Source organism: Grammomys surdaster, unplaced genomic scaffold (assembly GCF_004785775.1).
Source record: "Grammomys surdaster isolate TR1022 unplaced genomic scaffold, NIH_TR_1.0 135, whole genome shotgun sequence".
Lineage (NCBI taxonomy): Eukaryota > Metazoa > Chordata > Mammalia > Rodentia > Muridae > Grammomys > Grammomys surdaster.
The window spans coordinates 4,285,087-4,356,097 of NW_021604593.1; the positions used below are offsets into that span (position 1 = coordinate 4,285,087).

At 39.4% G+C, this 71,011-nt stretch overlaps 2 protein-coding genes across 2 annotated transcripts; both read right to left on the minus strand.

Annotated features, from left to right (window-relative positions):
* Positions 1 to 12,909: 12,909 nt before the first annotated feature.
* On the minus strand, positions 12,910 to 41,656 carry Wdr36 (WD repeat domain 36). Its single transcript, XM_028762714.1, has 23 exons — positions 41,332 to 41,656; positions 39,427 to 39,454; positions 37,501 to 37,601; positions 36,659 to 36,776; positions 34,761 to 34,893; positions 33,025 to 33,079; positions 31,721 to 31,853; positions 31,365 to 31,540; positions 30,963 to 31,083; positions 30,295 to 30,360; positions 29,526 to 29,612; positions 28,108 to 28,253; positions 26,803 to 26,917; positions 26,243 to 26,408; positions 25,906 to 26,014; positions 23,855 to 23,934; positions 19,575 to 19,682; positions 17,635 to 17,732; positions 17,109 to 17,254; positions 15,767 to 15,886; positions 15,531 to 15,612; positions 14,094 to 14,281; positions 12,910 to 13,094 (listed from the first exon to the last, which is right to left on the minus strand). The coding sequence occupies exons 1-23, from the start codon at positions 41,491 to 41,493 to the stop codon at positions 12,945 to 12,947; spliced, it is 2,688 nt and encodes an 895-aa protein (XP_028618547.1). The 5' UTR covers positions 41,494 to 41,656; the 3' UTR covers positions 12,910 to 12,944.
* A 22,235-nt stretch (positions 41,657 to 63,891) lies between these two features.
* Positions 63,892 to 69,444, minus strand: Tslp (thymic stromal lymphopoietin). The gene is made up of 5 exons (XM_028762710.1): positions 69,393 to 69,444; positions 67,283 to 67,419; positions 66,482 to 66,523; positions 65,793 to 65,927; positions 63,892 to 63,993 (listed from the first exon to the last, which is right to left on the minus strand). The coding sequence occupies exons 1-5, from the start codon at positions 69,442 to 69,444 to the stop codon at positions 63,892 to 63,894; spliced, it is 468 nt and encodes a 155-aa protein (XP_028618543.1).
* Positions 69,445 to 71,011: the final 1,567 nt, after the last annotated feature.

The following is a 71,011-nucleotide window of genomic DNA, read 5'->3' on the forward strand; positions in this document are numbered from 1 at the left end:
AGATGAAGTGGTAAGAAGACAGACTAGACTCTCCAGAACTTTCTGCAGACATCTTGGGCTGGGTCTGAAGTTGACTTAGATTCTTTAGGCTGAATGGGTGTGGGAGAGAGTATTGTGATCCCCCAAGTCAAACGGCATAAAAGCAGTCAGCATGTGGCCTTTCCTTTCCTTCCTTTAGTATTCCAGTGACTTCTGTGCTCAAGGCTGACTTGAACCTACAGCAGCATCCAGGTAGGCCTTGGAGTGCTGTCAGGTTAAGAGCAGGAGACCTCTTGCTGCCAACTGTTAAGCAGAAGGCAGCCTGGAATTCGGGCAGCTGTTTAAGAGCAAATATATTCAAAGCAAGACTAGTTAGGCTTTGCCATAAGCATCATGTGCTGAGTCCGCCGGTAAGAGCCACATTCCTTTCAATTCTGGAAGTATTGCTTATCACTCATGGATACTCAGAGAATGAACTACATCCACAGACCACTAAAGACTACATAATTTGGGCCAGTTTGTCATCTTGTAATAGCCATATAATTTCATTTCCTATTAAGTAGGTTTGCCTTTGATAATGTATAAACCAGATTTCACTAGTTGAAATCAGGATTTATCCATAAATTATATTTAAACATCCCCAAATACACAATGAGCCATGGGCAGAGGCCACTACCAGCCAATGCAGCAAGTTCTGTGGCTTCCTTCCTTCCAATGGACTCCTGAAGTCTCTTCTCTGTGGACAGAGAGCTTTTCCCCACTTCCCTCAGGTTTTTTGCTTGAGAAGGCTGATGATTAGAGCCATGACAGCCATTTTGAGATCACAAAATATCAGCTTTGAAAGACAAAGCTTTTGTCATCTGTACCTGTTTTTCATCATGTCACTGAATATCAGAGCCAGTGGTGGGTAGCCTGCCTCCTAGTCCCTGATACATGAGAAAGATTCCTACTCACTTGCACTGGGACTTGTTCTCCATTCTCAGCATGGAGGGTAAGACTATCTGTCGTGGTTAAGAGAAGTTTCTATTGAATGAAAGGGCTGGGGGTTGGGCAGCTCAAGAGAGAACTGTTCTGCTTTTGGGGATGGAGACCTTGTGAATAGCTTTTCTGTGCCCCAGTAACTCGCACTGTAGAATCCTGAACCTGTTTCTAAGCTGGCAACAACATGAGCTGAGTGGTATGAAGCAAGGGCTTTGTGGAACCTGCCCAGGGTGGGTGGCAGCCATGGCTTCCAGTGTACAGAGGCATCAGAAACCGAGGTCCCAGCCAGGCAGTGGTGGCGCACGCCTTTAATCCCAGCACTTGGGAGGCAGAGGCAGGCGGATTTCTAAGTTCGAGGCCAGTCTGGTCTACAGAGTGAGTTCCAGGACAGCCAGGATTACACAGAGAAACCCTGTCTAGGGGGAAAAAAAAAGCAAAGGAAAGAAAGAGAGAAAGAAAGGAAGAAAGAAACCGAGGTCCCCACACTTAAATCAGTACCCACTGTGGCAGAGTACCTTTGAAATGATCTGATTGTTGTTCTCAGCCATATAAGGTAACAAAGATTTAGAGAGGCACCTAAAAGTCTTCAAAAATATTATGCTGAAATGTCTGACACTGAAAGTGATCACCAACACTGATGTATTTCGCTGTATCAACAGTTATACATTCTGGATTTATTGTTTATTTCATCAAGAATTTCTGTCTAGGAACAACTGACCTCAACTTACTAACACCATCTAAATCTAAGGTTCAGTGGGGTTTTAATGAGAGCTTCCTGGTCCTCTGGCCCTCACAAAGGGCTTAACGGTAGCAGCAAGGTTCATTCCACATTGTAAGTATCAAATGGAAAGCATTTTGGGGATGAATCTTGGTTTTTATACAGTGCATGTTAACATTTCCTGGTGAGGCCACAATCCTTCAACCAATCAAGTAGGGCAGTGGCATTCAGCTTTGTGGTGTTGTTATCTTAGGACTCTTTCAGTCTTGAAAATTGAGGGCCCTTGTAAGCTTTGGTTTAGCTCTATGAAATTCTGTTGGCATTTGCTGTCCTTGCCCTACTGAAAGTGAAAAAATTCAGATAATATTGTGACTACAAAAACAGTTTTTCATGCTATTTTGCTGACCTCCTGAAAAAGGCTCAGGGAGCCCCAGGGAACCGTGGACTACACTAAATGAAGTACTTGTTGAATACCTGTTGTATACAAAGCACTGAAATAAATTCTGTAGAAAACGTGGACATTCAGCTAAGACAGAAGCAAAGGCAGAGCACTGGGAATGAGATTATCACATGGACACAAGATGAGAAGCAGAATGAGCTGACACCCAGACGAGAAGACAGCAGGCCAGAACCCAAGACCACATCAGCGGCTAAGTTGAGGCGCGTGCCTCTGTTTGCCTGTCTGTCTGCCTGCCTGTGTCTGTGTGGATTTAGGGATTGAACCCAGGTTTCATACTCTACCAATGAATTGTGCCTTTGGCCCAAGATCAATGATTTTAAAAATAAAATTTGTTTCAGGTAATCTAAGGTGTGGCACACATACACAGTGACTGTGACTTCTCAGCAGGAAGGAGCATGGTTATTTCCTCGTCTGAGTGCTCACAAAGGTCACAGAGATAAGCTAATATGAGATAATGCCTCTTCATTATGTTCGCCTGGAGTCAGGCGGGCTGATTTTGTTTATTGATGAAGGAAAGTGAAACTCTACACGCAGATTACGCCCACTTCCTGGGAAACAAGGGGCCTGAACGCTGTTGGGTGAGGAGCTCCTCTGACAAGGGCTGTACTTCCCACCACTTCCTGGAGAGCTGCCTGGCTCAGCAGTCACGCTGTGACTCATGGCTACTTGCCTGTGTCTCCTTTCTGTTCACGCCAGAGGCGACCTGGAGACCACCCACCGCTCCCAAAGAGTCAGAGCCAGAAACTCACATCCAAATGACTGCGGTCAGGTGAAGAAGGAACCTGGAGTTTTGGGGAAGCTCCAATGACTCAAGCAACAAACATGGCTGCAGCTTCTTAACGTACTTCTCTTGAAGAAAATTAAATAGAACCAGTCGCATAGGATTTATCTTTGTAACAGGATAGATGAACAATATTATATGAGTAGAAATTATAACAGATGTAAAAATTCTATTTGAAAATCTAAACACAGAGTTAGAATAATCTAAAAAGTACTAAAACTCATGCAGTAATACCTGGATAAATATTGTATCCTGAAAAAAGAACATGGTATACTGTATGCAGTTCAAGTCTCCTTTGTGCCCAGTTGAGGACCATCCACCCCTCCAAGTCCTGGAGATGACAGTGAGCTTGAATTTGGTCACCCTGCGTTCTTATTCCCCTCCTATTAAGCCCTGTCTGCACTCCTCTCGTGTCACTCCCTTCACTCAGGGCATATGACTTCTGGTCCTCCCTTGTCTCTGTGGCGATGGATACACGCTGCACTTCCTATCCTCTCACCTTCTGAAACCGGGCACATCAAAGGGCTTGTCTCTTTTGCTTTGGGATTCTGAGCATCTTGCCACGCTGTCCTTTTATCCCAGCTGTTCTGAGTAAATGCTGAGGTGGGGAAGAGAGGGAAGGAACAGAGCTCCATGGCTATTTCCTCACATCTGAGCCCCTACTATGAAGTCTCTCCACCTCACATGGTGTCACAGCAGCAGCTGAGAGCCACCCACTATCTCCACCTTTCTACCCAAACAGCTGGGAACTAAAACTGTACCAAGATTGTCAGGGAGTGGTCCTCCACTCCAGAAGCCATGTTTGACAATCAGCAAGGCTAATGTCTGACCTCTTGTCCAAATCTGGCCATCTATTATTACAGAGAAGTGGTCTTTTCCAAAGAAAGTCGGGATCCTTTTCTTCCTCCCCATCCTCACATGCACTGTGTATTTCCACATCATCAAACTCCTCGTTAAAATAACAGAAATGGCATGTGGGTGCTTTGATATTTTTTTTCATGCAGATATGCAAGCATATTAAGGTTAGTGAGAATTCTAGGAGGATACACACACACAAACAAGAAAGTGAAGGCTTAAAAAAAAAAAAAAAGAAAGAAAAAGGCTTCTACTTCATTATTGCTCTTCAAGAAAGGCAGAATGCTAAGCCAAACAAAAAAGGCTATGAGTTCAAACATAAGCTCCCCAATGACTGGTGCAGTGTGCTTTATGCTGCACAGCATTTCAAGAGCTTGGGCAGTACCTTGTTGTGTACCACCCAGCATTGCACCCTGCCTGCTGGAGAGAGGCCGAGAGTTCTGGAAACACTTAGACTCCATATCTCACCCACTTGCCACTCACTCACCTGCAGGCTTGTCTAATATTTCTTCAAGCCCAGCGTGGCAGGGGGAAATGAAGGGGTCAGAATAGTGGGACAGAGGCCAGACTTGCAAAGAACCAAGCAGAAGAAATTAGTTGTAAAGAATGGAACTTAGGGATAGCAGAACAAATAAAACTTAACCCATGACTAGGTGTGACAGAAAATACATATTGCTTAAAAAAAAAAAAAAGAATTGTGTTCTAATATTTATGCTGTGAATCTCTTGTCAGCTTCATTGGAATGAGAAAAATAAGCCTGTAAAGCATGTGGCTGGGGTGTCTGTGAAGTGATTTCCAGACAAGATTAACTAATGGGACAAAAACTGGGGTTGGGGGGGTGGGGGGGGACTGTAACCACAGGTGGCCTGCATGCTACCACATTCTCTTGTCCTGGTAGTCATCATGTGGTATTCTATGCTGCTTCTCAAGTTCTCTGCTGAGAGCCTGGAAACTAAGCTAACTTTCTCCCACAAAATTGTGTATGTCAGGCATTCTACCCAGAAAGGAGGAGCTAACATTTCTGCTAGCCCTTTGCTCCTTTTGATGAACACTGTTATTTACATGTCTGTGATGTTGAAAATAATTTTAAAAGATGGTCAAGGCGATCAGCCAGCATGCTTCTAGTTCAAGCACAAGGATCTGAGCCCTGATCCCTAGCACTCAAGTGAAACTCAGGTGTGGGAATACTAGCCTGTCATCTCATCACTGAGAGGCTGACACAGGAGTCCTGGGGTTTGCTGGCCAGCCAGTTTAGTCAATTAGTGAGCTGCAGGATCAGTGAGAGAGCCTGTCTCAAAATAAAAGGCAGAGAAATTGGGGAAGACCAACATCAACCTCTGCCTCCCACACACCTGTGAAGACACACTCATGAATATGTACATATGCATATGTCACCTACAAAAAAGTACAAACAAAACCAAAACCAAAACATATGTAAATGTAGAAGTGTGCAACTTCAAGTTTTGATCTCCAATTTATTCTCAGTTGTAATGAAGAAACAATCTTGTTGATCAGTGGGTGAGAAGAGGCCTGCAGGTAGTCGGTATGAGGTCAGAGGACAACAGGAGCCAGCTATCACAGTGTTTGCCAGGCAGCACACCAGAGACACTTTTACTCCTGCATTTGTTAGTGTTAGGCTTCAGTCCTGTGTAACCAATCCATAAACACGCATAAGCCTACATTAAATGACACTAACCTACTTGAAAATGTGGATAAAGTATGATTTTAAAAAAATATATAATTTGCCAATCTTGACTACAGAAGAAACTTAACAGTAAACAACCACAGAAGAAATGAAAATTAAGAAGAAACAAAGGCTCTGGACTTTTTTCTCCCCCTTGATTAGGCCAAATTTTTGCTTGTTTTAAAATCAAAGTTAGACAATTCTATCAAACATATGAAGCAGTTTCATCTGAAACTGTTCTACCTCGGAAATGAAATATTATTCAATATGGGAAATATTTGATTCACTCATTAAATTACACTAATTGGAGATTCTAATTTTTCTTTACATTTCAAAAAAATGCCTTAATAAAATTCTATACTCACCTCTATTTTAATAAATAGAGAATTAATAAAGAATTTTATTAATTTTAATAAAGAATTAATAAAATGATTCCTAATGGCATTCTGCTCTACTCCTAGATCAGTGCCGTATTTAGCCATCATCAGAGAAGCTGCCTTCTGCAGCAGATGGGCAGGTGCAGAGACCCACAGCCAGACATTATGTGTAGACCTTGGAGCACACTGCTCTAAATTGGATCTCTCCTTCAAATCCCTCCCCTCAGAGATCAGGGAACCTAGCAGAAGAGGAGGTGGAAAGAGTGTAAAAGCCAGAGGGGCCAGAGGGCACCAGGACTGGGAGCTCTGTATCAACTGAGCAAAGCCCACGTAAACTCCCAGAGGGTGAAACAGCAAGCACAGGGCACTAGGTGACATTACAACTTTCAGCTTAGCACCCTGTATGACCCCCGTGTGTGTGAACCAGTGGGCCTCTGGTTCTGGTGCCTGCTCTTGGGCCTTTTCCCCTTCTGTTGGGATGCCTTGTCCAATCTCAATATGGTAGTTTTGATTTACCTTTTTACATTTTATTTTGTCATAATTGGTTGTTATATCTTAGAAGCCTGTTCTTTTCTAATGAGAAGAAAGGAAGGGGGTCTAAGGAGAAAGGATGTTGGGAGGAACTTGGGGAGTGTGGGGGGGGGACTGTAATTGAGATATATTGTATGAGAAAAGAATCTATTTTCAATAATAGGGAAAGAATGAAACTAGCACTTATATCTTACTCTTTAATGAAGGTTGATATCTAGCAGAAATTTAGTGCATCCTCTAACAGACCCCTGAGGTGTCTGCACCAGAGCTGGCAACAAGGCAGGCACTTCTACAAGACACAGCTAGTTGTCTGCAGACCAAGCAATCTAACTCCAACCAATCAAGTACAACATGAACATTGAGAAAGAAATAAAGCCTTAGCAACATCAAAAGATGAGCTTGTCCTGGAATTTCCAGAAGAATATCTTGATTAATACTTTTAAATGAATTCTGTATTGTCAAGAAAAACCAGTACATAAAAATAAATTTGTTTTTTATCACAGCAATAATAATTTATAAAATGTTTTCAAAGAGATTTTACTATTCCAACATAAAAATCCCCAGAAATGTAAAAAATGTATTTTACACAAACACACACATCCCCACAAACACTGTGAAACTAAGACACTAAGATAGTTTGGGCACAAAATATTATGCAATATCAATCATTGTTCTTGAAGAAAAATACTCGGTTTAGTACTTCTTTTCTAAGTCAATTCTGTAATTCAATGCCACCCAAATCCAGATTCCAAGAAGGTATGCTTGACAGGAGACAAGAAATATTTGAAGAATATTTGACTACCTTATCCCACTAAGCTATAATCAGAGCACATTGTATTTGATATTAAAACATTGAATAGCTACCATACAATGAAAATGGGCATTTCTGCTCAATGGCAAATGACAAAATAACTGGATCTTCAATTCATGATTTGTGAACAAATGACCAACCAAAAGCATTTCCATGTCTTGTCTTCATTACACTGATTACAGATGAAGACTTAGACACAGACACACACACACACACACACACAGACACACACACGATAAATAGCCTAAAGAATGGAGAATTTACTTTATGACTTAGAATAACACATAAAACGTTATGAACCTGACCATATGTAAACACGTATAAACATGTAAAATGCCTATAAAGGAATCCCAGACAGCTGGAAATATACAACCAACTAGAGGAAACACTGGCAACGAAGGTCAGTGCTTAAACTAGAGGAAACACTGGCAACGAAGGTCAGTGCTTAAGTTACAGTAGATGTCAGTAAGAGTGGGCATGGTGCAATGGAGTACTACTCAGCTATTAAAAACAATGACTTCATGAAATCCTTAGGCAAATGGATGGAACTAGAAAATATCATCCTGAGTGAGGTAAGCCAATCACAAAAGAACACATATGGTATGCACTCATTAAAAAGTCGATATTAGCCCAAAATCTCACAAATACCCAAGATACAACTCACAGACCACATGAAGCCCAAGAAAAAGAGAGACCAAAGTGTGGGCGATTTGGTCCTTCTTAGAAGGAGTAACAAAATACTCACAGTATCAAATATGAGACAATGTGTTGGGCAGAAACTGGAGGAGGGACCATCCAGAGACTGCCCCACCTGGAGATCCTTCCCAGAGGCAATCACCATATGCAAACACTGTTGTGGATATCAGGAAGTGCATGCTGACAGGAGCCTGATATACCTGTCTCCTGAGAGGCACTGCCAGAGCCTAACATATACAGAGGTGGATGCTCACAGCTAACCATTAAACTGATCACAGGGTCCCCAGTGGAGGAGAGAGAAGACTGAAGGAGTTGAAGGGGCTTGTGGGCCCTATGGGGAGAGCGACAATACCAACCAACTAGAGCTCCCAGGGTCTAAACAGCTAGCCTGGGAACATACATGGAGGGACCCATGTCTCCAGCCGTATTTGTAGAGGAGGATGGATTTGTCAGGCACCAGTGGGAGAGGAGAGTCTTGGTCTCTTGAAGGCTGGATGCTCCAGTGAGAGGGAATTCAAGGGTGGGGAAGGTGGGAGTGAGTGGATGGGTGGGGGCAAACCCTCATAGAAATAGGGAGAGGGAAGATAGGTTAAGGGGTTTCTGGGGTGGGGGAAATGGGGAAAACATCTGAAATGTAGATAAATACAGTAAATAATAATACAAAAGAGAGAAACAACAAAAAAAAACCAGATAATGGAACTGGCTATTGCAGTCGAACATCTGAAACTTTTTGGCAGCAATTTAACATTACCCATATTACTGGGATTCCTTATAATTGTCGAGGCCAAGAGACTGTAGAAGGGGCCCATGGAACTTTAAAACAGTATCTTCATAAAATAAAAAAGGGGGAGATATATCCCCATATATCACAAATTTATTTAAATCATGTTTTTATTTTTTAATTTTTTAAAAAATTGGGATGCCAAGGAACTTTCTGCTGAGTGTCTATGGCACTCTACAACTAGGCATACTTATGCATAGTTGAAAGGGAAGGATCCCGATCAGGTAATAAATATGGGGAAGAGGCCATGTTTGTGTTTTCTCTGCAGGATGCTGAAGGAACATGGTGGCCGCCAGAGCGACAGGTGAGACATGCTGATGCCAGGACAAAGAATGATGCTGACCTGTGAGCTTGCTGAGTGCCCTGACAATGGTGATATGTTCCCGACCCACTGCTGCTTACCTATACCCATGATGGGACAAGCTGCCTTGCCTCAAGTTTTTAGACCTTAATGACTCTTGGTATTGTTCTTAAATGCAATCAGTTATTCAGACTCAATCATGGACTGGTCTAGAAATCAATCCAATATTGGAAATAACAGTCTTCATTTATAAGTCTGGTTCTGAACATTTTCAGAGACATATTTGGAAGCTAGCTGCAGTTCTCTATAATGTTGTATTAGCAAGAGATAAAGTTGGGGCAGGATCTGGATTTCAAACAGGTGTTAGCACATGTGTTAAGTTTCTTTTAATTGTCAAGTTAAAATTACTTTTGTTTCTTCTACAGTATTTAATGTAAATTGCACTGATTGTACACCTTCTAATTGTGTTTGTGTTTTGAAATCCTGCATGTCAGTTACAGAAGTCTATCAACTAGCTTTTGTTTTAGTGCCCTGAGTATCACAGAACCTTGGTATTCTAAAAATAGCTTGCAAGTACTAGAAGAAATAAGTCAGGCTTTAAGCAGAAGCAAGAGGGTACTGGGCTTGATTATTGCTGGTATAACAGCTTTAATTACATTAATTGCTAGCACCACTGCTTCTGCAATTGCTTTGACACAAGAAGTTAAGACAGCTACTTTTGTTAATCATTTAGCAAAAAATGTTACTAATGTGTTGAATATACAAGAGGATTTAGATAGGAATTTAGAATAATGGATTGATGCTATTCAAATTACTGGAAAGAGGTTCAGAATTCAAGGGTAAGGAGCCATCTTGAGTGTCATGCAAAATACCATTGGATTAATATTAGTTCTAAAATTTACAGTGGTAGTCGCTATAATTAGGAAAAAGTTTAAAGACACTTGCAGTGTATTTGGCATAATTCTAACACCTCTCTGGATGTTTTAACTTTACATAGTGAGCTTATGAATTTCAAGAATGCTGCTCTGCTGAGCATTAATGTGGTAGATACTGTTGATAAAATAACCCATGGCCTGAGGTATTTCTATTTTGGTCAAGCTTCAACAATGGCTTATATAGCTTGATCTTGCTAGCCCTTTTTGTCCTGGGAATATTTTTATTCCTGCCCATCATGTTAAAGCTTGTCTTTAACAACATCAACATGTTGTCAGCCAAAGTATATGGCTTGAACCTGAAACTGGACCCCCAGAGTTATTAAATTAACAGGCTGGCAAGCCAAGGATGGGTAAGAAGCGGAGATGGGGGGGGAGAAGCGGAGAGTTTGTTGGCTGCTTGGCAAGAATCTGACATGGGCCAAGGACAAGGAAATGGGCTGCTTGGCAGAAATATGACATTGGCCATGGACAAGGAAGTCCATTGCTTTGACTATTTGTGTTTATTGTCTTGCTAGTTCCTTGACTATTTGCATCTATTGTAATGCTAGTCCCTCAACCTAGAACTGACCTGAATACTTGCATGTAATTCAAATGGTATAAAAGCAAAAAGGAGGACGGAGGGTGGGTGGGATAGGAGTTTCTAGGGAGGGGAAATGGGGAAAGGGGATGACATCTGAAATGTAAATCAATAAAATATCCAAAAAAAAAAAGAGTGGGCGTGGTGGCACATACCTCCAATCCCAACACTTGGGAAGCAGAGGCAAGCAGATTTCTGTGAGTTCTAGGCCAGCCTGGTTTATAAAGTGATTTCCAGGCTAGTCAGAGCTACGTAGTGAGATCCTGTCTTAAAAATCAAAACAAAACTCTTCAACAAATCTGTAATAAAAAGACAAATGCGTCAATAGAAAACACAAATGTGAGTTGTAACATAAATGAGGAGATGTGCATCCTTACCCAATGTGAGGAGATAAAACAGCTTTCATTCTATTAATACAGGTGGTAAAGATATGATAACAAATACCCCTCACGCTATGAGATACTGTTTGCTGAGTGGCACTACGAAAAAAAAAAAAATCCCTAAAGTGAAAGTATCTCTTTAATTAAAAATGCTTATCCTCTGGCCCACCAATTCAAATGCCTAGCATATGCTAACAGAAATCCTGAATGCACAGACATAAGCAAACCATGCTTACTTTATCAGTGGTTTGTAACTATGTGTGTGTTGGGGGGGCAGGAGGTGGCAGAGGAATATTCTCCAATTCTAGGTGTATGAGAGGCAAAGAAGATTTTACGATATATGATGTACAAGTAAAGACATTTAAAGTTACAGACTTTATGTGAAAAAAAATTGAAATGGTACACTTTATTTTCTGTGGCTATGTACAAGAATTGAAAACTGCTGTCAAAATCAAATCTGGTATTTTTATAAAATGTAGTCATATATGACATATGTACTTTAAAATTCAAAAGTAAAGTATGCAGAGACTGTTAACATTTTAAGAAAAATATGACAACAGGATCAACTTTGCACTTTCACTTGAAAAGAAAACTCAATTTATGATTACAGAAAAATAAGAAAAAATAGTTGACAGCTCCTATCATTTTGCTCTAATTTTACAGTATTTATAAATAGGTGATTATATCCACTCAGGTTTAAGCTGTCTATGAAAGTCAGAACTTAAGTCATTACTAACATCTGAGTCACTGTTGTTAAATTAATATACAGTCAAATACAAAGTCAATAGAAAGGTAGGTTTTGTTGTTTCTGTCATAACTGACAAATTCTATCTCACACTAGTAAATTAAAAATCACTTCCATAATAAATTTCTCATTGGTTCTTCTTAGTAAGTTTGCTTCTACATTTGAGTATATATATATGTGTGTGTGAATATATGTATGTATAGGTTAGAGACAACTTGAAAGAATTAGTTCTCATTTTCTACCACATGGGTCCTGGGAATTGAACTCTGGCCTCTAGGCTTGGTGGCAAGCTCCTTTAACCACTGAGCTACCTCACGAACCCTTTTTGTATGGACTGTTCTTTTCTGGAAAGAGTCTGTAAAATTCTCTGAGCAAGAACACCTAGATATATTCAGGAAGTAGTTTTTAGAGTATAGGGCCCTAACAATTGCTTTTTTTTCATTATTTTTATTAGACCCAGTCTCAGGCTAGCCTCCAGCTATAATTTCCAGCTATAATTTTCAGTGTCTTTTTTGTCTTCTAGCCTTTACCACTGGAGTACTGAAATTGCAAGTGTTATACCACCAAGCCTGGTTTATATGGGATTTGTGCTCTCTCCAGCTCAAAATGTTTATTTTTAATTGCGGTGTTGCTAAGGCACTGGGCCATTAAGAAAGATGATGACAAGTGTAGCCAGCAGTTTCTTCCCAAATAAACCATCATCAAAAAAGGACAGCCCTAGCTGGAGCCTGGAATCTCCCTGTGCAGACACCTGCTGCACTTCTTCCTAGAGCTCCAGCCTGGAGCAAGTAACTCTCACATCTCCATCTAATGAAACCTTGACTAGAAAGGAGGCAACTGAGAAAGCGCTAGGCTCTGTGTTATAAAGCCAGGCATGCCACAGATCCCAGCCAACCTTTCTTTGACTCCTCTTTAACACAGGGGGGCTGTACCAAAGGCACCCAACACAAAACACAGCTTCAAGAATCAACAATCTGTTTCATCAAAAGCCACCCAGAAAAAAAAAATCTCACTTTTCTAATACCATAAAAGCATATGATAGATCTGTTTTATCTAACATTGTCAACTTAATTCAGTAAAACACACTAAATAGGCAGTCATTTTTATATAACAGGAAAAAATACAAAATGGCAATAATTTAAAAAGTCCTATGTATATGACTCGTGTGACGAACTCAGGTGGTTTTAAGTTCTCTCAGTGTGCAGAGCAGAAAGAAGGTACAATTTTTCTACAAAGGCTTTTGCACTTAAAATACACTAGCTGGTCACTCCCATGCTGAGATGGGAGTGAAATTAAATAGCACACTTCACACTTAGCTTTGATTTCTGTAATCACTTAAAGTTTATTTTTTTTTACAACAAAGCACTTTTGATATAATTTAAGACACACATGCTTTGATTGAAGAGTGACTGTAAGTGAGTCCAATCTTTTTCTACCTGTGACGACAACTTCACCAGCTCCTCTAAAAGCACTGGCTCCGATGGAAGCATTTTGAGGTGTAACTGAGAAGGAGAGATGATGGTTAAGCTGGACATTTTATTTAAGAATACTAAACTTTTTTATTTCCTACCAAGGAACTTAAGAAGAGAGTATCTAAATATTTCTTTCTTCAGTGGTGGTTTATTGTTCTCTGATTTCCCAGTGTTCCAAACCATTTCCTATCAAGTTTTCTTTAAACTATGAGCTGAAACAGAACCGATGTAACCTTCATTCCTCCACACCACAGACCAGACAGCACTGCTCCCATGCCTGCCTCCAGGTTCCCTTCTTCTCTAACCCACTGATGATGAATGGCAGTCATTTATTTTCTAAAGATTTACATAAATTTGTAGGGACTAACATTTGGTAAACACATGAAAACCTATACAAACAATTTAGCATTGCTTAAAAAAAAAAAAAAAAGGAAAAGGAAAGAAAAAAGAAAAAACAGCGTTTTAGGACTGCTTAAATACCCAGCTTTTAAGTAAGTTTAAAGACTACTTTAGACACCCAGGCTAGATGGAGAGCAGGCACTACTGAGACGGGCACTGTCTACTCCTTCATCACATCACACCATGGAGTGGACTTCAGACAACATCTCTATTTTGTTACTCAAAAGAGCAAGTTGTGCCAAGTTACTTGAAACTGGTGGAGGTGAATATTTTGATTTCAGCAGCAGACAAAAATGAACAAACAAAAGAACCCAACTTTCCCTTATGATTACAGAAAACTTAAAGAGAAAATGTAAATTTAAGAAGTTAAGCTTCAGCACAGTAACAAAGAGATGGCAGATAGGGATATGCCCCTGTGTAATAACAAAAACAAAGACTACACAGCCTACAAGGCCCAGCCACGTCAGGGTGACAGACGCCAGGCCTGGCAGCTACTGTTCCGTTACGGTAAGCTATATTTCCAGTATTCATCAGCCCATTCAATACTGTGGATACAGAACATGTCCATCTTTGCAGACTACTGTTTGATAACACTGCCACATAGAAAGGAAAGTATCATATCTCACTCACCTTCAAAAACAATGCCAGGTATGCCTGGGCTAACTCGAAATCACGCTTTCTGTCCAACATCATCCCAATCATGTTCAAAAAGCTCCGCATGACTTCTACTGACCCACCATCATCAGGAGACAGGCTTCGCAGCTCTGTTTCAATCCCGGATGGGCCTAATTCTTTCAGAAGGTTAAGAGCAGCTTCATCTGCATTATTATAAATGACTTTAGTTACTTCTTACACATTACTTAAGAAGCTATGATCTTCCTTTATAGCCAAGCAATGTTTATGTAAATGGCATTAGATTTGCTTTACATGCATCACTTTTTCACATTACAACACAGTGAATGCCAAGATAAATTAAGCAGTAAAAACTTCAATACCAGTAAAAGTACTGAAAGTTCTTAAAGTTTTGCATTGTCAGGAATTTAAACTTCAACTAGAACAAAGAGACTGTACTATTAGGTCATCAAGGAACATACGGCATAGTATATCGAATAAGATTATCACCAGAAATAAACAGGATGAGGTGGGGAATTAGCCTTTATTCTCCATTTTTATTGTTATAAAAAATAAAACTGTTGTGGTTAAGACACATCAACAATACAGACACATACGGGGAGCCTCCAGCCCCTCTTCTACCAATCCCAACTCTCCCTGAGAGCTCTGCACTACTGTTCACTCTGCAGCCCATGGAGACACACTAAACACACCACACAGCTAATCAGTCCCTTGGCTATGATTTTACCTTTCGAGGCACTGACAAGATTCTCATCACTCTCGTTTTCTGTCCTTTAGTATATTTTAAACTATGTGTTTACTCTACATTCCTTAATAAACCGGAAGTAAGCAGCACTGTTGTCTGACTTTGCCCATGTGGACCAAGTGACACTGATAAGCACATTTCAATCATAAAACAAGAGCAGTCAAACCTCTCAACAGAGTAACAGTTTTTAAAAAATGCATATATTTAGTATTTGCTATACAGTAACCTGAAAAGTCCAAATGAAACTAAATTAAAAACTAATTTTTCTTTTCTTTTAAAATTGCATTTCTACAAGATGATTTGGAAATATAAAAATTACTTAAATGTCTTTGCTGTATTAAGAACCTTATAATTAGCCAGATTTTCAAATGAAAACAAGAAGCTTGAGGCTCCCGGTGGACAAAGCTCTCGCAATGAAGCAACTGACAAACCACATGGGACATGTTGTCGTAAGTCCTCCATCTCCAAACACAATCTGAGTTTCCATCCAGAAGACTGGAAAGTGTCTCAAGAAGTTTACCATTAACATACCTGAATGCAGTGCTACTCAGTCAACATTATATTCGGAATTCGTGTACCTTTAGTTTTTACTATATTATTTTTCTGTACTATTGACTCTGCAATTTTTCTCTCAATAAACTAAACCAAAAATGAAGATACTTGTTCAAATATTTTATAATTTAACTTACACTGATTATTTAGCAATCCTTCTTCAAGTTTCAGGTAGAAATTTGATTTCTGAGCCAAAATCCCAAGGTTTACCACCTTAGACTTAAATAAAAACAAATAAATATTACTTAATGAATATAAGTGTCACCCAAAATATAGCATATAACTTAATAATTTACTCAGTAACACTGGGAGAGACAAAAAAAAATGCCAGAAAACAGACTCCCATAAACTTAAAAACCAATCTGGTTCTTACCTGCTGGGGGTCACTGCTGGGTTCGGGTACAGCAAACCTGGGGACAAGCCCAGGAACTGTTGGGATGAAAAATGGAGCTGACTGGGGAACTTTGGGCGGTTCTTTTGGTTTATTCTTTTTCTGATTGAGAGAGAACAAGGGGAAATGAGTGGTGAGTACTCACTATCAACACTTTCCAGATTTTATTACAAATGAAACTGAAAACAACACCAAAATGGACTGGAGGAACAAATCCTTCCCCTACTAGAATGCCGAGATAAAATGCATGTGAGAAATGCTTTCGTTGTCCTTCACCCAGGCTTCCCAACGTGACAGGCAGAGGAACAGCCCTAAAACAGGCTCATCTTTACAAAATGAGCCATTACACTCAGTGTCTCATAAACAAAACAAGATAAACAACTTAAAGTGGCTTGTCTCCAGAAGAAGTGCAGACTTCCCCATTACAAATAATTTAATATTTTGGAGAAGTATGACCCTACTTCTTTTTAATTTTTTTTTGGAATTTTAACCTTTCTTTAGTAATTTAAAAAGGAAATATAATTACCAATTTATAAAATATTTCATGTCAGTAAAATTCACTGGAATTTCTGTTAATTTTTTTTATACAAAATTTTATTTTTATTTTTCAAATTGTGTGTCTGTAGCTTTGTCCACTTGAGTATAGTAACCACAGAGGCCACAAGAGGCTGTGAGATCCTCTGGAGCTACTTGGTGGTTTGAGTCACCCAACATGGGTGTTGAGGACCTAACTCAGGTCCCCTGCAAAGCAGTACCAGTTCTCAACCATGGAGCCATCTCTCCAGCTGGAACACTATTCTCAAAATTGTACTGTCCCCGGGAAAAACGGGCTCACTCTGTTTTCAACACTACAGCCTCATAATACATTATCTCAGCCCTACCTGGTGAACTCACTTGTTGACCCTAATACAGCAAGCTCTGAAAGTCTACTTAGCAACAGAAAGAAAATGCAACAATAAAAGATTAATTGTGGCATTATAAAAAAAAAAACCTAGTAAAATTTTCTTAAACATAGCATAAAGACACAAATAGTTAAGATAGTAACTTTTCTTCCTTTTGCTTTGAAAGTAAGAAATATAACTTATTAGACTGGACACTGAAACAGCCCAGTCTGAAAGCTCTATAGTTACAGTGTTTCTGCTACATCCAAACACCTGCAGTGCTCTTACAGTGGACACAGGACTGGACCTCTGTGATAGTACCACATGAAACATCACTCAATCAAACAGTAGTGTCTTGACTATCATTTTCTGAATACTGTCAAAGCAGGACATGCTTGTGGAGCACAGGCTAGGATGCAGTGTCAAGAACACTAGGATGTTACCTTGATAACATCAAGATTCAGAAGGTTTTTCCAGCGTGACTCAGGGAGAAGTGAGAGAGTCACCAGTCGCTCACTCAGTTGTTCTGGCGACTCGTACTCTATCATTTCATCACTTGGCTCAGTCTGTTCTTCCAACACTTCCATACCTTCAAACAGATGTTCGGGTACGACAGGTGAAGGCAACAGCTCTGTCATGTAAAGAAGCGACCCCATCCCACATTCATCTGCCTCCCAACATTCAATCAGCACAGCTTTGTAACTCTTCTTATCCCTTTCCTTTGCTTTCCCCTTTCTTTTATTTCCTTATAATTACCATCAGTAGACTTCAAATACTTTCACACAGACTATTATTTTATGTGTTAAAGATATGCTATTACTTATCGTGTGTTCTATAAATTGAAGCAACTAAACATATTTTAAATCAGTTAAAAAAACTTTGACTTCATTTAACTTTGATTTTTTTTGCAGCAATAATCTAATAGGTTTATAATACATCATAAAACTTTTTTTGTTATTTTGTGATTACCTTGGGTTTGACAAGTACCAGGAAGCATCACTACTGAAGGGACATAATCTGGAGGAAGTGGCCGCAGGGAGACAACTGAATAGAGGGAAATATTCGACCTGAGCAAGCAAAAAACAAGTATTTTATAATAATACATTACCGCAGAAACATCTCTAGAGAAACTTTAATAGCTGGTAATGATCCCTATCTTGAATTTGCCCAGAGGCTACAATCATTAACTAGTTAAGACTTCAAAGAGAGATTTTGGAAAATGCTAAAAAAAGGCTATGTAAAAACATGGATGGGGGCTGGCACAGCAGTCAAGAGTACGGACTGTTCTTCAAGAGGACTGGGATCAATCCCTAGCATCGATATCGTTGTCTCACAACTGTCTCCAGCAGATCCAACGCTTTCTGGCCCCTGCAGGCACTGCATACATGCAGGCCAAACACAAAGGCATAAAATAATGAAGTTTCCAATTGTTTGAGACAGGGTGTCACCATGCATCCTTGGCTAACTTAGAACCCATTATGTATAGAGCAAGCTGGTCTTGAACTTATAGAAATCCGCCTGCCTCCATGGCTTGTACAACCACACAAGGCCTGAGTTTGTTTTTAACATAGTACAAAAACTTGAAGAGAAACTAGTATTAGATAATACTTTTATAAAATAAAATAATTTTCATAAATGTTTGACAAATACCAATCTTTAATAAAAAAACAAAACAAAACAAAGGCTGAGAAAGCAAGTTAAAGTAGGCATCCTAATTCTATTCTGGGGGCAATAAGCAGTCATCAATTGGCCTTTTCTGAAATGGGTAAGTAACCACACTTCTGCTACACGTCTGCAAAGCAGCCATAGGAGAGTATTCAGGATATAAATACCTGTTCCAACGTAGGGACTGATTTTCCCTACATTCCTAATATGAATTTCCACGGAAAAGAACAGTTGGGAACTTAGCTTCCAAGTCATATCAACAGCAGCTCCCTACAGAGAAGCACCCCACTCCTCTACAAAGGCCTAATAACTCCTGGTAATCCATTAAGTGCTAAAAGCTTCACTGTTTCTAGATGACAACACAGTTTGCTTTTTAAGATGGCCACAATTATAAATCAAATTTACTTTTTTCCCTTAAAATAAATTAGAAGATACTTTAGAATTAGAAAAGATGGGCTGGAGAGATGGCTCAGAGGTTCAGAGCACTGACTGCTGTGCAAGAGGTCCTGAGTTCAACTCCCAGCAACCACATGGTGGCTCACAACCATCTGTAATGGGATTTTACATGATGGCCTCTTCTAGTGTGTGTCTGAAGACAGCAATATTGTACTCATATAAATAAAAAATAAATAAATCTTTTTAAAAAAAGAATTAGAAAAGGCTAGTGAGGAAGAACACCCATGTAGTCCCAACACTCATCAAACTAAGACAGGATGATTACAGGCTTAAGGCCAGCATTCAACAAATACAAAGATTTCAAGGCAGCTAAAAGAACTGGATGTGTAAACTCAGGAAAGAGATAAAATTTTTCTAGGTGCAGGTTGTTCGTCTTACAGGTTCAACCTGGCAGAGGTTGAAGAGCCACATGTTTTTAAATGTTTATAAAAGTCATGCAACTAGGATGCATCTTACAAAGCATTTCCCTGAGGTATGCCTTACTTATAAAGCACACTGAAGTTCAGAAGTGATTAGCAACAATCATACAGTTCTAGCTATATAATATATACCTAGATATATAAATATGTTAAATAGCAGACAAAAATTACATAATTTAGAACATGCACTTGAAGAAAGCTACCTAAATTATCACGTATCAGTCTTAGATTCATGGTAGATGAATTAGGCTGTGTGATAGTTCTACTGTATAAAAACAAACTAAATGGTAATTTTAACCATCACCAATCTTGGCCATTGTCATCGTTCTCTTCCTGTTCCAAATGAAAGAGATGTATGGAAGAACTCACCACAGATAAATTCCAAGGTGATCCACATGGGAAGTTGCTAGAAAGTCTCCCGTTGGGGACATAGTAACATTTAGAGGAGCGGAGTCCAACAAAAAGCAGTCGATAAGGCTACAAAAAGAGGTATAAGGACTTAAGCTTTATTCATCATGAAGGCACACTTTAAAGGGGTGGGGGAGTATACACATATCTTTTACTAAAAGAATAAGCAATAAAAGGTTTTTTTTTTTTTTTTTTTACAAATTACAACCAGTTACCACTCACCACTGCTTTGTCAACACAGCACCTGTGTGAAAACAATTACCTTAATGGGAAAGCCTAAAACATTAGACAGACGAATTAGCTGGATTCAACAGTAGGAGAGGAAACAGTGTTTTTCTCACCCCAGTTTGGTATACTTATTGAGAACAATTTTAAAGCCAACACACACTTAGAGGAAGAAGGGACAGTTGCACAAAGTACACCAACGAAACCTATGCATATCTTGACAGTGAGCCACTGAATGTTTCTGAGCAGATAATGGTAGAATCTTCTATTTAATGAAGACTTTACCAACAGAATGCAGACTGCATTTGAACAGGGAGAAGAATGGGATTACGGTAGTAATCACTCAGCAGTAAGGAATCCCAATAGGGTGGTTAGCAGCTGCAGGAAGTGAAGGCAGGCTAGGGAGCAAAAGAACGATGGCATCACAGACGCCTCAGGCTGACAGGAGGAGGAATACCTTCAGAAAAAGTAGACTTGTTTGTTTTTGTTGCATTTTAATTTCACTTTATGCATGTGAATGTTTTACAAGCATGCATGTATGTACATCACATGTGTGCCTGCTGGATTCTTGGAACTGAGGTTATGGATGGTTGTGAGCTACTACTATATGTGCTGGGAATCCAACCCTGGTCTTCTGCAAGAGCAACAAGTGCTTTGAACAGCTGAGCCACCTCTCCGGCCCCTGAGTAGACTAGTTAGTTTTAAACTCAGCTGTTAAAGTCACTATGTCAAAGACAGTACATTTTTTATGGGAACATATAACAAATATCTAAGTTCAGGCTCTATCTCATAGGAGTGACTTAATAAAGAGATAATAGTTTTTAACTCGTCTCTGCTCCTGTATTTTATGCTTACAGGTGTCTTGATCCAAGCACTTGAAATGACTAATGTAATTTTTATAAACCGTGACACACAATCATCTTTATCATATAGATCAGAAAGACAAGTTTCAATAAGACTTTAAAACTTGTTTAAGATAGAAATCAACTGAACCAGCGTACCCAAGAAGACTATCCGTTTAACCATAACTGGAATTAAGGAGATAGCAGGCAGTGTGTGGGACACACTATAAGCAGTGTAAACTATCTCTGAGAGCTCTTCAGGTAAAACATTAAGTGACATGTTTACTGAGAGACTCGTTAACAACTTAAATAAACCTTAAGTGAAAAACCCAAAAATGAGATAAAAATGATTACAATGAGGAGTTCTGGAAACTAATAAACACCAAAGAGTGTTCAGGATAACCGCTGCTGGCCAGTTCTCAAATGTAGGAAAAGAGGAACAATAAGCAGTATGGTTTCTGCTTGTCTGTCTGCATGGGAAGCTCACAGGAAACACTGTGTTAGGGGACTGAGGAAAAGGAAGCAAAGTGCTCAACCACTCAAAAGCCGTGATGATTAAACTGTCAAATTGTTTAATTTCCTTCATCTAAACAACCCAGAGCAGACAGTATATTCCCAGTATATAAAACACAAATTTCCTCATTTTACTTCTCCTTTGTCTTGATGCAAAGCAGAGGTTTAAGAACGTAGGGTGAAACTTCCTACCATGTTCTAATCCATCTGTTCAGAGAATTAACTGCTTTGAGCAAACTTGTTCTACTCAAGAATTTAATCTTGTCAATTTCATTGTGCAACTTCATCTCTACAGCTGTGCTGTGTGGGTAGGCTGGACTTCCACTGTGTGAAAGCACCAAATAGAGGAAGGCAGTTTCCACATATACAGCATATTTTCCAATGTCACCTAAACTCATATGGCTTCAATGTGCAAGCTTAATCCAGAGTGAAGCCAGGATAATCCTATAAGATTAGGAGTCCCTGGTATACTCTTCATTGCCGAAGTCATGGGATCACTTTCCACAGGATCTTCACTAAGGAGAGTCAATGAAAGGTTCTAACTTATGAGAAATGTTGTGTTGTCTATTCCAATTTTTCTCATGTTAAAGTTCCATAGACTGTAAAGCTGAGGAAGTAAGGAGATAAAACAAAACGCAAACTTCTGCTCTAAAACCATTTAATTTTGTGTATTTCTCACCCCCTATGAAGTTCAGCCTGAATTTCCAGTTAATTGGAAACCAGAATAAAACAAGGTAGTCTGCATTAGCCGGCTGACACAACTTCAGGAATTATGAATCCTACTTACACTTGCAATTGGTAAGCCTTCAATGTTCTTTATAGAGGAACAATTCCAGACGGGTACAGCCGTATGGAACTACATTCACAGGTTTACTCACACATCACCTCACTATTAAGCTTACATAATAAACCTACTCGTTTTAATTTTTAATTGAGGATACTTTATGTGTACAGATGTTTTGTCTGCTGAGGCCCCTGAAATTGGAGTTATGGACAAGAACAAATCAGCATGTGGGTGCTGGAAATTGAAGCAAGATCCTCTACAAGAACAGAGGGTGCTTTTAACTGCTGACCCATCTCTCCAGCCTGAGGATACTCATTCTTCAAATACTGAGCACACTAAATATATGATTAAAATGCTTAATGAAGGAACACAAGGAACCTCCAAAAGGTTGCTGTCCTGGTACAATTGTAAAAGGGGGAATCTAACTAATATAACAGTTCCCTAAAGTTCTACAATAAAATACTAATACTTCCCTATTACCTGTCTTCTAGAGTAAGACACTGGCTCTGCCCTGACGCAGCACAGCACAAACTGAACAGGGCTGACATGGAAGGTTCTTCCTCCTGTGCTTATGCTCAATGTTTACAGTACAATCCACCTTGAGCAACTTACTGAAATCTCTTTAGGGTTTGTTTTCCTAGCTTGTACAATAGAACCACTAACAGTAGCACGTTTATTAGGATACCAAGGAAGTACACAGTGAAACGTGTCCAGTAACAGTGCAGGCTGGAGGACAGTAGACAGCATCAGCTGTCTGATACTGCTGTTCACGTTACTTGTTCCACTCCAAATTTAAATCAAAGAATTTGATTCCACTTTCTTGTAACAACTTGATGTCTTAGTATGGCTTGCTTTCACATTAACCTCAGTGTTTATTTAAAAAATACATAAAAAAAGTTGAAAACCTACCACATTTAAATCTACTCAACTAGTTACTGAAATAAAAAGTTCAGCAAAAATGCTACTGCTGAATCAAAATTTCAAAGCTTTAAATGCTACTTTCAGATCCTGGTTTTCCATTCCAAAGATAAATTTGCTACCAAAAACATCACTATTCTTATTTTAATTCCAACTCTATACTACTAGTGTTTAGAAAACTGCAACAACAAATGCCCAGGAGGTAATAAACTGCCAGTATTTCTTTCTAAGTATCTTCAAACATCTGATTTTCAATTTTGAAGCTGAAGGCTAAACTGACTGCATTTTACTTCACTCATGTAAATGGAAGGTGACACACCTGTGACAAAAGTCCCTAGTGATTAGGGCTGGGCTCACTCCAGGGCTCCTCAGCTGTGCTTACTCTACATCAGTTGCACATGCTGGAAGGTGGGTGTGCTTTCTATCTATCTACAGCAAAGTTACTGGGAAATGAGAAATACGGGTTTTTCCTTTTTAAAGGTCAGATTGCTTGCACATGTGTAGTGAACCAATTCCTGAGAATGTGCTGGATTAACAGTGACTTTTACTTTTGAAACACATTTATGACACTGTCCTATTATTGAGAGAAGAGAGAACAACAGTATTGAGGAAAGCCATGGCTTTTGACCTTGTAATTAAATTCAACTATGTGAGCTATGAACTATAGCAAAAATCCTCAAAATAAAATGTGTCTGGGCTCTACTAAAGTGTCAAGACCACATTATGGGTTTTCTTAAGATTTACAGAAACCACCTCTGAGTCTCTATTTTGCAGGAATGAGTTAAGAGAGATTTGCATTTTCCTGGCTAATTTTTGTCATGTTAGTGCCTGGTACTTAAGAAATCAACAACACTCCACAAACAAAACAGTGCCAACTTCATAGCTATAAATAACAGGCACAAGTCACATGTTCAGACAATGACTAAGAAATCAACTGTGGGACTTAAAAGTGAACTCACCACCCAGAAGGAAGGTCCCAAGTCCTAACAGAGCAATCCATTGCAGCACTTATCAACCAACGGCCATCAGGACTGAAAGTCTTTAAAACAAAACAAAATACATAAAACATGTAATATCTATCTATCTATCTATCTATCTATCTATCTATCTATATGGATACATGTATATACATGAACACATAAAGCATACAAAACTTGAAAAGAATCTAAGCTTCATGAAATGATGAATTTGACTATGCAAAATATAAATAAATATTATATAAATAAAAATATGTTTTCTGTATCATTTCTCTGGGACTTATATAAGCATTAGATTTTTAAGTGAATTACGAGTTCATGAAATTAAGAACATTATGCCAACTTTTGCAGCACTATGTATTTACCTAAAGAAGAGGCTGTGACTACACATCATTACTAAAAGAAAATTTTAAAAAATATTCATATATACTGAGAATATGTAGTTAAAGATACTCTGCAGTCTAATTGTAGCTGCAATTTACATAAATGAAGCTAATACTGTGTCTCTGAAAATTGTCTCTTCTACTACACCCACACTCTGGGAAATTATCTAAATCACTACAATCTAAAGACAGGGAATGAAAATTTATTTAAAAATGTTAATAAGGAAATCCTAATTTTACTTGTTACTTTATTTAAAAATAACCTTTACTCCCTTAATGAAAATTTTATTTCCAAAACAGTTAAAAGCAACAGTGATCAAAAAAATATTTTAAAACAATGAGGTAAGGGATTCCTGATGCTACTTTAAGTATCTGTTTCTAGCTATAAAAGGTTGGACAAGGGCCCCTCTTCCATGTAGTGCTGAGAACCTTAGCTTACATAAGACCCAAAACTGAAGGTTATGGCAGTGGATAACCAGAGATTTATATATACCACAGGGATTATTTCTTATTAGCAAATGTTACTGCAGTAAATTCAATGCTAATTTATTCAAAGGCTGCAGCAAGACTACTAAAATTCAAACTTCAGGGTATAGACAGCTCAACTGGGGGAGCTGGGGTTGCAGATAGCACAGGATAGGAGAAACTGGCTCTCAGAGATAGGCTTGTATTACAAATGCTACACATTTGTTTTACAATGTTAAACAGAAATGAACACCTCTGAGAGGGACAAAGTGAAGACACCAGTGGAGAAGTAAAGCTACAAAGGGAAGAAACAGGAAGAGCAAGCTGACTAGGACAGATGTTTTTGAAAATGCTACTTCAACATAATATCCCACCCCCTCCCTGGTTCTTCCAGATACCGTCAAAACAAAATCTGTCCAAGGCTAATTTTGCCAATCTCCAAGTTACACAATGCAATCCTCTGACCAATTTCTCCTACTTGCAAAGGAAGAGGTAAGGGACTGTCAATTCTGACACCTACATTTACTTTGATAAGGGTCATGGTTGTCAACTACTGGCATCATCCAGTAGTTTTTTTATTTTTTTTCTCTTTTCAAACAGTGGACTTGCAATTAATACTAAATGATACCATATACTTAACACAGTCCTCAGTCAACAACTTTAAGGTGTTTAGATTTATTTAAATAAAATATACTTTAGAACCAGCTTATGTGTTAGCTATTACACATCACATTCCAGAGAGACAGAATGCAAATGTCATCATACTTTTATTGAACCTTTTGAGGTTTAGTTATATAAATTCTAGAGTAACAGTACCTGAACAAATATAGTGTCCCAGACTATCATAAATTCATTACAAATAGAAAAGACATATAAATTCTCTCAGCTTAGTTTAAAAACCAAATGAAACATTCACTCTACAAAGTATATTTAACTTGATTTAAAGACAAAAAATAAATTCTGGCATTTATACTTCAATCTGATAGTATCAGTTTCTTGAAAAGTAATAAATTGTTTCCTAAATTTTTCTTAAAGTCTGTGAAAATTAGCCTGCAAATTATCATTCATTCTGAAAACCTTCTTATGATGGGAATAAGGATATTAAAAATAACTGATTCAATTATTTAAACATCTTTATCCTAAATAGGAGATGAATGAGGTTATTTGAAAAGTGTTTCATTTTACCATGTCATTTATTTGGCCTTGGTGTCCAGAAAACTCTCTGACAATCTTCTTAGTTTCTATGTCCAGGACAGTAATGGAGAAGTCATCTAAGGCAAGTCCCAGGATGCCACTGGGAAGACAAATGTACAAATTTTTATAAACAAAGATAAAAAAACTTTAAAATTTTTAAATTAAAAATTTTTTAATTTTGTTAATCAAATACACTTTGAAAAAAATTAAACTATACAGTTATTTACTAAAATGCTCTTGATTTCTTCCCACCTAATAATGTGCTTTAGTTGGATTCTCACTAAAACCATTACAATGGAAATCTTTGTTAGTACAAGAAGCAGTTTACCTGTCCCTGTGTAGCAGCATCATACTTGGAGATGAACCAAGGCTCAGAGAGTGGATCAAAACTTTGCTTTTAAAGTTCCAGAATTTGAGTAGCCGCTCACTTCCAGCTGTAACTGCCAGCTGGTTCAATCCATCCACTACAACACCTCTAACAGAGCCAGTATGAGCTTTTTAAATACATGTTGAAAGAAAAAGAGAAGTCAGAATTGGCAGTATCTGGCCAGACAATATAGCAAGAGAGATTCCTTTATCTGAATACCTGATGTCCCATTATTGATAAAACCTAAAATCTTGAAATTAAACTGAATTACAAAGCAGGAGACATCTCTGGTTATTAGGATGTTAAGGCAAAACCAGTTGATGCTATGACAGAGAATTTAATAAAACAGTAAGTACTTACCTAAAGCAAAGAAGAAAAATCATTTGTAACTACTCCCCTAATCTCTTCATGACTTCCCCCCTTGAATATTTTAAAATAGTGTTTATATGTAACTGTGTGACTCAGACGGAGTAGACAAACCCATCTAAACCTTATATTTAAAAGAGCAAAAAATTCAATACCTTTATCATCTCCAAAACTTCCTCGATGTATACCAGACTGCATGTTATACACATCTACAGCTCCTGAGGAGAGGCCAATTATTGCAAAGTTTCCACAGGAAGTTATATCTACTGCCTTTAGTCAAAAAAAGGGGGGAAGGGAATTAAGTTTAAAACCACACAGAAAATAATATTGCTTTTATTATACATCATGGTTTCCAAGCTTTTTCAATTTATTATTTGTCTCATCTTGATTTATTAGTTTTCTTAAATGTAATGTATTATATTACAGTATACAACTCTATTTCCATTTAAATAAGTATAAAGAAATTATCTAAGGAGGGCTGGGTGGTGGAGGGCTGGGTGGTGGTGGCACACGCCTCCATTCCAGCACTCAGAAGGCAGTCAGATCTCTGAGTCCAGCCTGGTCGAGAGAGAGAGAAGAGAGAGAAGAGAGAGAAGAGAGAGAAGAGAGAGAAGAGAGAGAAGAGAGAGAAGAGAGAGAAGAGAGAGAGGAGAAATAAAAGAAAATATCTGAAAGAAGCTGGAACATTTTTACTACTTGTATGAGAACAGTTATTTAAAATTATACAGGTAAACTTCCTAAAGAAGCTTAGAGTTCTAAGGTTTAGAAATCTATAAAAAGCTTAAGAATTGCTTTTCATACAAGAAAATACTACATACATACTTATAAAGCAATTTGCACAAAATAGGGTGAAATGCTAAATTATACTGTAATAAGCTTTTTTAAAAGCAGAGATATTCACTAAGGATCATTGAAAGGATTTATTAAGGTTGCAAGATGCAAAAGCAAACGTAAATTCTATCTTGATATATTAGTAATCAGTACAATTTAAAAGCAATTCCACTTATAATAGCACAAATTTTAAAAACAAAATCCCAATTGTTGTTTCTGTAAAATTCGTAAGAACAAAAGAGCCAAACTAGTCTTCAGAGAAGAACAGACATGGAGGAATGATACTTCCTAACAAAAGTAGCTGGGCAAGACAAGGCAGGGCAGTAGCTGTTATGAATAGACATACAAATAGCTCAAGATCACATTAAAACATGATTGACACCACCAGTCCTACAGGAAATGCAAATCAAAGCCATAGGGAGACAGTACTTTATATCAAATCCCAAATTAAATAAAATCTCTACAAGTTACTAAAAGTTGATACTGTTAAAGCATTATATTTCCAAAGCATTAAACCCTGGGAGTTTTTGCTTTTGTTTTTTTCTATTAGTAGTATTAGTAAACTTAAAACAAAACTAGCTTAGGGTGTTTTTAAAGTAGAAAATACCATAATCAACAAGGTCACTTACTGTTGCAGTGATGATGTTTGTCTTTAATTCTTTGGGCTTGAGAAAATAAGCACCTATTGTAGATCTTTGGTAATTCCAGGTTGAACAAGATAGCTTACCTTGATGGCAAGCAATGATACCATCCCAGTCACTTTGACGAGCTTCCTCTTAAACACAGTAAAATCAAAAATCAAAATGTTTGTTTGGGAGAAATGCTATGAGCTATGGTACCAAAACACAATAGGCTACCTAATAATAATCAGCTTCCCAATCTAATGGATTATAAACAAGTAAAAATCATATCAGTTTATACTGTTTGATATAAGCATCATAAAATGGCTAAATGAAGCTAATACATCTTACCATTAATTTTGGTGAGAAAAAATTATAAGTATGATGGCATGACAATGTTTTCTAAGGGGACTCAAGAAGAGCTTTCAGAAAGTTTTGAATAAAAATAATAGCTCACTCAGAGTGGTAGTAGATAGAAATTAGCAGGCAAGAAAGAGGCCCTATAGGTAGGGGCCCAGGAGTGACTAAGTAGGGGTTGGAATGATGGGGCAATGGTGAAGAGGCCTGGCTACCTTTCTAGAGGACCCAGGTTTGATTCCCAGCACCCACATGGTGATTCACAACCACCTATAACTCTAGTCTCAAGGGATCCAAGACCTTTTTCTGGCCATGGGCACCTGGTACATTTGTGGTACACATATATACATGCAGGTAAAACAACCGTACCCATTAAACAAATGAATTAAAACTTTTAAACATTAAAAAAAAATTGACTAAGAAAAACTGAAGAGAGCAAGTAGGTGAAGTATTTTCTTGAAAGAGGTGGAAGAAGAAAAAAGAACTAGCCAAAATACAAGGATCTTGATAGTCATGTTTAGAAGATGTGGTGGTCTGAATAGGAATGGTCCCCATAGACCCACGTGTTTGAATGCTTGGCACATAGGGACTGGCACTATTAGAAGGTGTGGCCTTGTTGGAGGCAGTGTGTGACTGTGGAGGTGGGCTCTGAGGTCTCATATACTCAAGCTACACTCATCATTGTCTCCTGCTCCCTGTGGATCAAGATGTAGAACTCTCAGCTCCTTCTCCAGCACCATGTGTGCTTGGATGTTGCCAGACTTCCCACCATGATAACAATGGACTGAACTGTAAGCCAGCCCCAATTAAATGTTTGCCTTTATAAGAGTTGCCGTGGTCATGGTGTCTCGTCACAGCATCAGAACCCCTAACTAAGACAGGGACTATGACACCAAATATTACTAAAAAAGGAGATGAATACAAGACAATTCTTGCTAAAGGTAACTTTTGCAGTGTTCACACAAGACCAGCATTCACTTAAGGTCACCTTCTGAAAATTTGATATACAGAAAAGTTTATTAAAATAGAGGATACGAAGACATAGAAGCAAAGAATTTCTAGGTACTCACCAGCAGCAAACTGTGTGATAGGTGGGAGCCTCACTGACATGGTGTTCTGAAGCCCTTTCCGTTTAACTATCTTTTTGTTTACTAATCCTAGGGATGGGTGAAATGGGCAATAGCAAAGTTCCTTAATTAAAAAAGTAGGTTAAGAAAAGTTTTTTATTGTTACAATAAGTATATACAACAAGATATTCCCAATTAAGTTAGAGGCAAAGCATAGCTGTTATTACCACTATCGGTAAATAATTTCTGAAGTCAATCATGAAAATAAATTGTATAAAATAGCAGAAGATAAAATACTATTACTTTTCAAAGATACTATGGTCAGAGTCAAATGAACCAAAAGAACCAAATAGTGCCAGTATAGCTTCAGTGGGATATTACAGAACCAATACAAAGGGAACCAAGTTAAGTGGCCAACACTATAGCAGCAATCAGATAAAATACAGCTTAAAAAATGTTGCATGCATATTAGCAAAAAAGCCTGTGACGTGCCTGAGAAACACTAAGTGTGGCAGCGCTGTGAGAATGCACATCCTCTGGAGATGAGGTGAGAAGAGCTCCAACTTCACTTCAGGAATCTCCTTAGAGACGTGACTATGAACACAGGCATGCAAGGGCACTGTCTAAGAATGCCGCCTCTGTCCACTTTCCACAGTGTTATCCAAGAGAAAGATGAACTAGTAGCACTTCTTTCAGAATCTTGAACTTAGTTTCACTTCAGTCTTTCTGTTTTCTGACTAGCAGCTTGTTTTCTATCTTGGAAATGACTTACCATGCCCCAAGCTCTTGTTGAATTTTTCATGAACTGTAGAAAATGACTGTAGAGTCCCATCTTGACCTAGTAATATGAACAGAAAACCCACAGTCAGATCATCAAAACAGCAGAGCATTCCTGTCAGAAAACAGGCCACGAAGTCATGTGAGAATTGGGTGCTTGTGAGAAAACACTATGAAAACAAGAGTTTTGTGACCTCAGCTTTTTCAAAACACAGAACTATCTTTGGCATGTGTTCTCCTGTTCCTCCCAGGTGTAGCGGATAGGAGTCAGTTTAGTTCAGCTGATGCTATTCATGGGCCTCTATGGGAAAATGTTTTTGCATGTGTGTCTTGTTCTTGTGATTAAATACTTTACTCATGTGACTCTTCTTAACCCTCAGCGTGTAAGTTGCCAGATGGTCTGAGTGAATTTGTTGATTGCATGAGACTTTTGTTGGTCTCATTTTTATGCCCACCTCTCCCAGGTTCATGCCACCAACTAGAGGGGTGAACAATGGCAAATCCTGAAGTTGGAAAGCTAGGTCCTATGAAAAGCTACAATTTGAAACACTTCAAAGAGCCATTTAAAAACAAGAAAAAGTTTGTAAATACCAAACCAACTGAATACTGAATTCCTAGCTCTTAATGTTGATGCAAAATAAATGGTAAAAAGCAGAAACTCACTTGCACTTAAAATCTGCTGTCCATTTTGTCCATAATATTTAATCTTGGTAAGAGACGCACTATGCCCCATTCTGAATCTCAACAGTCGTCCTTCACCTGTAGGACCATCAAATATCCATATCTACAAGAAAATAGAGTGAATTGCTTCAACCATGTGCCATCTGCAGGGACTTAAGTCACCCTTTTGAACACATCAGCCAACACTGGGCGTGCTCACACTGAAGACTAGGCTGTAGCTCTCACCCACTTCGCCGCAGTCATGGACCCTGCTACGCTTTTGTACCCTCTGGACCAATCTCATCCTATACCCCTCAGTCATAAACCCAAGGCTGAGCTACTACGACAAACTAGAATAACGCTGGGCCACAAGCGCTTAGAAGAGGACAACAATAATCATCATACCCGAAGAGCATTATCAGCACCATTTGTAACAAGCAACGGCTCTCTATGGAGGAATGTCAGCCCAGATATTGCTGTAGAGTGTGCATTTCTCATTTGGTTAATTAATTTTTTGTCTTCCAGATCCCAGAGTCCAATATGGCCACATGGGCTTCCAGCTGCCATTATTGGATGACCATCTGTTAATAAAACAAAAATATTAACAAAACATCTCAAGACACTGCCCACATTTCTATGTCTTTTTCTTTAATATTATAATTTCTATTAAAATACAAAAAATGTTTTTTAAAAATACCCTTATCTTTCTAATGACTAATTAAGTATTCTTAACTCTAATGATTAAGTAAGTTAAATGTTACCTGTGCGAAATGAAATGGAAGTAATGGGTCCCCAATCCTGATGAAACTTCATTAATGTTTCATCAAACTTAATGTTGTGAATGACAACTTGACCAGACACAAGACCAATGGCAACAACATCCACAGCTGGTGCCTGAAAATTAAATGATTCAGCCTCTTAATTTTCCTGAACAATGTAACTTCTTAATGATGCATACTAGTATATGCTATCAAAATAAATGAAATACCTTCTAAAAGGGAGAATAAAAAACCCACTAATATTATCATTCAAGTATCTAACGGTGTGTTTTCCAAATTACTTCCCAGCTTCAACTCTGCTAATCAGCCTCTTCCCACCCCTTAAACAAAACTGCTTGGTTTAGAAAACAATTACATAGTAAAGAAGACTGTATGTGAATTCACTACAATTTCTGACTATAAGAAATGGGGAGAAAGGCCAAATCTTAAAAACATGGAAAGTCTTGCCACAAACATGGAAACCTAAGTAGCCAGCTTTATCAAAAGAAAATAGGAAGAGCCTAGAAAACCTGCTAACATTTCATAATTAGTCTGTTCCAACATGAAGAGTCAAGGATTATAATGGTCTTTGATCTTAACAGAGATGAATATCCAGTATCATTATGCAATGAGTCAGGCTACACATTTCATTAACAGGCTACTAAGTGCCTATTACATGCTAGACTCTAGAAGCTAAGGACAGCAAAACAAACAGGATCCTTGCCCTCCCAACAGTTATTGGAATCTTCAGGGGATGTCATCAAAACAGAACAAAGTGAATGCAAATAAACTGAGCTGGGGCAAGCAGTGCATATTTTAAAAAATGAAGGCTATACCAGCAGATATTCTACAGATGCACACTATGCACACACTTGGCTGATTTATTTTGATGAAAGCAAAAGCAGTTGTTTATGGACATCTACCACCTAATAAGCATCAGAATTTGGGTCTCAATTATTTCAAATAGAAAAGTTCAATATCCTGATGAACTCCTCTGTATAGCCCACAGTCTCACTTCTGCCATAGTTATCTCATTTCTGTTCTACATAAGGCACTAAATGACATGCTCACGAATAAAATCACTAGGAAACGCCAAGCACCTAAGAGTACACAAACCTTTATATTTATAGCAAAAGTATTTCTTATTTTCAATTAAGTTTTTAGAACACTATTTCCTCGTGGCAACAGTTTAAAGAGAAACAAAGCTAAATATTAATGTTTATCTAAGTCTAAAAACATGGTTATTCTAGGCAAGTAAGAGTGTCTCCTTCTAGCCTTGTTTCTTCTTTAATTAAGAAAATACTAACCTGTTGAAGAGCTGTCACTCCAACCTTCCACCCTGGAAATGTGTATAGAAGTTTACTACAAGAAGAAAGAAAGAAAACATTATTTTTTTACAGGAAAACAAAATCAACTCTGTATTTAATAAAAGCAAAAAAAAAAAGTTTTTGATCAAGGGATACTATCCTTCTTTTAAAGGGTAATTTTCTTTTATGTACATAGGTGTTTTGCCTGCATGTTATATATGTATATATGTATACCCCATGTTTGCAGTGCCCTTAGAGTCCAGAAGAGCACATTGTAGCTGGAGTTAGAGTGTGAGCTGCCACGTGGATTCTGGGAACCAAATCAACCCAGGTCCTCTGGAAAAGCAGCCAATGCTCTTAATCCCTGGGCCATCTCTTCAGCACCCAGGTGCTATTTACTGAATTCTTGCTTCAGCACTCACTATTCTCAGAACATATGCTAATTTACTTAGTATTTAAAATGTAATCTCATAAAGTAAATGCTATCAGCATTCACCATTTTCCAGAAAACAAAAGCGAAGTGAAATACTGAAGCTAAGGGAACACAGCTAGGAAGCAATGGAGTCCAGATGGCTATCAGCCCTACAAGCTGTAGCTTATTACTCCTAGAAACATAACACTAGGAGCAAGAGCCACTTTATAGTACAATAACAAAAATAAAACAGGAAGTTCACTTTCATTATAATTTAATTATTTCTAGAAACATTGCCACTGATGGGAGTACTATTTGTATATTACACGATTATATAGAATAATTCTAAAGCTGCCCTAGGTTTCAAAATCTAACCAACAATAAAATAAGGTCATGAAATAAAGATATCTGAAAACATAATGATCACCGAAGTACTAAATCATACATTCCAAAGTACAAACGGGCAGAGTTTAGATTATTCAATAATTATGCGATAGATACTTAAAGTACAGCAAATAATGCAAAAGAAAAAATCTAAGAAAATAACTTTATAGATGGAAGCATATCTTGGTCAATAACCCTGAACCTAGCAGTCAATGGTATTAAAGCTGAACTGAATACTGATTAAAAACTATGAACTAGGATTAACGTCAAACCTTCCCTTTGCAAATTTAGAAAGGCTTCAGAAAGGATAACTGGGGAGGACTCAAGTATTTTATGTGCACATGTGAGTGCCCCATGTACGTGTGTGCACCACATTCACTGAGAAGAGGGTGTTGAATCCCCTGGAACTGTAGTTACAGGCAGTTGTGAGCCACCTGATGTGTGTGCTGGGATCTAGACCCAGGTTCTCTGCAAGAGCAGAAAATGCTACTGAGCCATCTCTCCAGTTCCTTGTCAGCTTTTTAAAAATACTACATAAAGGTTGAGCTGCCTTCCCTCCTGTTTGGATAAGTTTTCAAGTAACAGGTAAATATACATTCAAACTCATTTAGGCAGTCTTCCATCTCTACTAATGGTAGGTAGTCATCAAAGTGGTAGTAAGTAAAGTAATTTGTTTAAAAAGCATTTCTACTAGTCACTGTCCAATTACTTTAAGGAAACCTTCATATAACTATTGAGCCATTAGTAAACACTGTTCAGTGGCCATTATGACACCACCCATCATGTACCAGGACAATATGCCAGCTCTCACATATGCTGTTTGGGGCCATATTTCAAAGGTAGGAGAAGGTTAACGGATGAGCAGAGGCTTCGTAGCCTTTGAGGAAGTAGTAGCTAAAAGACAATAGGAGAATTAAGAGAATTTAGTAGAAGTGCTTACTTGGACTTTATATTCCATAGCTGTAGGCTTCCCTGCTCACTGCCCAGTAGGACTTTATTCAAGTAGGTGCTTGGATGCAAAATTGTAGAGATTTTAAAAACTGACTTATCAAAAGTCAACTGAAGGTATTCTTCTACAAAAGTAAAAGTTATTAATAACATTTATGAAATAGTGTTATACATTTTCATACACCCACATCTACTACATGCAAGCAAATATAACACACCAGAGACTCAATGTAAAAAAATCAAAGACTTACATATTAACCTATAAACACTTATTTTTAAAAATTATTTGTGTATGTGATGGGCACACATGTACACAGTGTGCACGTGGAAGTCAGAAGACAGTCCACAGGAGTTGGTTCTCTCAATCAACCATGCAGGACTAACGTAGAGCACTGGGTTTGGCAGCAATGCCTTTATCTGTTGAGCCATCTCACCTGCTCTTTATCCAATAAATACTTATTTTTCTAAAAAATGGGTTAGGGCAACTTGTAAATGTCATTTAGAGTATCAAAAATGATCAACAAGTTCTAGTGTAAATACTACTTCAAAATTACTGCCAAATCAATTTATAGAAAGGATTAAAAATGACCGTGGGGGTTGGGCACTGGGATTTCTGTAATCCCATAAAGAAGCAGGAGACAATGTTCCAAATGAAACCAAGTATCTGCTTTCTGAGCAGCTCTACCAGCCACTGAGACAAAATGCAAAGAGGCACACCTCATCAAGACCAACAGTAATGAGCACACACTTCCTCAGAGAATTCCCATACAGAAGGCAGCAAGCTAACCCTGTGCAGCGGGGGGAATGGCACAGCCACAGTCACTTGCTGTACAATAAAAGCCTCTTAGAAACTGTATGCTTACTAAACTTCAAATTCCTCTTTATTTTGGTTTTTACTTTAGTTTGTGATTAAAACAATGTTTCAATAAACTTCACAAAAATTTAGTATCAAAGAAGGCACAACAGAAAAGGAGAAATATAGGGATGTCTGTCCAAACTTTGGAGTGCTACTTTAAGAGATTCTTTGCCTTTCTGTACCAGCAGGTTTACTTAGTCACTAAAAATAGCACCATGAAGAACCGATTTCACTGTGCTGTTGTAATAGCAACATAAAATCGGGGCATCATCCAGAAAAAGCCAGATTCTGAGACCTTAAGAGTACCTGTCTTCATAGGAAATACTTTCTCTTACATGAACAAAGAGAAAACAAAGGATTACTAATTCAATGAGGACATAGTACACCTCTAAGGGGACTCTCTAAAGAAAGTTACTAAAAACAAACACTCACTGTTCAATGGATCACAGAGAGGGAATAGTAACTTAAAAGGCAAACGGGTAACTCGATAGACCCAATTCAGGATGGAGCCACTATACCTTATTAAAGAAAGCTAGAGATATCCTGGTGGTATGGTAGGTAAGCTCCTAACCACTGAAAATTCCACACACTTTCACACACAGTGCTACTGCACAGCACTATCAGGTAAATGGCACTGAGTCACATCCTTTAAAAAAGGATGAATATTTTCTCTCAGATTCCAGGATCTTCAAGCTTACAACCATAATTTCCTTTACTTAAAGATGAAGATATTACCCAACAATGACTCAAGTGTGAATGTGTATCCAAAACACTTCAGAGAAAACCAAATCATAACACATCACCAAGCTTGGAGAGTACAACGGAGAATGTATTAGCCATGATAAGCACATTTAATGCACTGAAAGTTAGTTAACAATCTAAGTAAAATTGCTTATTTAGAACCTTTTCCCATAAGTGCTAAATATTCACAAGTACAGGTAAAAACTCTGGTATAGAACTTATGGTTTTCATAAGATTTTTAGCTACATACGTAAGTACATATAATATCCCAAGGTGAAGAAATAAAGTCTTACCTTCTGAATAAATGTGCCAAATAATAAGAATGCTGTCAGTATCCACTGAGATAACGTGATCCCCAAAGGGTTGCAAAAGATGTATTTCTGCCTTATGGCCCTTAAAAGTATGTACTATCTATAATGTCAAAGTGTAAAAGAGAACCATGTTAGTCAATCATGTAATGCTATCACACTATCCAGGAAGTATGTTAACAATTAAAATACTAATGTTACGAAATGTACTCCAACTCTTGACTGAGATTAAAATGATGAAATAATAAGGAACCAGGCCTGTTCAGCTGCTCGCTCAGGCACTGGATGCGGAAGTGAAGTATGGAGCAGGAAGACATCAGAAATGAGAACCAGAGCTCTCCACTGCAGTACACCGGCCTCTTCCCAGTGCTACCAGAGCAACGACATGCACCCTAGAGAAACAGTATACTCCGAAGGCTAGCCTCCACACTCCTCCATTGGGACTTCCAGTTGATATAGGCAAAATAGGGGTAGATTATTTTTGCCTTATATCTTTCTCCTTTGACAAAGAAGTTCTTTACAGTAGCTGTCCTTCCACAACTAAATTCCTTTCTCCTCCAGGTCTATAGTCCCCACTAGGATCCAATAACTAATTTTTGCCTTGGTCCTTTGGCTCAAGAGGCAGTCAGTTTCCCCACAGCTGATAGCCCCTGATGTCCCCGACTCTGATTTGTTCTAACCCCTGAACATATAGGGACCAGTTATTTTATTAAGTTTTCTTCATCATCTGTAGACACACTGTCTCTCCTGCACGAAGCCCATCTTCTCTTCCACTAGAAAATGCCATGATAGGAAAGATAGAAAGTTAAGTAGTTCATAATACAAACCTCTTTATTACGGGCAAATGCAGAGAAAACGTTCCCATATGCAGCGAAGACTAGCCTCCCATCGGCTGCCATGCAACAGATATCCTGTGGAACAGAGTTACCTAGAGAAAGACAGAAAAGAAATGTCAGTCGTTACGACTGTGTATCTTAAATATACATAAAAAACTTTCATGACTATAATTCAAAAATATATTTAAATGAGAATCAGTATAAAATTTTGACTTCAATATCGTAAATATATATCTTGTACAGACATAACAGAATTTGAAAGAAAGAGAAAATCAGCACTTAATATATAAATTGGTATTTGGACATCTAATAGGTATCACTGTGAATATCTTAAACAATATAAAGTTTATTACTATGAGAAAAATGTAAAGCAAATTGTACTTGAACTAACCCTGAGAAACTCCATACAGTATTCCATATGCTCACTCCTACAATAATTACTTACAATACTGTTCCTACTCAAGTCTTTCTCAAAGTAAATATGCCTATTACCTCTAGCCACTCTCACGTGATACAATTTCCTACCTAAGTCCTCTTTCACATATATGATCACATAGCCCTTTCTTTCTTATTCCCCCCTTAGGGCTAAAGAGTTTAGTACATAGAGGACAGTCATAAGTACTTTTTTTATCTTTGAGTGTTCCATTTTGAAATTTACATTCCACAATAGTATTTTCTGTAGAACTACCAATTCACTTTCGTACCCAACTTAGTTTACTCTCTTCTGCTTATTTACTTAAAACAAAACACACAGGGTCTTTCAGACATACACAATGAATTCCTTAAGTCTTGCATCTCACAAGGACTGTATTCGAACGTAAAGCCAGTCTCTCTGAGCTGCCAAGCCCTTTGGTCTACTAAACAGCTTTCAGAAAAGTAAATATACTTCTCACTGAAAACAACAAGCTAAATTGAGACTATATGTATATGTGTATATATATATATATATATATATGAATGAATGAATGAACACAGTAGCTGGTCCTTCAACAACTAAATTCTTTTCTCCTCCAGGTCTTCCATCCCCACCAGGATCCAACATCACTACTCTTTGGTCCTTTGGCCCAAGGGGTGGTCAGTTTCCCCACAGCTCACATACCCTCATGTCTCCTGACTCTAATTTGTTCCCCTTATTCTGATCATGCGATGACTACAGTTCTTTAATTTTCTTTATTTGTGCAGGCACACTTCTATGCACACTTAAATTACCATGCTAATAACCCATTTAAGCAAGTACCATGTAAATGCTAAAAGAGAAATTCTGAAGGATAAAGGGACACTCAGTCTCTAAGTGCACATTACCACAGAATAAATAGTAGCAACAAAAGGAAAGGTAATTTTAAGTGCCCCCACACAGCACTGAGAAGTCAGCATATGTCATTCATTGTTATTCCTGACAAAGTGCCTGAGTGCAGAATACTCAAAGTGAAAATTAATAAACAAGCCGGGTGGTGGTGGCGCACGCCTTTAATCCCAGCACTTGGGAGGCAGAGGCAGGCAGATTTCTGAGTTCGAGGCCAGCCTGGTCTACAAAAGTGAGTTCCAGGACAGCCAGGGCTACACAGAGAAACCCTGTCTCGAAAAACCAAAAAAAAAAAAAAATTAATAAACAAGCAAAAATAAATCAATAACTGAACTCATCATATAAGCAATGAAGATGAATTTTAGTTGTACAATATCTGCTTAGTGTGTGCAAGGCCCAAGGAGTTTAATTCCCAGCACAGAAAAAGAATCAGCCATTTAAAAAGTCATGTAGATCATAAAAACAAGTTCTGCTGGACTGCACCTGAATGACATGACATCGGACAATGAAGCATGATCGTCCTGCCCTTATCCTTATCATTATCATTATTTATGACAAAATAAAACCTATCAAGTAGAGCCAACCTGGACAGATCCACAAGGAAGTATACTTACTTACTGCAACCAGACGAAGTTTCTGAACCTGTTTTTACAAAAGAAAAAGAAGAATTAAACACATTTTCATTAACAAAAACAATTACAATACCTAAGGCCCCCTAAATTAAGTCATTACCTCCTACATAAATTTGCTACACTATCCTTTCCAAAGGAAGACACTCACTGGCCCTAACTCTTTTTATTATTCAAAATGCTTGTGAATCAGCCATAAGTAATAAATGTGCCTGGGTGGACTCCAATATTGTGTGGGCATTAAAGTTTAATCTTTACATAGTTTTCATATCATAAAATATTCTGATCTTCCTCCAAATTTTATAAAACATGAGAACCACTCGAGATTCCTGGATCATATAAAAACAGTAGGCGTGACTAGTTTGCACACTGTCACTCATGCATCTTAGTATATGAGTAGTAATCCAGCTGTGTGACATCCGGAATTTACTTAACTACTGTATGCCCTCAAATTCAACCCTTCTGGAGAAAAGGGGGGTTGGCGACTAGAACACATATTCACATTATAGGGTCACTCAAAGAGATTTTGAATAGACACATGTAAAACAGAATGAAACCAATTATACAGTAAATGTTCAATAAATATTAGCCATCCAAAACATGTCCTATCCAAAAATCTGTCTTAAGTTTCTTGTATAATAAGCTAATCTGTAGGAAGTCTGAGGGCATAGTAAAAGCTGGGGGAGAGAGAAATGGTAGACCAAGTTGGCTTACAAATGTCCTAAGCATATCAGTGACTTGAACACAAAAGGTTCATAATTTTACTCTTAAGCTATTTCCAGTTTCAGACAATGCACCACTTGGTTTGACTAGCACAGGGTCTTCAAATATGTAATGCTGTTGTGGCAAAATATAAAAATGCACCATAAGTTAGAACGAAAAGAGATCTTAACTGATTTTTCTTTAAACTTGTAAACTTCAGTACATAGACAAGCAAAAGGTTGTGTTACTTTTCTAACCACAGGGTGCATCTGGAAGCAGAGCAGGGGGAAATGTGTTTATGTGTAACAGAGTAGCAAGAGAGCACTTGACTAGAGACAATTTCAAGAACTTTTAACTGAGAAAAAGAAAAGTTACACTTCAGGTAGAAAACTTCAACAAAGCCCAAAGTTTGCAAGCAAGGAAGCATCAACAGAAGCTCATTATAACCCACTCTCAACGTTACTAAACCAGGCTTTCAGAAAGCCACACCTGACATTAATGCATCTGCCTTCCAGCCTTCAGCTGTATTTAAGGATTGCAAGGGCTGACAGGCTATTAAAAGTTACACACCATCTCTAAGAGGAAAGGCCTTGGCAAGTAACTTAACACTTCTAAGATTTACTTCCTAGTTTACTCAAGGTTGCTACCAGATAATGAAATCAACCTTGAGTGTCTACCGTTTCATTTAAGACCAGTGCTATAACGCTCAAACACGTAGGGGAATTGGATAGCTATGAAATATGAAGGGGTCCCTCAATCCTTATCTCACCGTCTTTATTATTTTTACTGTTTTAGTCTGAATCTCCAACCATTTTTTTTGTGTGTGTGGTCAATTATACAACTTATACAATTATACAAGTAATGTCTAAGAAGTCGTCTTCTTGTGGAAAAAAATTATGAATGACGGATAGGGTCTTGCTTTATTTGTTCACATGCTTAGAGATATGTAAACGGATATACTGCCCCTAAACTGACATGTTCTCCAGTAGTTTTCTCCTGGGCCAGAAGATTCCTCCGAAACCCGCCCCCAGGTGAACTGCAAGGGCAGAAGGATGCTGAGGACAGCACAAGGAAGGATTACGTAGAACAGGGAGGCAAAAAGGGAAACCCTAGGTTGGTGGGAGGCGAAAGTGGGACTATACTGGGGTAGTTCTGGTTCCTGGGAAGCGGGTGGAGGAAATCACTCACGTCATATGTGTGGAAGCTCTTGCCCACGCAAGTCGTCACGTAGAAGCGGCGTTTGAGCGCACTGTACCGCACCACGTGTGGAACATCGTTGCTGAACAGTCCCAAGGCCCGGAACCCCGCGAACAGCACGCTGGCCGTGCGGCCTTCCACAGCGCTTTCCATCTCTGCGACGGGATTCCGCTCAGCTCGCGGACGGGTGGAAAGTGCTCACTAGGCGCTCATGCATGCCTCATGGGGCGCCTACGCCGGAGCAGGAGATTGAGGAGTGCTTCCGGGATCTGGTGCCGATTGTACAGGAACGGACCGCCTAAGGTGTAACACAAAATTAGCTCCCCTCGGAGCCCGCGGGCGAGTGGAACTTTGGTTCCGCAAGTCGCTTGTTTCTCAGTGCAGTTGGTTTCTTCTTGGTTGAGGGGAACCACTTTCAGTGGGGTCATTGCAGTAGTGTTGCAAGTGAAGTAAAATACCCAACAGCTTGGAAAGAACTTTAATGACTTAAGTTGACGAGACAAAATCTGGAATTATAAAGGAAGTAAAACCAAGAGATCACAGGATATTTGTTAAGAAATTGAAGTTAGCCGGGCGATGGTGGCGCACGCCTTTAATCCCAGCACTTGGGAGGCAGAGGCAGGTGGATTTCTGAGTTCGAGGCCAGCCTGGTCTACAGAGTGAGTTCCAGGACAGCCAGGGCTACACAGAGAAACCCTGTCTCGAAAAACCAAAAAAAAAAAAAAAGAAAGAAAAAGAAAAAAAAGAAAGAAAAAGAGAAAAGAAAAGAAATTGAAGTTAATGTCGGTTGTGGTAGTGAACGCCTTTAATCTCCAGGGAGGCAGTGGCAGGCAGATCTCCAAATTGTCTGGTTTACATAGTTCCAAGACAGCCGATGTTACATACACAGACCCCGTCTATAAGCAAGCAAACAAATAATGGAAATTAATTTTAATTGATAGTAATATCGTGTTTTCCAAATTCTTTATGGGTTGAGCATACACACTGACTTATGTACACGCGAGTAATGTAGCAGCTGTGGTAACACAGTCCTGTAATCTCAGAAGCAGCAGGTAGGAGGAGGAAGAGGAGGCTGGTATATTGAAGGCCAGCCTGGACTGTAGAGTGGGTTCTACATCAGCTTGAACTAAATAGGGAGGCCTGGAAAAACCATATGATGTGTAAGAATTTATTCTAGGGTAACTGGGAATGGAACTATGTTTAGTTGAAATAAGATTGATAATTGTGGAAGCTATAAAATAATGCGAGAATTCATTATATTGACTGTTGTGGTGGCCCATACCTTTAATCGTAGCACTCAGGAGGCAGGGGCAGGCAAATCTCTGTGATCTCACGGCTAGCCTGCCCTACATAGTGTGTCCTAGGACAGCCAGGGCTACAAAGTATGAAGTGTCTGTCTGTGTGGTCTCTCTCTCCAGTTCTCTGTCTTTATTCCTTTCTCCCCAGCTTCCATCTATTTTCTATATATCCATATGAGGTTTGGTATAAGACTGAAATTTTCCAAAAAATATATTTTCTGGCAGGGCCAGATGACTCAGCATGTAGAGGCTTTGAGGGAAAGCCTGAATTTGATCCCTAGAATGCACGTGGTGGAATGAGAGAACCCACCCCAGAAAGCTGTTTTCTAACCACCACCACCCACTGACATATGTGCCTGCACTCAAATGTATATAATAATTCTTAAACTTTAAACTATTTAAACAAATATTTTCTGGGGCTGGAGAGGTGGCTCACTTGGTTAATATGCCTGCATTCAAGCAAGAGTAGCTGAATTCATTTGCCCTAAACCCATGTAAATCCAAGGATGACTGCATTCTCAGGTAGCTCCAGCACTGAGGTTGGTGGAGGGAACACAGGGATACCTCAAGTTCATTGACCAGGCAGTCTAGCTGGATCCATGAGCTTAAGATTCAGTAAGAGACCTTGACTCAAACAAAACAAAGCAAAACAAAACAAAACCAAAACTAAAACCAAAAGAAACAGAGTGGACAGCAATGGAAGAAAGACTTGAAAGACTTGACCTTGAGCTTTCACACTTATTCACATTCCCTCTCAATCCTGTACTAACAAAAGTACACTACACAACACACACACACACACACACACACACACACACACACTCAACACCATCACACTTATATGGCCAATATGTTTCTATTTATTTTTACTGAGTTTGTTTACACTAGAAAGATCAGAATACAGATGACTTATTTTTTAAATTTTAACATTAACACCAAGAATATTGAGGATCCCCCTCAAGGTTTTTAGTTTATTCAATCAAATAAATTAAGAATGAATTTAGAAAGAAGCTTGATGACAATTTTTAAAGAATTTATAAAGAAAACAAGGCAGGTAAAACTGTAATTGCTGGAACTGCTCTGAGGGAAAATATGGATAAGAGAGAAACATGCATTTATATGCAGACACAGGGCAAGAGTAAGGGCTTCTGAAAAAGCATCAGGAGCAGTGTCTGGGAAGGCATGCCTAAGCTTTGGGGAGTATCTGGAGGAAAAAATAAAAAAAGGAAAGTGATACTTTTCTGAGTAATTCTGCAGAGCTGTGGCTCAGGTTCTATAAGTGACTGCAGAGAGGGCAGAAATTCCATCAAGGAAAAGTATGTTACCTCATTAAGAGAAAAATTAACCCTCCCATCTCTTGCTGAGCTTTTTGTGAATTAACCTTCCTAAAGGGTGGTCTCTTGGTCAGATGATAGACAGGCCAAGATGGATTAACACTGATGTTTTTCAAAGCTTAGAATGTTAGGTCTCCACCCAAAGCCAGAGGTAGATCAGGAAGAAATAGTTTCCCTTAATGAGCCCCCACATAATTCTAATCAAGGCTAGTGAAGATTCCTCTTCTTACCACCACAAGAAAACCTAGAGAATCAACTTACCTTGGCCCATAGGGGCTCACAGAGACTGAACCACCAACCACAGGGCTAACCTAGGCCCTCCACACTGTAATAATTGTGTAGCTTGGTCTTTTTGTGGGACTCCTAGCAGTGGGAGCAAGGGCTGTTTCTAAGTCTGTTCCTTGCTTTGGGAACCCTTTCCTCCTACTGGAATGCCTTGACAAGCCTCAGTAGGAAAGTATGAACCTAGTCTAACTGCATCTTGATATGCCAGGGCTTGTTGATTTCCATGGGTGGCCTCCCTTTTTCTGAAGAGAAATGGAGGAGGAAGTGGTAGGTGTTGGGGGGGCAACTGGGAGGAGAGGAGGGAGGAGAAATTGCTGTAGGGATGTAAATTAATATATTTATTATTATTATTATTATTATTATTATTATCTCCTTTGAAGAGGTAATTGAGTTAAAGATATAACCCATTTCTATCATGAAAATACAGAGATTTAGTTCCAAAGCTGTTCACTAGAAGGGATTAGTATTTGGACTAGCGGTTAACTCATATGTAGCCTCCAGGCAAGGCACTCACTTAGGAGATAATAAAGAACCTGAGCTTTCTTTCGACGTTATAGCTGGAGAATCAAGGACATTCTTAGAACTGCTGTTTTCGGAGTCCCTACCTAAGTTGTCTTTCTAGTTTATATCCCTGTTCTCTTCAGAGTTATGGAAATATGTGCAAATTACTTCACTTGTGACATGTAATTATTTTTATATTAGAGAATGTTACTGGTATAAAATGACATCATATCTGCTCCCTCGTATCCTTCCTCCACCCTCCCCCAGTGTCTCTCTAACATATCCCTCTCCTAACTTCATTCTTTGGGTTCTTTAATAACACACTAAGAGCAGTTAGCACTGCCATGGTTAGAGGATTGTGTACTGGAGTATGGGGGCCTGACTAGTAGTCTCATCCTCAGAGCACAGTGATTCTCCCTCCCACCTCTAACAATGATCCATTAGCATAGCAACCCAGGAAGAACTGGGCCTGGAAGTTATCTACACCATCTGTGTTGGGATTCTGGCTGGCTTGATCCTGTGCAGGTTACCATGGCTGCTGTGAGTCCATACGTCTAATATCTTGCTGTGTACAAAAGACAGCATTCCACATCACCCGTTCCCATCCTCTGTCTCTTACATCCTTCCCACATCCTCTATAAAGGTCCCTGAGCCATGATGAGCCCCGAGGGGTTGACAAAGACGTCATAATTAGGGCTGAGTATTCAGTCTGTTATTCTTAGCAATTTCACCGGTTATCAGCGACTCCATTGTCTACTGCCCACCAACAGAGCAAACAAACACTTCTCTGACCAAGGTTTAAAAGAGCACTGCATAACCATAAATATATGTGTATATTTTGTTTTTCTTTTCTTTTTCTGTAACTCACTCTGTGTTTGTAGACCAGGCTGGCCTAGAACTCAAAGATGCACATGCCTCTGCCTCCCGAGTGCTGGGATTAAAGGTGTGCACCACTACTGCCTGGCTAAATATATGTAAGTTTTAAAACATTTTCTGTACAGATCGTGTATGGCTCCAGACAAAAATGCCAGCACTAAGAAGGAAACCCGGGCACAAAGTCCACCCATAACCATGAAGCCTTTTGCAAGTAATATCTGCTGGAAAAAGGAAAATCTTGTACAGTGGAATGTTACTGTGTATATCAACCAGGCTCCAGGACATGCCCTGTACCCAGGAGGTCAATCAAAGTGGACTCCATGGTTTTTTTTTTTAATGCATTTTGTTTTGTTTTGCTGTATATATTTTTTGTCTTATTGGGTTTTTGTTGTTGTTGTTTTACTTTGGTTGTGTCTTTTGATTGTCACTTTTTTTTTATAGAGAGAAAGTACAGACATCCAAAAGCAAAACAAATGAAAAAATTTTGTAATCAGGTGTAAAAAAAGGTATTTTTTTATTATCAGAAGCAAAAATGTATTAACGCATGATTAATCTTGTGGAAAGGTTTTATTTATTTATTTATTTATTTATTTATTTTGTTTTTTTTTGGAAACAGGGTTTCTCTTTATAGCCCGGGCTGTCCTGGAACTCACTCTGTATACCGGGATGGCCTCGAACTCAGAGATCTGCCTGCCTCTGCCTCCCCAGTGCTGGGATTAAAGGCGTGCACCACCACTCCCCAGTGAAATTTTTCTTATCCAGGACTGTATACTGCACAAAACCATTTGGCACTCACTTTTTAATGTGATCAAACTATGTCAGGAGGTGCTTAGACCAAAAACTGTATGGCTGTTTCGTAAAGGAGAAACTGTTTATCATGCTTAAATGACTTGCTCAAATTTGCAAAATTGTTTCATGCAAAAATCCAGACCAGCACAAAATTTCAGAAAGAGGAAGGAGAGGAGGTCATGGAGGACAGCTGGAGGATGGGAGATCAGCAATCAGCAGTTATATTTTTGAGAGCATACCCTGGAGTCATATGATGGGTTTAGATTCTTTAGATAAAGAACTCAAGAGTCCCAGATGTTACCTAACTTCACCAGGATTATTTAAGTAATGGTGTTTTGGGTTTTTTTCGGGTTTTTTGTTTGTTTGTTTGTTTTTAATAATACTTTCCTCAGGGAAATAGGAACAGATGCCTAGTCTTCCTAGACAGAAAGATCAAACACTTCCACACAAATCCCCCTTGATGAACCTGTACATATTTGGAGATTACTACATGACTATCCATGGAAGCATGGGTAACTCACAAGCAACCGTATCACCAAAAGGCCTGCCCTAGCATCTGTGACAACTCACAAAAAGTGCATCTCTGCTGCTTCTAAATTGCAATAGCCACCATCACTGTATCCACTCCCCAGTGGTTACTACTGTTTATAATACTCTGGGAGAGAAAGTTACTATGAAACCTATAACTTTCTAATCTTCCTGAGCCTGGTAAGTTTCCTGATCGCTGACTAATGAAACACAGTTTAAAAATCAAAACAACTGTGAAAAATCTAGCAGTGTGGTTGCAGTAGATACAGGTGTTAACTGCTGTGCTATGTCATTTGAAAGGAGTATTATGGACGTGATGGGAATTGCATAGTTAGCCAGACTTCACTTTGTCCTGGATCACTTGCTGTTCAGGAGCCAGTATGGTTTGTGACCATGTGATTGGAAGAAGAAAACTAGGTTCAACCTTTGTTCCTTAGAGATACCATAAAAATAGCAGAACCAAGCTCAAACTACAAAGAAGTAGAGTCTGGGATAATTAAAGTAGTACATTGGTGTGAAATGATAAATTTCATTTTGAGTCAATGAATTAAGGCTTCATAATATCCAGGAAAATGTATGGCTATGTCACAGTGTGGGCTAATAGTTTTCGTCTTGAGACAGAAGCCTTATGAGTCTCACATATACCCCCTCAATCTACCTTAGTGTTGGAATTCTAAGTACAGCCACCACTCCAGCATCAGCATTTTAAAGGTTAAACATTACTTTTTCTTAGTACTTTATGTAGTAAGACTATTTTTTTGTGTATGTTTTTTATTTTGTCTATCATGGCATCAAGATCCCAAGATATTCTTTAACATCCCTGCTTCCTGGTATTTATCCCTCATATACTCTCACATGTGTTTCCTGAAGAAATGTAAAGAAATCTCTGCTGATCCTTTGTAAGGAAGCAATGATGGGACCAAGTAATGACTCTAGTATATCCCAACTTTCACAGCCAATGCTTTTAGTGGAATTAAAAAAAATATGGCTAAGAAGTTACTTAAGGGAGCAATGAAGATTCACAGGTATCTACATCACCAAAATTCTAGCCTCACCCACCTCGAACGCTGTATAAAGCTACATCCTTGGAGGTCCCTTCTTGTTGGACAGTTTTTCCTGCTTCTCTAACTGTGGGGAGGAGCTGGTCAATCTGATAAGTTTCGGGAGCTTCCTGAGACTTTCCAGTTGTTTACTTTTTGACTCTTACCAGGCCTCCCCTCCCAGGTGGAATATATTCAATTCAGAGGAAATTACTGCCCAAGTCCCTATGTCACCCTCAAAGGTTGACTCTGTGTTACATGACTGGATCACATAAAACATTCCTGAATCATTAGTTCCTAGGGCAGTCAACTGCCATATCATTAGATTCTCAGGCAGACCTACAGAGAACTCTACATAGCAAAGAACTGAAGGCTAATTGTTATATTTGTGAGTTAACTATCTTAGAAGAAGCTGATCCATCAATCCCAGTTAGGATTTCTAATAACCGAAGCTTTGAGTGACATCTTTTGTTGGTTTGTATGTTTGTTTGTTTTACGAGACAAGGTTTTTTTTGTGTAACCCTGACTATCGTGGAACTCACTCTGAAGAGTAGGCTGGCTTTGAACTTACAGAGATCTGCCTGCTGAGGGCTGGCATTAAAGGCATGCACCGCCAGTGTTTGACTGATATCTTAACTGAAGACATCTGAATCAGCACTGTGGGTCATGCCATTCCTAAGATTTAATCTGAAACTGGACAATCTAATAAATACTTGTTGCTATTGCAGGCCACAAAGTTTTAGGGAAGCTTGCTGTTCACTGGGTTTACCCAATTTGTAAAGGCCTGCTTCCTTTTGAGTGTACTAACTGAACAGGCTAGAATTGTAAAGTTTCTGGGTCCCTTTTGTTTACTTCCTTATTTCCTTCATGAGTGAACTACTGTGGACTGCGAATATGTAATTGAATAATTAGAAAGCAGGTATTACATATCCGTTCCTTTTATTTCTAGTCTAAGATTCTCCCTACCATGGGGATTTGTTCGTTCTGGTTGTCCCACTGTTTCTCTGGTGATGGAAGATGTGTGAGATTATGTATCTGTCATTAGCTAAGTGGTACCACTATGAGGAAACATTATACGGGGGAATTGTCAACTGGGGTGAAAGTAAGAGATTTGCCTAAGAAGTCAAGTCTGTATTTCCAACCCACAAGTGGTGCACGAGCTAATTTTCTGTAAGTAGAAAGAAAAAGGAGCTGATGGGGAAAGATGCACATTCTTCACATGTGTTGCAATGAGAACAGAGGCAGTGGTTGAAAGGAAGGTCAATGGTTAAAATGACACAGTCTGATACACCAAGAAAGATGTAAAATTAAGGCTTCTAGCTAGGTGTAAGATTACCAGGTTAATAAATAGGAACAGGGCATGGCTCAGGGCCATTGATAAGAGGATGGTCATCTCCCTGAAAAGCTTTAGAAGAACAGAGGTCAGGTACTATTGCTCCTTAATATATCCCTGTTTCTCATACAGCTTCTTGCAAATTATTGGTTACTTCGTATATCCATAGCTCAAGGATTCCTTCTTGTCTAAAGGATTGTCTAGAATAGTCCCCTAGATGGAAGCTTCTTGCTAGAACCCATCCTTATTTGCAATTTAGTGGCTCATGAACAGATAGGCAAGGTCAGTACTTAACAGAAAAGTTAGAGTTGGATAAAAGAGGTTTAGACCATCCCAGTTAGGAAGATCAAGAACAGCACCTGATCCTATCCTGCTTGGGAACATGTATGTAGTGTGTGGGTTCTTCCTGATGTGCCATAATACCACAGAGAACTAACCAATCTCAAAGAAATGATCCCAACCGTTGTTCAATCTCTGTTGTAACACTGCAAATACTCTAGTGATAAGCCCAGAAAGAATATATGCACAATCAACAAAAGCAGACTCAGCAAGTTTGTATTTATACATTTGTGCATATTTATAATAATCTAAGTAAAAGAGGCTATTAATCTGAGCATGGGGGAGATGTGAAAGGATTTGGGAAAAGGATTTGGCAAGATTTCAAGGGAGAAAGGGAACAAGAAAAGTAATAATGCAATTATACTTTAATCAAAAGTATTTTACAAAACTCTAGGCAAGGAAGTTCAGTATTTTTCCTCTCATGAGAACTACTCCTACTCTTGGGAGTTCCTCTCATTTTTCTCTAATTTTTCACTTTTCTTCAATCTCTCATTTTTCCATAACCATCTATTGATAAAGCTTGCTTCCATTTTGCATAGCTCTACCATTGCTCATGTGTGCAGTCTTCTCTGATATGCCACTGGTAAATCCAAATCCACTGGCCCAAGTTAGTCTTTAGTGACTAGGAATGTCAGGAACCTTAGGTTGTTGGGTTATACACAACTAAACCCTGAAAAGTCCTGTTACTCTCAAAAAACCCTGTATCAGGAGCATGTATGTTTTATCAAGTATAATAGCAATTTTCTGAAGTCAGGGAACTATAGGACATGCTTCTTTTTAGCAAATTTCCATGAGAAACATCATTGTTATTGGATTTTTATCACAGGCATTTTATTTCAACTCTCATTTTTATGAGTTGTATGATGTATGTTTGTGAAAGATGAAATTCATCCCAGGCAAAAGCTCTACCATTTATCTATGTCTTGGCTCTTGAGTTTGTTTTTTTGTTTGTTTGTTTGTTTGTTTGTTTGTTTTTGTGTTTAAACCCATACTACAGTGGGTTGATCTCCATCTTAGGGTAGCCCTCTCCAGTGTCTCATGGGAGAGTTAGTTTGTTTAGCTTTGCTTACATAAACTTTTGCTTAAATCATCTATTTCCCTTTACTTAGTGCTTTCAAGAAGACAAGAACCAAGAGAGTTTCCAAATTCCATGTAAAATTATTCTTATTCAAGCTTAATTTGACCTTTCTTGTTATTCATAGCTTTCAACAGTAAGTAAACTCACACCAGATAATTCAAAGTGAGTCATCCAATTAGTTCACAGAATGAGAAATCAAGACACAAGACTTCTTACTTCAAGGCTGTTTAACACACTTGTTCAATTATACTTTAAAAGCTCATATATTTCCATCCTAATGCTATGCGTCTACGAATTGACCTCAATGCCAATCTTATGGTACACATCAATTATGCGTGTCTTTGCACACAGAGAGTGAAGATTTCCATCTTCTATTCCCTTTTCTTTTCAGAGTTCCCACAAAACTTATATTAAAAAGAAAACATGATCATATGCTCACTCTACAAGTGACTCATGTCAAGGGAACTTCATGTGTCTGGATTGCAACCCAATCAATTCTGCAGACAGTTAGGGACCACCTAGACTGGTGTATTATCAAAGTCCTTGACTAATCAAGGGGAGAATGGGTCCATAATGAAGAATAAGTCTGAAACCTACTGAACATATGACTATCACATCTACTAGTTAGGGAATGTGTACATGTATCTCTTGGTAGAAAGCACTGTAAATTTACAATTCTAAGTAGTGGGAAATCCAAGAGCCAGATATTAATGTATTAGTTACACCACAATGCCTGTTTTATCCACAATGTACTATAAGGTCAGGATAAATGTCACAAGTTTGCCACAGATATTTAAGTACTAGTTTTATCATTGATAATCTTAGCCTTTAGTTCATATTATGCCTCCTAGAAATGACAGTGAAGCTTCACCCAGCAGATACCTCAATAATATGGTTTCCTAAACAAGACTTGAACAAGAGAAGCACCAATAGACAGATAACATGGAATGGGAAGCCCCATGGAGTCCCACCTTTAGAAAAAGTGCTACATGCTGAGAGCAAGAGAAATAGTGTTCTCCAGAGATGTGCCCCAACTGGCTATCCAGTACCAAGAACCCAGTCTTGAAATAACATACCTGCAAGCAACACTAAATGAACTAAGCAAGTTGCATTTACATATTTATGCATGTATTTACACATACACATGTCGGACTCAATATTAACAATAAAAGAAAAGAGTTAACTAATTTAAAAGAGACAGGGGAGAGCTATAAGAGAAGCTTGAGGGAGGAAAGTGAAAAAGAAAATAATGGAATTATATTTTAATTAAAAATTAAGGTAAAATAAAGGCGATAGAATTGAAGATTAATTTTTTTAAAATGGCAGAATCAAGACAAGGATTATTTCAACTGTGCTCTATAACAGATGGAAGCCAGTAATTACTGTTACTCAATGCTCAGTTGTGTTTATGACATACTACCATGGGATGGATAGTGAGGAAAGCAGACTGCAGGGGGCAAATCAAAGTAGTATTAAAGATTTTGGAGAAGAGTTTCAAGAAGGATAGTCTGAAGATATTTATAAATTTAGTCACTGCTGTTAGTATTTTCTAGGTTTAAGCAATTTGATGGCATTGATCATCATAGTGGTTTGGCTTCCTGGACGCTAGTGAACTTCTTGGAATTGCAGAGTTAGAGACTTGTCGAGCTGGAAAATAGAACCAATGCCTTCTGCTCCAAGTTTTCCTGGACCGCTTCCTGAACTATTCCTACTATATTAGATTAAGCATTTCTGATGGTTCCATGGCTCATGGATGGTATTTTTGTTTTTATTTCTAATTGTTTTCCATATGTGTTTTATTTAAGATAGTTTTCTTAACATGTCTACTTAATTCTAATGTTTTTATTTAAATTATTTATTTACATTCCAGTTGTTGCTCCCCCAATCTCCTGCCCCACAGTTCCTCATCCCATTCCTCCTTCCCTTGCCTCCAAGAGGTTGCTTCCTCACACCACCAGGCCTCCTCCTTCCCTGAGGCCTCAAGGCTCTTGAAGATTAAGTACATATTCTCCCACTGAGTCCAGGCCAGGTAGATCAAGCTCACTCTCTGGGAGCTCCCTGGGATCCTGGTTAGTTGAGACTGCTGGTCTTCTGTGGGACTAAGGGTATCTTGGTTCTTGGCTGGGCATGGGCTTGGAACCCCGAGACTCTAAAGGAGAAACGGCAGGTGTTCAGCCATGTCCCCAGAACCCAGGGTCCTGACATGCAGTCTAGTCTCCATGGACCTACATTGTTCAGTCACGTAGGCCATTACAGCCCCTCCCAAAGTGCACAGATAGAGGGTGGGACTACAGGCCTCAGGCCCTAGAGATTTACATACTAATGAAAGCCAGAGGGTGGAGCCAATTAAGCATTCTTTCCCAGATCCTCCCCCCCCCCTTCTCCCTCCCTGCTTAACTCAGGTCTGGCCTGTGTTTCACAGAGGTGCATCCAGATCCGTCTACTATCCGCAATGGAAACAAACCCTTTTGAAACCAAGGACTTTCTTTGATCATTGGGGCCTGCTGTCGCCAAAGCCTCCAGCCTCTGGAACCTTAGACTTTCTCCTGTTTGTGGGACCTGCTGCGTGGAAAGTCCCTGGGACCTCGCTGCAGCTTATTTTCCCACAGTCTTCTTATGGGGTCACTCTTTGTTTCAGCTTCTTCAGTCTTCCCCATAATTAAATCATAGGGTACCCCAATTTCAATCCAAAGGTTGGGTGTAAGTCTCTGCTTCTGTCTCAGTCAGACATGCTAGGATCCTGTCTGCAAGCATATCATAACATGGTAGTGTCAGGCCTTGAAGCCTCCCTATGAGGTGGATCCCAAGTTGGGCCAGTCTTTGGATCACCTTTTCTTTACTCTCTTCTCCATTTTTGTCCCTGTAGTTCTTTTACACAGGAACATTCTGGGTCAGGAATTTTGACTATGGGTTAGTAACTCTGTCCTTCTACTTGAGGCCCTGTCTATCTACTAGACTCTTTGAGTTCCATTTCTCCAAAGTTCGGCATTTTGGCTAAGGTCACCCACAATGAGTCCTGGAAGTGTCTCATCTCCCCAGGTCTCTGGTACTTTCTAGAGGGTTCCCCTATCTCCCACTCCCTGAGGCTGCTTATTTTTATTCATTCTCTTGGCCCTCTGGGCTGCTCTCTTGTTGCCTTTGCTCCATATTTTATCCTGTTCCCTTTTTCCCCTTCTTCTTTCTTCTCCCACCCAGATCCCTCCCTCCATTTACCTCCCCTTATTATTTCCTTCCTCCTTCTAAGTGGGATTTAAGCCTCCTCACTTGGGCGTTTCTGCTTTTTATATTTCTTATGGTCTATAGGTTGTATCCTAGGTATTCTGTACTTTTTAGCTAATATCCACTTATCAGTGAGTTCATCTTATGTATGTCATTTTGGTTAGGAGTTACCTCACTCAGGATAATATTTTCTAGTTCCATCCATTTGCCTGCAAAATTCATGATGTCCTCATTTTTAATAGCTGAATAGTATTCCATTGTGTAAATGAACCATGTTCTTTGGTTGAGGAACATCTGGTTGTTTCCAACATCTGGCTATTACAAATAAGGCTGCTATGAACATGGTGGAGCATGTGTGGTGCTCGTGGTATGATGGGGCATCTTTTGGATGTATGCCCAAGAGTGGTATAGCTGAGTCTTCAGGTAGAAGACTCTCCAATTTTCTGAGGAGCCACCAGATTGATTTCCAGAGTGGCTGTACCAGTTTGCAATCCCTAGCAATGGAGAAGTGTTGCTCTTTCTCTACATCCTTGCTAGCATGTGCTGTCACTTAAGTTTTTGATCTTAGACATTCTTGAGGTGAGGTGGAATCTCAGGGCCATTTTGATTTGCACTTCTCTGATGACTAAGGACTTTGAGCATTTCTTTAAGTGCTTCTTGGCCATTGGAGATTTTTCTGTTGTGAATTCTCTGTTTAACTCTGTACCCCATTTTTAATTGGGTTATTAGGGTATTTGGTGGGTAACTTCTTGAGTTCTTTATATATTTTGGACGTTTGCCATCTGTCAGATGTAAGGTTGGTGAAGATTTTTTCCCCAATCTGTAGGTTGTGGATTTGTCCTACTGACAGTGTCGTTTTGTTTTTTTTCTTAATTTTTTTAAAAAAAGATTTATTTTATTTATGAGTACACTGTAGCTGTCATTAGACACACCAGAAGAGGGCACTGGATCCCATTACAGATGGCTATGTGGTTGCTGGGAATCGAACTCAGGACCTCTGAAAGAGCAGTCAGTGCTCTTAACCATTGAGCCATCTCTCCAGCCCCCTGACAGTGTCTTTTGCCTTACAGAAACTTTTCAGTTTCATGAGGTTCCATTTATCAATTGTTGATCTTAGAGCCTGAGCCATTGGTGTTCTGTTCAGGAAATTTCCCCCTGTGCCAATAAGTTTGAGGCTTTTTCCCACTTTCTCTTCTATGAGGTTCAGTATATCTGGTTTTATGTTGACGCCCTTGATCCACTTGGACCTGAGCTTTGTGCAAGGTGACAAATAGGGATCTATTTTCATTCTCCGATATACAGACTGCCAGTTAGACCAGCACCATTTATTGAAGATACTTTGTTTTTTTTCCCACTGTATGGTTTTGGCTTTTTTTTTGTTAAAGATCAAGTGTTCATAAGCGTACAGGTTTACTTCTATTCAATTCAATTCTATCCTATTCCGTTGATCAGCCCATCTGTCTCTGTATCCATACCATGCCATTTTTTTGTTTTTGCTATTGTTTTAAATCACTATTGCTTTCTAGTACAGCTTGAGGTCAGGGATGGTGATTCCCCTAGACGTTCTTTAATTGTTCAGAATTGTTTGCGCTATCCTGGGTTTTTGCTTTTGCATATGTGGTTGAGAGTTGCTCTTTCCATGTCTATGAAGAGCATTGAATCTGTAGATTGCTTTCTGTAAGATGGCCATTTTTACTATATTAATCCTACCAATCCATTAGCATGTGAGATCTTTCCATCTTCTGAGGTCTTATTCCATTTCTTTTTTCAGGGATTTGAAGTTGTTGTCATACAGATCTTTAACTTGCTTAGTAACAGTTCCATCAAGATATTTTATAATATTTGTAGCCATTTGCGAAGGGTATTGTTTTCCTGATTTCTTTCTCAGGCTTTTTATCGTATATATAGAGGAAGGCTTCTGATTTGTTTGAGTTAATTTTATATCCTACCACTTTTCTGAAGTTGTTTATCAGCTGTAGGAGTTCTCTGGTGGAATTTGGGGGTCACTTATGTACTCGATCATATCATCTGCAAATAGTAATACTTTGACCTTTTACTTTCCAATACGTATCCCCTTGATCTCCTTTTGTTGTCTAATTCCTCTGGCTAGAACTTTGAGTACTATATTGAATAGATTGGGAGAGAGTGGGCAACCTTGTCCTCTTCAGATTTTAGTGGGATTGCTTCTAAGTTTCTCTCCATTTATTTTGATGTTGGCTGTTGGTTTGCTTTTATTATGTTTAGGTATGTCCCATGAATTCATGATCTCTCCAGGACTTTTAACATAAAATGGTGGTGTATTTTGTCAAAGGCATTTTCAGCATCTAATGAGATGGTCATGGTTTTTTTTCCTTGCATTTGTTTATATAGTGTTTTCCATTGATTGACTTTTTTATATGCCTGCATTCCTGGGATGAAGCCTACCTGATCATGGTGAATGATAGTTTTGATATGTTCTTGGATTTGGTTTTTGAGAATTTTTATTGAATATTTTTGCATTGATATTCATAAGGGAGATTGGTCTGAAGTTCTCTTTCTTTGTGGGTCTTTGGGTGGTTTGGGTATCAGAGTAATTGTGGCCTCATAGAATTAATTAGTGTTCCTTCTGTTTCTATTTTGTGGAATAGTTTGAGGAGTATTGATATTAGCTCTTCTTTGAAGGTCTGTTAGAATTCTGCACTAAAATCATCCTGCCCTGAACTTTTTTTGGTTCAGAAGTTTTTGAAGACTATTTCTATTTCCTTAGGGGTTATGGGACTGTGTAGATAGTTTGCCTGATCTTGATTTAACCTTGGTACATGATATCTGTCTAGAAAATCATCCATTTCATCTAAAATTTCTAGTTTTGTAGAGTATAGGCTTTTGTAGTAGGTTTTGACAATTTTTTTTAATTTCCTCAGATTCTATTGTTATGTCTCCCTTTTAATTTCTTATTTTGTTAATTTAGATACTATCTCTGTGTCCTTTAGTTAGTTTGGCTAAGGATTTATCTATCTTGTTGATTTTCTCAAAGAACAACCTCTTGGTTTTTTTGATTTTCTGTGTTGTTCTCTTTGTTTCTAACTGGCTGATTTCATCTCTGAGTTTGTCTATTTCCTACCACCTACTCCTCTTGGGTGTGTTTACCTCTTTCTGTTCTAGAGCTTTCTGGTGTGCTTTTAAGTTGCTTGTAATGGATCTAATTTCTTTATGGAGACACTTAGTGCTATGAATTTTTCTCTTAGCATTGCTTTCATTGTGTCCCATAAGTTTGGGTATGATGTTTCTTCATTTTCATTGAATTATATAAAGTCTTTGATTGATTTATTTATTTACTTTTTCCCTGACCAAATTATCATTGAACAGAGAGTTGTTCAGTTTCCATGAGTATGTAGGCTTTCTGTTGTTTTTGTTGTTATTGAAGTCTAGCCTTAGTCTGTGGTGATCTGATAGAATGTATGGGATTATTCCAAACTTCTTGTATCTGTTGAGGCTTGTTTTATGTCCTATTATATGGTCAGTTTTGGAGAAGGTTCCATGAGGTGCTGAGAAGAAGGTATATTCTCTTGTTTGGGAGTGAAATGTTCTGTAGATATCTGTTAAATACATTTGGTTCATCACTTCTTTTAGTTTCACTGTGTCTCTGTTTGGTTTCTGTTTCATGATCTGTTCGTTGGTGAGATTGGGGTGATGAAGTCTCCCTCTATTATTGTGTGAGGTTCAATGTGTGTTTTGAGCTTTAGTATAGTTTCTTTTATGAATGTGTGTACTAGAGGTTTTCTAGAGTCACAGAACTTATGGGAAGTCTCTATATAGTAAGGGAATTTGTAATGATGACTTACAATCTGTAGTCCAGCTCCCCAACAATGATCAGCTGTGAATTGAAGTCTAAGGATCCAATAGTTGTTCAGTCCCACAAGGCAAGAAGGTGAAGAAGAGCAAATCTTCCTTCTTCTAATGTCCCTATGTGTCCTGGCCCGAGCTGGTGCTCCGGTCTGCGGGTCAGGGTCTATCTAGTACGAGAGAGAGTGGGATGGAGGGGCAAGAGACATGAAGAATGAAGACAAGACAGAGAGTCTGTTCAACTCCTGTTTATTGAAAGGAAATAATGGGTATATATAAGCAGGGGAAAACAGCTGAAGACACTTTACCACGTGCGCCTTGCAGCTGGGGGCACTAAACAACAAAACAAGATATGTGAGAAAAATAAGATGTTTATCAGAGTATGCTCAGCTGTTGTGGGCTGTTGAAAAGCAAGTCTCTCGTCAGGGTATATGGCTCGAGATGGCTGCAAAGATGATAGACACTTTCTGCTAGAAGTCAGCTCCCAACACCTATGGAGATCTCCAGCAGAAGGTGTGGCCCAGATTAAAGGTGTGTACCACCACACCTGGATCTGGGACTTGCTTTGTCCAAGATGACCTTGAACTCAGAGATCTCCTTGCTTAGTCTCCTGAGATTCATAGCCATTATGCCTCAAGATCTCCATGCCAAGATCCAAGTCAGAAACTTGTATCTCCCAGCCTCAATATCTGAATTACAGGTGAACCTTCCAATTCTGGACTTTAGTTCATTCTAGATATAGTCAAGTTGACAACAGGAATAGCCTTTACAATGTGGTACCCTTGCATTTGGGGCATAGATGTTCAGGATTCAGACTTCCTCTTGGTGAATTTTTCCTTTGATGAATATGAAGTGTCCTTCCCCATCTTGTTTGATAACTTTTGGTTGAAAGTATATTTTACTGGTTATTAGAATGGCAACTCCAGCTCATTTCTTGGGACCATTTGCTTAAAAACTTTTTCCAGCCCTTTACTCTGAGGTAGTGTCTGTTTTATCACTGAGGTGTGTTTCTTATATACATTAAAATGTTGGATCCTATTCATGTATTCAGTCTGTTATCCTGTGTCTTTTTATTGGGCAATTGAGTTCATTGATGTTTAGAGATATTAAAGGCAGATGATTGTCAGTTCCTGTTATTTTTGTTGCTGGTGGTATTATGTGTGTATGATTCTCTTCTTTTACATTCGTTGAGAACTGTTTAGTTTCCTATGTTTTCTAGGGTCTAGTTACCCTCCTTGTATTGGAGATTTTCTTCTAGTATCCTCTATAGGGCTGGATTTGTAAAAAGATATTGTTTAAATTTCACTTTGTCAGTCATGGAATATCTTGGTTTCTCCATCTATCATGATTGATAGTTTTGCTGGGTATAGTATCCTGGGCTGGCATTTGTGTTCTCTTAGGGTCTGGATGACATCTGTCCAGGATCTTCTGTTTTTTAGAGTCTTTGTTGAGAAGTCTTGTGTAATTCTGATAGGGTTGCCTTAATATGTTATTAACTATTCTCCCTTACAGCTTTTAATATTCTTTCTTTTCCTCTGTGCATTTAGTGTTTTCCTTACTATGTGACTGGATTTTCTTTTCTGGTCCAATCTATTGGTTGTGCTGTAGGCTTATTCTACATTTATGGTCTTTCTTTAGATCAGGGACATTTTCTTCTATAATTTTGTTGAAGATGTTTTCTTGCCCTTTTGAGCTGGAATTCTTCACCCTCTTCTATTCCTGTTATTCTCAGGTTTGATCTTTTCATTGTGTCCTGAATTTTCTGGATGTTTTGGGTTAAGAGCTTTTTATACTTTGTATTTTCTTTGACTGACGTGTCAATATTTTCTATGGCATCTTCTACTTTCGAGATTCTCTCTTCTATCTCTTTTATTCTATTGATGATTCTTGCATCTGTAGCTCTTGATCTCTTTCCTAAGTTGTCCATCTTCAGGGTTGCCTCCCTTTGTATAATTTTTTTGTTTCTATTTCCATTTTTAGACCATTTTGTTCATTTCTGTCACTTATTTTTCTGTATTTCTTTAAGAATTTATTTGTTTCTTCTTTAAGGGCGTTTACCTGTTTGCCTGTGTTTTCCTGTATATCTGTTTTGTTTTGTTTTGTTTCGAGACAGGGTTTCTCTGTGTAGCCCTGGCTGTCCTGGAACTCACTCTGTAGACCAGGCTAGCCTCGAGCTCTTGAACTCAGAGATCCGCCTGCCTCTGCCTCCCAAGTGCTGGGATTAAAGGCATGCGCCACCACCGCCCGGCTCCTGTATATCTTTAATCCCTTAAATATTCCTTTATATCCCCCTTATCCTCCTTAAAGGACTCTAACATCTTCATGTGATGGGATTTTAAGTCATTATCTTGCTTTTCTCATGTTTTAGGGTAGCCAGGGCTTACTGTGGTGCCAGAACTGGGTTCTCATGTTGCCAAATTGTTTTGGGTTCTGTCACTTATGATTTTGCACTTGCCTCTGGCCGTATGATTCACTCTGGTATTAACTGGCCTGGGTGTCTTTGACTAGAACCGGCCTCCTTGGAGGCAGGTAAAGCTCTGTGACCTGAGTTAGAGCTGGTCTCCTCGGAAGCAGGCAGTGTTGTCTCTGGTTAGTGTAGGCCTCCTGTGTTCCTGGTTAGAGCAGCCCTCCTGTGTCTCTGGTTAGAGTAGGCCTCCTGTGTCTCTGGTTAGAGCAGGCCTCCTTTGTCCCTGGTTACTGCAGACCTCCTGTGCTCAGTTGCTGTCGATCTCCTAGGAGGCTCTCAGGTTGCAGGGTTTGGGCAAGTATCAGCCAGGCCACTGATCTGGCCTGGGTGAGGAAGTGAGCTGGAAGGAAGGTGGAGCTTGGAGGGGTAGGGTGGGTGGGAAGGGTGAGATGTAGGGGAGGGGACTTTGGGTGTAGGTCCCATGTCAGCTGGGCTGTGTAGATGTCCCAGCTGGCATGGGTAGTTGGGTGAAATTTTCCCCTGTGTCTTTGATCACTGCAGACCTCCTGGGAAGCATGCAGGCTGCAGCATTTGGGTGGATATTGGCCTAATTCTAATATTTTAAGGCCCAGCCTCCAGTTAAAACTATTTACTGTGTATTTATTTTAAACATTGTAATTTTTATATGTAGAATCTGAATCTTGGATCTTCTCTGTTTCTTAAACATCTTGACAGAGTTATTGTTTGGGGAGTCTGCTTAAATCTAACATAACTCAAACACCATACAGATGACAAAAATTTATTGTAATCAAGCATCTACTAGTTAGGGCCAAAGAACAGACTTGGGAGCTGAGCTGCAACTCTGAAGGGACACTGCAGCATATTTAAAAGATGAAATAAAAACGTGAGGCGAGAAGAAGTGGGGCGGACTGTAGCATGGTCCAATCACATTTTGACATAAGGAGTTGAGCAAGGGCGTTTCCATCAATCGGGATAGAAGTCGGTTCCTGGGCCTGGAAACCTGAGTTTGGTTTGATCCTATTAGCAAGATGGAGAAGTTGTCCCTGAGATGTTTGGACTTGGACAACTGTTTCCTTATAATAGAAACTGTTCAGCTGTTAGGAATTTCCCAGCTCCCATAGGGCCTGAGCTTTTGCATTTAGTTTCTCACTAAGATTAAATGGAATCTGTAAAGGAAATGGTAGTACTTAGAATAAGTTTCTTTTGCTTATTCTCAATATCATAATAATTAATTTAATGTTCCACTTATTAATTCTACCTTCTATGGTAGTTTTGAGTTAGTGGTACTTTTTATTTTACAGGACCATATTTTCCTCCTTATTTTTGAGACATGCTCCTACTGTATAGCTTGGCTGGCCTGGAACTCACTGTGTAGATGAAGCTGATCTTCATAATGATTTGCCTGCCTTCTGTCTCCAGATAATGGGTGTGCCACCTTCCCTAACAGGGCACAATACTTCTTACAGATCTTCTGTCCACAAGATCCCCTCCTCTTACTTCTCTCTCTCTCTCTCTCTCTCTCTCCTTTTGTTTTCTTTTTCTTTCATTCTCTAAAGATTTATTTTAATGATGAACGTGTATCTTTGTATATATTTATGTACCTTTGAGTAGATATATTTGCCTGTGTATGAGACATTCTTTACTTCATAAGCACCCTTGTGGTTTGTTGTGGAACACAGCTAAGTTACTTAGGAACGGATTCTTTTAAGGATTATTTTTTAATTCATTAGGTTAGATTGTTGCAGCCATTAGTCTTGGGATAAATATGCTTCCATGCAAAGGTAAGATGTTTTTAAAGCACCTATCTTGGGGTTTCTATGGCTGGGATGAAATACCATGATCAAAAAGCAAGTTGGGGGTGAAAGGGATTATTTGGCTTACATTTTCACATCACTGTGCATCATCAAAGAAAGTAAGGACAGAAACTCAAGCAGAGCAGGAGCCTGAAGGCAGGAGCTAATATGAGGCCATGACGAGGTGCTGCTTGCTTCCCATAGCTTGCTCAGCCCGCTTTCTCAGCCACCCCAGGGATGGGCCCATCCACAGTGGCTTGACCCTTCCCATATTGATCACTAATTAAGAAAAGCTGAATATATAGAGGCTTATATATTCAGCTGAATATTATAGAGGCATTTTCTCAGCTGAGGTTACCTCCTCTCTGATGACTCTAGTTTGTGTCAAGTTGACATCAGACTAGCCAGCACAGTACCCTACTTATAGCCTAATGGGTTACAAATTTTCCATTCTGCCTGGTAAGGACAGGTCATTTCCCTGGCTTGCGGTGAGCAACGAACACTAGTCCCTCTCGTTATCCAGATGTTTCCCCCTCACTCTAGTTGTAGTTTTCTCAAGGAATGTGTTTGGCAGTGCTGTCCTCAACAACAGGAGTTATCTTCACCTCAGAAAACTTGGCTCACAGTAGGCACTTTTAAAATATTTACTCAATGCTTATTGTTAGCTCCTTGTTGACAAGTAAGACAGGTTTGGGGACATTCGGCTTTTCTTTTCACTACTGGGTTAATTCTAACCTTCAAAATGGTATTCAGGTGAACATCTCTTCTCAGACTGTGTGAGTTGGGGTTAAGCTGTTTACAAATACCCATACTTGGCCTGAGCTCTGAAGCCAATGTTGCCTTAGCTAGCAATGCTCAGAAGATTCTGAGGGACCCTGAGGGTAAGAGGGAGGGCATTTTCCAAGAGGTGTGCAGGGATGAATTTAACACTCATTGTTCACTTTTGCCTGTTTTATCTATTATGAGACAAAAAAGATTCACGGGGAAGAAGTGACTGGTACAAATATTTAAAAGAATATGCACTCCAGTCATTTGTCCAAGAGGCAGCTACCCATGAAGACCTTTTCTCCTTCAGAGGGTGTCCATACCAGATAAAAGGAAGTGTGGCCCATGGGATGTTGGCTTGAGTGGCAGTAAAGATGTAAAAAATCATGATTTGATGTCCCTTAGAAAAGTACGCATGAAAATTGCTTAACCAAATTTCAAATACCATTTATAAGAAATGAACTTGAGAAATATTTTATTCAGAAATGTATTCGTTACAAAGCAACATGTATATTTTCAAAAGTGCTCACAAAATAAATTAGAAATTCATTATGTACAACTTTAAATACGTATCTTGTAGCTGTGCAAGGCACTTGCAGATCTGCTTGTGCATCCTGCTGTGGTGGTCTGATCCCTTTTACAGCTGGATTTACAATATGATCATAGCAGTTTCAGATTCCACAAGCTTCTTTCAGACCGCTTCATCATGGCAGTGACTGCCTGAACACTTTCCTTCATCATTTTCTTCTTTAGTAAAATCTTAGCATAGTAATGTTAGAAGAATCATTACAGGTAGAAAAATTCTTGCCTTTTAAATGGAGTTTAGATGCTGTCATTGGTTTCAACATTTTTCTACTTTCAATTCCCTTCTTCAGGGGAGGTGAGAAAGACTGCTCCGAAGCCGGTCATTAACAGTACAGATATTTCCATTAAAGGGGTAATGCTCATTTCCCATTTTAAAGCATCTAAACTAAACAACAGCGATATGCCAAAAAATAAGTTAAGAATCCCTTTTGTAATTAAAGAATAAACATTAGTGTTCTTTTAAATGTGACACCCTTAGTATTATATATACTAAAAGCAAGATATATATCTTCGTAGTGTAAACTGGAAGTTAATTTTGTCATGGAGATTGATTGAAGGACAGCCACAATCCTAGAATTTGTGAGGTTTGATTCAGGCAGACGATTTTGACTTCTTGTGTCATTTCCTGAGTACTGTTTCTCTGTGGAATAGGAGGGAATAGTCAACATTAGGTTTTTTTCCCCCATCTATATCAACTGGCTGAGTGGCAGCTTATTATGCTTCTGTTCATTTCCCTTTCCCAAGAAATTCCCCAAATACTTGGTCACTGTATGATTGCATGTGCCTCTCCAGAGGAGAGCCCTGCCTCTGGAAGCACCTCCTCCATAAAGCCTCTGCTAAGGCTCAGTCAGACAGTTCCTTCTGAAACTCTGCAAGGACTTCAAAGTAGGTGTCATTTCACTTGGCTCTCACTGCTATTGCATCATGGGTATTCCCCATAACACTGAGTGCAGCGTTTTCTACATCAGAAACATTGGATGTCTATTGCATAATTAAATTAAAGAATGAAATTACAGTTTCATGATCTCGTTGATAAGTTCCCAGAGGCACAAGCTGTCTTTCTTGCCTCAGTACGTATCATTCAACAAACTCAGTCCGTTCTTTGAAAGTAAAGTTTCCTGGCTCACACGTTCACCATGCTACTCTGAAGAGGATTCTGGTACACTTCTTCAAAGGAACCCCCCAGGCATAGAACTTCCCAAGTTAAGCAGTAATCTTCCAGTCCCCTCCAGCTTCATCTTTGGGCCGGGAAGGTGTAAGATAAATTCCTCCAGATTCTCCCCGTTTCACACAAAGTCTACAAGTTTAATCATCTGTCTCCTGGGCCCTGGTTACAGTGATACGTTATATTGTGCCTATCTGCAGATTTGTTAGGGTCTCCATGAAAAGAAGGCAGAGAGTCCAGCTGGTTTCTCATATGGCTGCCTACTACTGCTTTTCTCCTGCAAGCTCAGCCCAAATGACTTCATTTACAGCCTGACTGAACTCTAGGAAGCTCCAAAACACGACAGTCTTATCTACATTTGCATAGAAATAAGACAAAGTTCACTAAGGTAACACGTTTACACGTGTATCTACATATACTTATATGCATGCACACATAAACATATGTCTGTTTTTTTAAGCATGTCATAAGGAAGACAAATATTCTACTTCACTTGCCAAGTGAAATAGATGTTAAGTATTGTGTGCCAGGCACGGCTCCAAGTGCTTTCAAGTGTGGTGACTCATTTGACTCCCACAATAGCCCTGCCTAGGATGCCACACTGTCGTCTTATTTTTACCTAAGCACTAAGTACTTTATCTAAATCTCCGCAGTTATAGGACTAGTGCTCAAAGTCAGGCACTCTGGAGTTAGTACTTTCAATTCTTCACTTATTCATGTCTAACTGTGTACACAGATGCCTTATGAAAAGAGATTGCTTTTCCATCCACACAAACAGTGAGGTGGAATAGGAGTGAGATGCATGTGAAAGTTAAGGAAAAGCACACTACTATAAAGTGATGTTTACACAGCCAATGAACAGTGAGCATTTAAGGGGCATCAAACCCAGGAATTTTGGAGGTCTGGTTTGTGTGTCTTGGAATTTAGTCTTTTGAACTTTCGTGTTTCAGGAGCTAGGAGGACAATCTGGTAACATAGAAGGCTCACTGATCACACCTTGAAACACTGACTCAGATTTACAATCAAAACTCAGACTAAAAACAACAAAAGTGTAGAACTCTGAAGGTAGATTGTGTTTGGGTGACTTAGTCAAGGTTAGCTCGACTGACTGACAACCACAACCTGGCTCATTTGCTCCTGAACCAATAAGATCAAACCAAACCAAACCAAACCAAAACAAAAACAACACTGCACTTAAAGCCCTAGCTTTATTTAGGGCTTCTTTCTCCCCACTCATTCATTGCAAAGGCAGGCATTTGATGCTTTGGGCTTACCTCAGTTTCAGAGTAGCCTGGGCAGTGGTGAATGAGGGCCTCTTTCGTTTTCAAGGCGAATGCTTTCTCGGGGAGTGATGGGCAGCCAGGGATAGGATTGAGAGTATGGTATTCGATTTTCAGAAGACAATCTGGCTGCTCACAAGCGGCAGAGTTCAGGGAGCAAAAAAAAATACGCCAGAAATTAAAAATGGAATGAAACGGGCAGGGAGAGGATGGGGATAGGAGGGAAGGACACCAGGAAGGTGTCTGGAGTCAGAATCCAGAGTCCGGGTGAGAAGAGGATCAACCCACAGGAGGGAGGTGCCTGGCAAGAGTAGCCGAGAGCGCCTACTGGAAGGGCTTCCACCCATGCTAGCTCCGCCCTTCCTTTGAGGTGGTTGTGAAGAACCAGTGCTGACAGCAGATGCCCCGGGACCCAGGGAAGTGGTGTTTCGACTTCGTTCCTCCAGGTTTCCCATCGGTCTTTCTTCCTCGGGCAGAAGGGGATGCCTACTGCAAGTTGCTCCGCAGAGACTTTCTCCTAAACTGGAGAAGTGGCGTCCTAGACTGAGCAGCCCAGATGCTTTCTTTCGGCTTAGCAGCCGGCACATTTTGGAGCTCAGCTGCCGCCTGGGGCTCTTCTCCAGCTCCCTTCCCGGATGCGGACCACCCCAGGGAAAACTAGCGCTATTGAGCTTTTTACTCACCTTGATGTCACAGTCCTCCATTTGGTCGAACTTGGTCACGATCTGGAAGAAAGCAAATTAGGATAAAGATCTGAGTCGGAGGGAAAATCATCCCTCAGCCCTTTGCTTCCAGGGTTCTCTGAGTAGTTTAGGTTCCACCGAGTGATTTTGACCCTATATGATGGACAAGGTGGTGAAACATTCAGTTTTCTGCTTTTTCTAGGTTCTCAGAGGGAAGCCTAGCCCCACTCAAGCAGGGATCCCTGCACCTGGAACTTAAAACCCACTTGCAGCAAAGAACTATTCTTTGGATGTCTATATCTGCTTTATAGTCATTCATATCTGCCTCTCTCTCACATTGTACCTAATAATGTGCATTTTCAAAGAAATAGTTACTATTATATATTTTTTAAAATTAAAGTCTGCCATGTCTCATAACAGTATTCTGAAATATCTAGAACACTAGAAGGCTATGAAACACAGCTCCATGTCTTAACTGCCCTGCTCCTGAGTTCTTATTTTACAAGGATTTCCATTCTGTAGCAAGGAGTAGACCAATATCCATATCCATTTCCAGCCTCTTCTTGCTTTGTAAAAGCCATGTGGATACACATTTTACATGCCAAGGTATTTAAAGTGCCACATCTAAGAAAGTTTGGGGATAGTTTTTTCCAAATTATTTCCCTTTCTTACAGAGTTGAATTGGGCTTTGTATGATATTTGTCCCTACTTTTTTTCATGAGAATAGGAACATATATATATATATATATATATATATATATATATATATATATATATATCTCAAAATGTCTTTTCACTTACCTCATTCAAATCTCCAACCAGGTCATGAAAAATTGTTGCACGATATATTTCCAGAATCTCCTCGAAGTTACAGTTAGAAAAGTTGTAAGTTAGCACCAGCCGTACCACTTGTAAGATGAAGAGGTACCTGAAAAGAACTAGAAAGACACACAGTAAGAAAATGTTCACTGAAACATAGTCCCAACTCTATTTTGTGTAGAACTGTCCCTCCAAGCATGGAGAGCCTCCAGATGTGCAAGGACTGTGCTCAGGTGTCAGCCCTCAGCTCCCTTCCTAGTCCCTCCCTGAACAGCCCATATTCACCCATGCTGTTGCCTGAGCTTGGAGTCTCCCTGATGCTCCAGTGTTCTCTGCCTCCATATATATAACACCTAAACGCCTACGGGCTCTTTTCTTCTAGGCCAATGATTTTCTTTGATGTCATTCTTTCTTTATAGAAATCTAAATTGATGATGTAAAAGAAAAGAAATAAGGCTAGCCAAATCTATGTAATTTTAACATTAGCAATATCACCAGGAATTTCCCTCACCCCTCTCTCTCTCTCTCTCTCTCTCTCTCTCTCTCTCTCTCTCTCTCTCTCTCTTTCTTTCTGTTGCTACATGTTTAGATATGCTTTTAGAGATGGATACCCAGTCATCATTTTGACATCTTTCTCCTACTGGGCAGTTTCTATGACTGATCTTTTCTGCTTGGGAAAAACACCTTCTAACACCTGCAGTCGCTCTAGGGGTTTGCTACTGATGCTGTTCCATCTTGCACACCCTGACCATCTCCTTTATCCAGTTTGAACTGGCACTTTCTCTCTTCATGGCTACCAAGAAACTCAGTGTTCCTGTATGACAGATTTTGTAGAATGAGTGGAGCCTTGAGGTAAAGTAACTTTTACTGAAGGCATTACACTGGAATGGGGCAGTTGTATCCAGAATATTGAGAACAGGAACAAGGAAAAATTGAAATATATGAGACAAGGTCCAATTAATCTCATCTTCAAAAACTCAGAATCAGGGTGAGTGTCTAAGCTTGATAAAGAAAAGTGGTGGTGGTGATGGTGGTAATGGTGGTGGTGATGGTGGTGGAGGTGGTGATGGTGGTGGTGATAGTATGGTAGTGGTGGGTGTATGAAGGGGCACTTCATGGATTCAAGACTCTTCTATCCAATTCTAAACATTATTAACATTTTTAAAACCATAAAGTCAAGCATCCAGCCTCCCTCAAAACTCATTATCTAGGTCTTGGTGGAGTGAAGATGCCCTACCAGAGGTAGTGGGGGCTGGTAAGGTGCATGGTGCTGTTGCAGGTATAAGCTACTGGAGACCTGTCCAGCATGCTCTCCTCCTGGAGGAGGAACAGCTTCTGACCTGTTAAACTGCGTCATCTCAGACTCTCAGCCAGGAAAACTTTGGGTGGCCCCAGGCGTACATCCCAGTGGCACCAATGTCAGGGATGGAGGAAGGAGCTAGATGACGGGTCCAGATTTGTACTTTAAACCCTTGTAGATCCAGCAAAGGGAGTCCAAGACAAGAACAGCCAAATGAGTCGGGGAGAGCGTCTGAGAGGATGTCTCACAGCTTTGAGACTGGAGCAGCGCCAGTACCGGGAGCAGGGAAGAAAGACCAACAGGACCCAGCTGTTGCGATGAACCCCTACTCTCCTGGAGCTCAGCCAGCTGCCCCAGGCCCTCCTGACACCCAGTTCACCCCCCACTCTTTTACATGTCAAAGCCTGAATCAATCTTGTCTTTGGGAAGTTCCTAGGAGTCATTGCTCAGAGCAATGATGTTGGGTGCTCCACGTGAGTCCCTGAAAATGTCACAGACCATGCTGAGCCAGAGAAGGAGCACTGGGATTGGTAAACGATTCCATTCGGGAAACACACAGACTGAAGTCAGAGGTGAACTTTTCCCAGAAGGCCTTCAACAGCTGGAGCAGTACAGCTGGACTCTGGCATTAGGGTGAGGAATAAAAGATTGTAGTGGCAGCGGCAGGGGGCTCAGAAAGCTTCTGCTTCACTGATGACTTTAAAGACGGACTTTTCTAGAGCCCTGCAAGTTTTAAATTCAAGTTATGATACCATGTCTGGGTCTTGGCATCATCCCATCACTAATTCTTACAGTGATATGGGAAGATGCCAAAGCCTGATTCATCTGGTGTGACATCAGACATGATTCTGATCAGCAGCTAGCTATTGCACAGGCAGAAGCCATCTAGAGATCCAGATGTGGTCACTGAGTTGGGATAGTTCCAAGGGACAAAGGAAAGGAAATGGTGGCTGATTTTGCCACCTTCACTCACTTGCCTTCCCCTGTAGGGAGCCTACTTCTTTACTGGCAAGCGTGTGGTCTTTAAGGTCACTTCAAGTATATTGCTTCTCTGCCTGGAACTTTTGGGTAGATTTGTTTGCTGCAGTGGCCAGGAATAATTGCTGATGGGGGCAAGAATGTTGGACGGCAACCTGTTTTTCCCAGTAAAGTTGGCTTGATACCCATGGGGGTGCACCCAGCCTACCTGACATTTTTGGGTTCTCCTTTAAAGCATACACACACAATCTATGTACGTGTAGGTAGATCTGAGGCAGGCAGGGCGCCTCCTTCAGGGATTTCTTTTTTTGTACATGAGTTATTTTTATTTTTTATTTTTTTTAATTTTATTTTTTTTATAATTTATTTATTTTCAGGGATTTTTTTTAGAAGGCATCTCTTTGCCAAGCACATCACCTATATATCCCCATGACATCCAGCTTCCTTACTGGTTATGATGTGACATCTTAGGTCATTTCAATTATATTGACTTTTCCCCCTCAAAACATTTTGGTAGACTCAGTTACTTTGAGATTTTCACTCATCACTCCCATGTTGACTTCAAGCCTTCTTTCTAACCTTGTCTCCTTTATTTACCCAGGCTTCCCTCCAACAGTATTCTAAGGTAATACACTCTGAAATTTTCCTGAACTTGTCTCTTCCAAACCTTGTTAAGGGATTCTGATCACAGAGATGTAGAAACCAAGGCTTCTTTAGGAAAGACAACTTTTAAATGTGCTAGCACAGACTGGGGTTCAAATGAATTGAATCCTGAGCCCAGTAACACAGAACCCTTTTAGGATTTTTGCATCTTTGTCTCCCCTATGTGGAACCTTCTTATGTCACTGGTTATACTAAAGCAAGTGTGGGATTCTAATATGAAGGAAGGAGAAGGAAGTGTCTTTAGTAGAGCTGTAGTGGAGTGTCATGCATATTCCAGGGTAGGGGGAACTACAGGAGAGATGCCACATTCCCTCAGGGGATCAGCCTGTGTAGCCTGTTCATTTTTTCCTTTGATTTGCAGGACTCCTACCACACTCTCGCCTTCTCAGATATTGGTTTGAGTTGTGCAGTGCTTGCCCCATTTGTACAGTGCTCATTCTAGCTGTACAGTGCTCGCCCCACTTGTACAGTGCTTATACTATCTGTACAGTGCTTACTCTATCTGTACAGTGCTTGCCCCATTTGTACAGTGCTCACCCTATCTGTGCAGTGCTCATCCTATCTGTGCAATGTTCACACTATCTGTGCAGTGCTCACCCTATGTGTACAGTGCTCGTCCTATTTTACATTTCTCCCACTTCTGTTTCATCCTACTACCTTTGAAGCTGTATTTATTTTGGGTTTCTCTTTAATGGTGTTCAATTACATCATATTTACTTCTCTTCTCCTCTCCTCTCCTCTCCTCTCCTCTCCTCTCCTCTCCTCTCCTC

Excerpts from the sequence above, each read along its gene's own strand:
- Tslp (XM_028762710.1), bottom strand. The coding sequence starts at position 69,444 with ATGTCTGATGTCACACCAGATGAATCAGGCTTTGGCATCTTCCCATAT. Across the intron at positions 67,420-69,392 it reads TGGCATCTTCCCATATCACT|TTCTTTTCAGGTACCTCTTC; the intron begins GTAAGAATTAGT and ends GTGTCTTTCTAG. Across the intron at positions 63,994-65,792 it reads CAGGCTACTCTGAAACTGAG|AGAAACAGTACTCAGGAAAT; the intron begins GTAAGCCCAAAG and ends CCTATTCCACAG.
- Wdr36 (XM_028762714.1), bottom strand. The coding sequence starts at position 41,493 with ATGGAAAGCGCTGTGGAAGGCCGCACGGCCAGCGTGCTGTTCGCGGGG. Across the intron at positions 34,894-36,658 it reads TTGGCACATTTATTCAGAAG|AAGAATACCTTCAGTTGACT; the intron begins GTAAGACTTTAT and ends TTACTTTTGTAG. Across the intron at positions 26,409-26,802 it reads AAGTTTTGGAGATGATAAAG|CTCATACTGGCTCTGTTAGA; the intron begins GTATTGAATTTT and ends GTATTTAAAAAG.